Genomic DNA, 72,089 nt, shown 5'->3' with positions numbered 1-72,089 from the left:
GGGAGGGTGTTAGTCACCCCCAAACTGTCTCCCATCCCAAGTAATCTGGATAGCTAAGGCAGCTATCCCCCCAGGTTGAAAATGCTGCTCCTGAATGCCATGTCAGTGAAAGGAAAAATATCTGTCATTCAGGACTTGATCCTGGAACAACAAGCTGACCTGGCCTGTATTACAGAATCCTGGCTAGATGAGGCTGGGGGGGGGGGGGAGGTAATCTCTCTCAGCTTTGCCCACCAGGATTCTCTGTGGAGCAGCAGGCAAGACCTGGGGGGTGGGGAGGTGGAATTGCAGTGGTGTGTCAGAATAATATCCCCCTAAACAGGAGTCCTATCGCTCAGTCTACAGGGTTTGAGTGTATTTATTTAAAGGTGGGCAGCTGAGACAGATTAGGGATTCTTTTGGTGTATCGTCCACCCCGTTGCACAACAGTCCCCTGGCCTAAGCTAGCTAGGGTGATTTCAAGGGTGGTGTTGGAGTTTTGTTAGCTTACATTGCTGGGGGATTTCAACATCCATGCTAAGACAACCCTGTTGGGAGCAGTCCAGGACTTCATGGCCGTCATAACATCCATCAGGCTATCCCAAGTAGTATCTGGTCCCATTCATGCCACTGGGCACACTCTAGACCTTGTGTTCTGTACAGAGGGGGATGCTGGTGATCTGATAATGGAGAAGCTTTTTATTGTTGTCATGGACAGATCACTTTCTGATCAGGTGGGGTCCCATTAAGATGGTCTGCCCCAGAAGGCTTATGGATCCGGATGGAGTTTCCTGCTTCCTTGAGAGGTGATTCTATCAAAGCCCTGGTTGATCTCTGGAATGGAGAAACCACCAGGGCAGTTGATATGATCGCTTCTAAGTATCCTGTCTCATGTAGTGGAGCTAAACCAGCCTCTTGGTTTACTAAGGACCTGGGAGCAATGAATAATAATAATAATAATAATAATAATAATAATAATTTATATTAATATTTCCCGCCTCTTCCTGCGGATCGAGGCGGGATTACATCAATACAGTACAATACAGTACAGTACAGTATAAAAATATAGTTAATAAAATACTAACATTAGCACAATAAAATAGCTTGTCCAAATGAAACAAATGAGACAAAGACTAGAGCGACAGTACTGTAGAAGAAAACTCAGAGTGAATCCAACCGAAAACAGGCTAAAAACTACTTGGAAACATATGGTGTTATATGAGGTTACCTGTGTTAGATGGGGTTACACTTTCCCTGAAAACTCAGGTTTGTTTGTTTGGGGGTACTTCTGGATTCAGCGCTGAGCCTGGAAGCCCAGGTATCAGTGGTGACCAGGAGTGCCTTTGCACAGCTAAAACTTGTGCACCAACAATGCCTTTTCCTGGAGAAGTCAGATCTGAGCATGGTGGTACATGTCTTGGTTACATCCCATTTGGATTACTGTAATGCACTCTACATGAGACTGCCTTTGAAAAGTGATCATAAACTTCAGCTGGTCCAAAGAGTTGCAGTCAGGCTGTTAACTGGAGCTGGCTACAGGGTTCATACAACTGCCTTGTTGCAACAGTTCCATTGGCTGCCAGTCCGTTTCCAGGCACAATTCAAAGTGCTGGTTTTGACCTATAAATCCCTATATGGCTTGGGTCCAGGCTCTTTCAAGGACCTTTTCTGCATGTACAAGCCCTCAACAATATTGAGGTCATCTAGAGAGGCCCCTCTCTCTGTCCCACTACCCTCTCAGGAGTGTTTAGTGGGAACAAGAGAATGGGCCTTTTCAGTGGCTGCTCCCAAGCTTTGGAACTCCCCCCGCTCCTGAGGGAGGCTAGGATGGCTCCATCCCTGCTGTCCTACCAGAACAGGTAAAGACATTTTTATGCCATCAGGATTTCATATGACATGGAAGCTGTTTTGTTTTGTTTTAAAGAGTTTATAACTTTATATTTTAATAATGTAATGTTTTTAATTGTTTGAATTGTTTAATTGTTTTTTAAACTTGTATTTTGCATGTTTTATAGTTTTTTAACTTGGATTATTTTAGAATTATAAGCCGCCTTGCATCCCTGTACTGGGAGGAAGGCGGGATATAAATAAGCATAAACATAAACATAAACATAAACATAAACATAATAATAATAATAAGAATAAGAATAAGAATAAGAATAAACACATGAGAGACACTTACTTGAAAATAAGCACTCTTGCCTTCACTATTAATGAAACTTTCCGCCTATGTTTTGTTTTCCCAACATTGTGAGGATATCACATGCATCAGACTGTTATTTTTTTTTTCACTTTTTCTTTTCAGATTGTTTGCAGGTAAATGCAAATGACTAAAAATGTGCACAGGTCAATTAAAAATACATATGTTAAAACTATACATATTAGAAAAATATATATGGCAAACTCCACATGAATTTTTGCTCAGAAAGAAAAAGTGTCACAATCCAGAGTAGAAATTGGGCAGTACGAGAATGTCAGTGGGATTATCAGAAATACAGCAAAAATGAAACTGGCAGATGTTCATGTTCCTAGTCAATTGTACTTACCCACGAGTAACTGTATACATAAAAGCATTAGGAATTGTCCCAGTGTTAGTTTCTATTCTTCTTGGGGTTGGGAGCCAGATTTCATTATTGATATCCTGTCACTATTTTTTTTTAATTATGAAATAGTCCTGGGTGTGTACGTGTAAATTTCCTTTTTATGTACTGCTAGGACTTAGTGCAGTACACTGAAAGCTGAGCAGACATGACAAATGAGGACATCTTCGTATTAATTTCTCAGTTTACTCATGAAGGATGAGATATTATTTCATTAACACACTGATCCCTTTTCTGCTCTCAGATCAGTTAGAATGTACTTAAAAACATTATTTCTCAGTACACCCAAGATGAGTAAAGTGTGGCCTAAAGACTGCATGCAGCCCACCAGGACCATTTGAGGTACTAGGGACACTGGGGACCAAAGCATTTCCCCAAATTTTTTATTTGTTTGTTTCCAAATGCACTCAAGGCCAGGGGCCAGGGGATATGAAGCATGTGAAGGTCCCTGGTCCAATTTAGGGCAGGAGAGGCCTTTTTAAATATATGCCTGAACTGAACCAGAAGTGACTTCTGTTCAGTACATCTTGTTCTTAAAAGGCCTTTCTTGGACCTAATATGGCCCAGGGAGGCCTACAACATGGTGAAAATGTCCCCTTACCACCTAGAGAGCATTTGGGGGGAAAAATTGTAGGAGAGTGCTGTGTGTGGTGTGCAACCCTCCAAGGTCTCCAGGAGGGGTAATGTTTCCCCCTAACCTTCCACATTTTCCCAACCTACCATACACCAAAGGAAGGAACTGGGTAGCCTTCCAAAACATATTAGACTGCAGCTCCTAGCATACACAGCCAGCATAACCAATAGTGGGGAATTCTACAGTCCAACTATACTGCAAAGGCTGTGCAATTCTCACCTTGGCTTTATCTTTTAATATCCTCATTATCAAATTCATCTACCTTCATTTACCACACTATATTTATTAAGCATCTGTTATGACAGTAGGGAATATCCAACATTGATTTGACTAGAATCATGTGGTGTGGTATCTTGGGGTGAGCAGTCTCCAGGTGAAGAAAACCAAGTCTCCAGCCAAGTGAAAAACTCAAGAAAAAACAGCAAGACTGAAAAAAAAAATACAGATGAGAATAAGTGTGACTAATCACTGTGCTAAAAGCTTATCATTTCATGTGAATTAGATGGAATGAAATCGAAACTACATGTACAGAAAGGAAACAAGAGATAAAGTGAACCTGATTTGGTTGGTTGATGTAGTGAATATCTTAGAGAAAATGAGATGCCAGAAGAGTGTTATGTTTCTCTGCTCAACCCACACAAAAATACAACCAGGCCAAAGAAACTATTAAATGAGATGAACTGTAATGTTAAGAGCTCAGTTCAACAAACAATACCTTCAGGAATTTTAAAACTGGGTATGTTTCCCATACAGAATCAGTATTATTCCAGTGAGTAAACATACACATGCTTGTATACAGGCCTACCAATTAGCAACAAGAGTACTACAATGGCATTCATGATTAACATTCCTATACATATTAACTGCACTTAAGTCAACTTTGATTTATGTCAGCCCTATGAATGAGAGACCCTTCAAGGCACCCTGTTATCAACAGCCCTGTTCAGATCTTCAAATATAGGGGTGTGGTTTCTTGATTGAGTTGATCCACCTGTAATGTAGTCTTCTTCTTTTCCTATTATTTTGCCAAGAATTATTGTCTTTTACAGTGAGTCACGCCTTCTCATGATATGTCCAAAGTACGTCAGCTACCTGACTTTTAGGGAAGAGTTATCTGACTCATTTATAGACAATCCTGACTCTAGTATTCAATGATATATCTTTAGACATGAGTTTGTTGTCTAAATCCTTCATAGTTGCCATTCTGAGTCTTATTCTTCTTTTCATGTCTTAACTGCAGTCTCCATTCTGATTAATGACTGAGCCAAGGTAAGGGAAATCTTTAACTACAGTGCGCCCACGTTATACGCAGCTTTCAGCTTATGTGCTCAAGCCATGCAGGAGCGCGGGGGGTGCAAAGGGGGGAGCATCCCATTTGGATGAATGGAGCGTGCACCCATGGTGCGTGCGTGCGTGTGTGCTGCAGCGCCACCGCGCCACTGCGCCACCGCACACGCAAGCCCCATTCACTTGAATGGGGCTCAAGCATAGGCGGAATTCGCCTTACGCAGGGGGTCCAGAACGGAGCCCACGCGTAGGGCGAGGTTCGACTGTATTTCAGTGTCTTCATCACCTGCTTTAAAGTTATGTAAACCATTTGTGCTCATTATTTTTGTTTTCTTAATATTCATCTGTAACCCTGCCTATGTACTTTATTTCTTGATTTTCTTCAATAGACAACTATAGAGCCAAGCAACCCACCAACCAATCGGGAGCCAGGATAGGAAGGAGGCACTGCCTTCCTGGCTCCCTCAACCAATGAGCTAACCTGGGGGAACAGGCAGCCAATAGCAGGGCTCTTCCGCCCCATCCAGCAGAATGGGCCAATAGTGGGCCTGCCCAACCCCAGAAAGGCATGCTGGGAACCCGAGCGTGCCAGCAAGGACCCAGACAGTGGCTTGTTCCCCTGGGCAGCAACAAGGCTGGCCCCAAAGATGTGGTGTGGCCTCATTTTTGCTATTTTCTATTAGTAATATAGCATCATCTGCATACCTTAAATTGTTGGTGTTTCTTCCTCCTCTGAGTCAGATCTAGTTTTTTGTATGGTATATGGCCAAAAGTAAAAGTAAAGGTAGTCCCTTGACATGAATGTGTAGTCATAACTGACTGTAGGGGGTGGTGCTCATCTCCGTTACTAAGCCGAAGAGCCAGCATTTTTCTGAGGACTGTTCTGGTAGTCATGAAGTGCTACCTATTTATCTATTTGCATTTGCATGCTTTCGAACTGTTAGGTTGGCAGAAGCTGGGATTAGTGACAGAAGCTCACCCCATCATGCAGCACATGGGCCTTGAACTGCCAACTTTCCAATCTTCCAGTGATTAGAACTGGAATCTTAACCACTAAGCCACCACATCCTGTGTGTGTGTGTGTGTGTGTGTGTGTGTCTACATGGTAGTAAATAATAATTATTCTCTGTGACTTAATAACAGTGTAACCCTATAGCTGTCTACTTAAAAATAAGTCACCAATAGTTTGGGGGAATTTGCTCCCTGAAAAATGGCTATAGATTTGTTTGTGTTAAGTATCTTTAGGTTGTAGTTTCACTAAATATCGCCAATTTGAGCTGCCACAAGATAGATTGCATGGCAGATTCTTTTAAGAGCCTTATAAAAAGTAGTTTACCATAAAAGAGGGAAAATCAATTCATTTTTATTCATGGATTACTGTAAAGGATAGGGATTGGTCTAATTACAGCCATTTCAGAACACTTTTCAGCTAGTTCTATTAAAAATTATCCAACCTGAAGTGGAATCCATTTATCAAAACCATGCCATCTCTGCTGTGCAGTCTAAACAGGCATTCTGCAGTTAATTACAACAGGGGCCTATAATGAACATACTAAATTGTTTTGGCTACTACTTCATATTCTGGAGATATTTTGTGTCAGCCCTACAAATCCATGACTGCAAGGTCAACATCAGCGCTGATGATTTTACCCAAATTGTAGCATTTTAAGTATGACCAAAAACATGTCCTTAGGGGGAAAATCTGAACAGATATTCATTGGAAATCCATTTGTTTTAAACAGAAGTTCCTTTCTGATATGGAGCTGCTTAGATGACAGGGAGGGAATGATTGGGCAATAAGTGGGTTTTGCTGTGGCAAATGCTCACACAAGCCAGTCCTGAATTTGAATTCAGTTCATACTGGTGTGAGGCTGGTTCATATTCAGAATGTCTTCTGTTCCAAATTCACTATCATCATTCCATCCTACTAATCTGTCTTTTATAAGGGGTTACTGCAGCCAAGTTTGAAATATGAATTTTTGATTTATCTCAGCAGCTTTCAGTCTCATCCAATATGCATTCTTCTGTATTTAATGTGCCTCTAAATTTGTTATGATCCCTGGAGAATTAGCTCAGGTTACTTCATCCCAGTATACTAATGGTGAAGTCATATACCCACTTATATCTAAATATAGGGCTGCCATAATTGTCCACTTTTACCAGGGACAAAATGTAGGACAAATTCAAGACCAAACTGTAGGGCAACTGCAGGACAAAACTCAGCTCAAAATGTAGGACATTTAAGGTCCACCATTTTTCTTCAATGTCCTACATTTTGGGCTGAGTTTTGTCCTGCAGTTGTCCTACAGTTTGGTCTTGAATTTGTTCCACATTTTGTCCCTGGTAAAAGTGGACAATTATGGCAACCCTATCTAAATAAGCCTACTGAAATCAACAGGACTTACTTCTGTGTAAGCATGAAGTATGATGAGTTGCATCAGGAATGGAAGATCCGTGGACCACTAGCTGCACTCAGTCTGGAACCTGTGGAAGCATCAGAGGGACAGTGAGTCTACTCTGGGTTTGAGTCTGAACATTCAAGGAACTAATTAAGGTGCTGATGGTGCTTAATGTTAAGATTTGTTACTTGGCTACATCCTTTAAACTCTGAACAAATAATGTATTGACTTCTCCACATCCTGGAAGCTAAATTTGTGTATTCCAATTTGTGTATTCCAATGCTTTACCTGGGCACAGGCTCTTCCAGCCAGGTGCTCTGTTAGTAAGCAGGTAAGGGGAAGTGGGCAAGGGGGCGGAGTGGCCTTAGTTCATAGAAATAATCTCTCTTTGCCCAGGATACCTGTCCAGAAAACAGACCACCTTGAATGTATGTACCTAAGCCTGAGGACTAAGGATAGTTTAGGGATTCTGTTGGCATACCGTCCACCCCATTGTCTAACAGACTCCCTAACTGAGCTGACACAACTGGTCTCAGAGTTGCTGTTGGAGTCATCCAGATTCTTAGTCTTGGGTGACTTCAACATCCCACTGAAGACCAGTTGGACAAATCTAACAGGTGGGGCTCAGGAGTTCATGGACTCCATGACAAACATGGGCCTATCCCAATTGGTCATCGGGCCTACACATTGTGCAGGTCATATCTTTGATGTGGTCTTCAGTACGGAACAGGAATATCCATGGGAAGACGTAATTAATACCACCACATTGTCATGGACAGATCATTTCTTGGTCAAGGTTGAACTGAAGGCCATTGTTCACCCCATTGGGGGTGAAGGACCCATTAGAATGGTCTTCCCTTGAAGGCTAATGGAGCCAGTAGGATTCCAGGAAACCCTAGAGGGCTTGGTTGATACTTGGAACAAAGATCTCACCAAGGCTATTGACACAATTGCTGCCTAGCGTCCTTACCATCCTGCTCCTAATTAGAAGTCCTGGTATACCAAAAAACTCAGGACTATGAAGCTGGCTGGACAATGACTAGAGCACGACTGGTGGAAAACTAGACTCTGATGTGACAAGACATGCCAAAAGAAACTTCTTTGTTCCTATGGAATGGCAATATGGTCAGCGAAGAAATCCCTCTGCTCTGCAGGTATTGTGTCTGCAAATTCTCATCCAGCAGAACTGTTTACGGTGGTGAGGGATCTGACGCAGATTCCATCTGCACAGGAACCCATTACTTGACCTGACAACAGCCTGCTGTGGCATATTTAACAAGTATTTTGCAGCTAAAATTTCTCACATAAGAGCCATCTTGGACGCTGGTGTTATAGCAGAACCAACTGGTGAGGTGTCCAGCAACTCTGTGGTTGAGATTATACTGGATCAGTTTAAGTCTGTGAGTACTGAGGATGTGGACAAGCTTTTTGGTAGTGTGAAAAAGACAACATGCCCTATTGATCCTTGCCCTTTATGGCTAGCCGTCCAGGGTGGAGATGCACTGAGGATGTTTCTGAGAGATATTGTCAATGCATCCCTTTGGGAAGGTTGATTTCCATCTTATTTGAAGGAAGCAGCTATTAGGCCACTTCTGAAAAAACCTTCCCTGGACCCTCTGGATATGAACAGCTATAGGCAAGTATCCCATTTGCATTTCTAAGCAAAGTGATGGAGATGGCTGTTGCCCTTCAGCTCCAGGTTGTCTTGGATGAAACTGATTATCTAGATCTATTTCAAACCAGCTTTAGTGCAGGATATGGAGTTGAGACTGCAATGGTTGCCTTAGCTGATGACCTTCGTCTATGCATTGACAGGAGAAGTGTGACCCTGTTGGTTCTATTAGACCTCTCAGCGGCTTTCGATACAATTGACCATGACATCCTCCTGGAATGCCTGAGAGAATTAGGAATTGAAGGCATTGGTTCTGTTCCTTCCTCTTGGGCAGGTTCCAGAGATTAATGCTGAGGGACAGTTGCTCTGCAAAAAAAGGAGCTTGATTGTGGCATCCCTTAATGCACCATCTTGTCCCCCCATGCTATTCAATATATATATATATATATATATATATATATATATATATATATGTGAAGCCACTGGGAGAGATCATCTGGAGACATGGGGCAGGGTGTTATCAGTATGCTGATGACACCCAGATATATTTCTTCATGTCTTGGTCTACAGCTCTGACTTCAGCTGCCATCTCTCCTCTCAATGAATATCTTAAAGCAGTAATGGACTGGATGAGGAAAAACAGACTAAAACTGAATCTAGACAAAATGGAGGTACTCACAGTTGTAGTACAGTCTTTGACTGCATAGATCATGAAAAGCTATGGAATACCTTTAAAGACATGGCGTGCCAATACATTTGGTAGTCTTGATGAGGAATCTGTACTCAGGAAAAGAGGCCACTGTTAGATCATAATACGGAGAAACAGAAAGGTTCCCAATTGGCAAGGGGGGCAGGCAAGGCAGCATATTATCACCCTACCTATTCAACTTGTACACAGAAAATAACATATGAAGAGCAGGTTTAGGCTCAGAAGAAGGAGGCACAAAGATAGGAAGAAAGAATATCCACAATCTAAGATATGTGGATGCCACTATATTGGTAGTGGAAAACATCATGGACTTAAAATATTTACTAAGGAAGGTCAAGCAAGAAAGTGTAAAAGCTGTAAAAAAAAAAAAAAGAAATAAAAAATATAGACCAGTGAGGATCCTCATAAATTCAACCTAGAAAATGAAGAAATCAAAATAGTTAAAGATTTCCCATATCTTGGATCAAACATTGATCAGAATGGAGATTGCAGTCAAAAATAAGAAGACTAGGAATGGGAAAGGCAGCCATGAAAGAACTAGACAAGATCTTAAAAAGTAAAGACTAAGCACTAAAATTAGACTCATCCAGTACATTGCATTCCCCATCACCAAGTATGGATGTGAGAGCTGGACAGTGAATAAAGTAGATAAAAAGAAAATCAACTCATTTGATGTAGGGGTGGAGAAGATGATACTGTGGAGGATAGCGTGGACAGCCAAAAAGATAAACAAATGGGTCCTCGTACAGATCAAGCCTGAACTTTCTCTGAAAGTCAAGCTGATAAAATTGAGACCTTCACACTTTGGGCACATGAGAAGCCATGACGCATTAGAAAAGACAATATTTCTAAGAAAGGTAGAAGACTGTAGAAAGGGAGGAAGAGAGGAAGGGAGGTCATGGACCTGAATCTAAGCAGAACAGTGGATGACAAGGGAGCTTGGACATGTCTCATACACAGAGTCATTGTGAGTTGAGGTTGACGCAAGGTTAATAAATGCAACAATATAAATCATTCCCTATTAGTTCCTATAAGCTGGAGTCCATGCAATATGATATCTAAAAGATAAAAAATTGAATATCCGATTATTTCAAATAAAGCTCATACAACAGTTAAGGAGAAAATAAAATAGGCAAAATTATGATAGCTATAGGGTTACTTACTGTTTACTGAATTTTGTAGAACTAATTTAACTATACTTGATTTACACCTAAATTTAAATTAACTGGTTTATTGAATGACAATGCCCTTATTTTTACCTTAGTTTGCTCTATATTCTGTAGATATTTCAGTGCTATGAAAACTGTCCAATGCTATTTAAAAAGCAAAAATAAAATGCCTAATGCAAAACCAAACAATCTCAATTCATTTCTGAAACAGCATATTCCCTACAATTCAGGGCACAGTCTCATATATACAGCTTCCTGCAGCCTAATTTGTGAGTCCTCTTGAGATAGTAATAATTTAGTTTCCCCCTGTTGCTTCATGCTTTCAATAAGGATAGAACACTCATAATATTATGTCAAGTACATATAGTGTCTGTTATCATTTAATCAAACCACCTTGCCATTCTCAGTAAATTTGCCATCACAACACAATAGTGAAATTAGTGCTATTAACAGACTACATTATACTCCAGTGTAATTGAAGCACTGTTATTTGCCCAAGGTCATAGGGGACATTTGTGGATGTATTGATCTTGCATCTCCAAAGCTCAATTTTAGCACATTGGCACATGCTTTTTCTTTGTATAAAGTGACTTTGTTATAATAGAGTCCCTAGCCCTAGAGAAAATTTCAAAGCAAATGGGCATGCAAAATGAACACAATTAATTAGGTGGGAAGTTCTTTTCAACTCAGAAAATGTTATAGAATTTCTGGTGGTTCTAATTTAGTCAGCTGAGGAGTTATGATGACTTCCATGAAGACTAATATGCACACTATCTGACATGTTGAAATTATTGATACGTGTTTTTAATTTTGAGTTTATGAAGAAATTGCTAAATTTGTATTTTTCTTTTAAAGATATATTGTCCCACCATCACCCAGTAACTACAACAATAAAAGCAGTGGCTGCAATATCACTAGAATATTTTTCTTATCCCACTCTGTCACCAAAGCATTACAAAATCCATTTGAGAGGAATAGGAATCATACACTTAAGGACAGTTGGGGACGGTTTCTAGGACTGCCAACAGAAGTGGAAGAAAAGACAGTTCCATGACAGGATAAAGTCCAGAAAAAAATATAAGTGAAGAAACATACTTAATTTTGCATAGTTCTGTAGCTTGATAGTGATTTTAATGTATTAAAAAAATTAATGGGTGTGCAGGGCAAGTAGGGCTACTGAAAAAAAAGGAAGAAAGAAGCTAATCAATTTAATTAACTCATACCATTAGATCAGTTTTTGTATGTCAGAAGATGAGGAGGGAGGGATATATAAAGGATTTTTTCCTTTGCCTCTGAACATGCCCTACCATCTATTTTAGCTCTTGGATGAAGAATAAAAAAAGAATCCCCCCATAGCTTCCTTCCCCCAGTAGGTTATCCTCTCTGTCAGAAATAAGAGCCTCAACCATTCTGATCAAAAAGCTGTAGCAGCTAATACAGAATATGAAAATGCTGATATGGATGGAAGTGAACAGAATAATAAACTTTCTTGCAGGTTTCTGACCCCCCCCCCCCCCCTTAACAAAACATTCTTTTGCCATACTATAAATTTACATGCATAATTCATAGGAATCTTTTTTTTTTAAATTAAGCATTTCATTTTCTCTTCAATTACCTTCAAGTTTGATCTCAGCCAATGTGAGATTTAAGTCTGAAACGTTCATTGTAGTTATATTGATTTTACTATAACTATAACAACTGGAGCTGTCAGTGATAGATTGTTAAGTAGCTGCTACTAGAAGAAGGAACTGAAAAGAAGAAAATTCAAGTCTGTTTTTTTTTTTCCTGTTTCTCCTTTTTTTAAAAAAGTACCTCAAGGACATCATAGTGTAATGTGTAGCTTGACTTTAAAAAGAAACCCCAGTTCTTTGATAATTCAAAGAAACAAAGCACAGCAGCCAAAGCCAGGGGTTTAGTTATGTTATCTTTTTTATATGATGTCAGCTTGTGTAAATGGCCCACAGACAGATCACTAGGTGAAGATAACCTGGTGTTTCAGGTTTTCTTCTACAAAGGAAAAAAAATTGGCTTGTTTTGACTGTAGCTGCTACCACATACTTCTGCACATGATATTTCAGTGTTACATTCATTGCATATTGTACTGTGAAAAAGCCTGTTGCTGATAAATAAGATGACCCTGTGAAGTATTTTCCTTCCCAAGTACACATATTTTCTTTAAGGAAAAGGCTACAATGACGTCAGAATCTGGAGTGGTTTTTCCGGAGCCTAATCTACAAGCTGAGCCAAACAGGAACTGAAGAATTTAGTAGAGATGGACATCCAAATCTGAAATACTATTTTCATATATATACCAATGGGATGGCCTGTTTGGTTTAGAAAAATGCATCATATGCTATCTGATGTGTTGGACTGGCATTTTCTTTCCTGGAAACTTGTTGTGGATTGACAACCAATTGCTTGCAAACATGGACCATCAATTGGAATATTTATTATTTTATTTACTTAAGGCGTTTATTGATCATTTATCAACCCACCAGCATCCTTGAGATGATGCAGAGTGGCACTGATTTAACTCTGAATACCCACTTATTTTGGGACAGGTAGCTGTCACATGTTCATCAACAGTAGTTTGTGAAGAAGGGATATTTTAGTCTTCATACAATGAGGCAGATAAGGTGGAGCAATTTCCAGGTAATGACCAACATTTTTAACCTAAACTACCTCACAGGCAAAAAACATGGGGGAGATGCCATCGACTCCATGTTGCGAATACCTAGGAGAAATGTCTTTAAATGCCTAGAAGGAATAAATTAAAAATATTTAAAAGTGAATTTGTAGATGTATGCCATTCTGTTAGAGGTGGCCCACATTATCTATTTTTATTACTTCTTCTAGCAAATCTCATAAAGCCAGATAGAATTCTCTGCCCATGCTAATTCTAGGTTATTTCATTCCATCTATAATGACTGTCTTAAAAGCCAATCATAATTTTAAATCGATATCTGGGTAATAAATCATAAAAATGCAAAAGACAGAACAAGGGATGACATTTGAATGTTCAGTTATGTGAAACAGTGGAAAACGTTTGGCTTAAGATACCTTACAGCCCCACAAAAACACAGAGAATTCTGTGAATACATACAACTTTCAATTTATGAATATTGAAGGGAAAGCACTAAAGAACAGCTTAATATGTGATCTGCAATTTTGCAATTTCGTATAATTCAGATGTTCAGCACCTGTATCATTACAGACTTGCAACGGGGGGCGGGGGGTCAACAACAGAATCCTACACAATATCAGAGGTACTTGCCTGTGGAAACATAATCTGGGAAACAATCAGTTGTCATTTATAAAGACCAATGTGCTTGCTATAGAAATCACAGACAAAATAGACTTCTCTAAGGAAAAAGATACAGGAGATATGAAGCAATGTTCCTCCAGAGACTAGTCCTAGGTCGTAGATATTTAGGTCCACATTATGAGAAGAGTTATTGGTTGATTACCTATTAGTAAATAGCATTTCATCCTTGTTTATAATAACAGACTGGATACTTCACTCCTAACATGCTCTGGTAGACTTCTTTCATGCCTTCTGTTTAATGTGGACTGTGTGAGATAGACTTTTAAAACACAAACCAAGTAAATTTCCTATTTCTAATTATGATGAAATATAGCTCCATGCTCTGTTTAAGAACTTGTGCTTGTAAGCAGAAAGAAACCTGCTTAAGTAGCTTGCTTTTAGAGAGAATTGTGTTCTTTGAAGTATGCATATAATGTAGATGCAAAAAGGAGCAAATTGTGCAGCTTACTGGCAAGTCCTGAAGCAACCAGTACTTCGAATGTGAAAGGGGCTGCAGGTAGAATAAAGAAGAAAATTGTGAATAATTTCTACTCATTTGTCTAAGAGAAGACATTGGTTATTTATCTATAAATACCTAAACAGTTGTTTAGGGTTGTTATTTTCGGCTACAACTCATAATCCACCAACCACCATGGCCTCTTGTTGTACCAGCTGATATCTTGGAGTCTATAATATTAAAAAGTAATTTGCCTAAGCTCTATTTTTTAGTATAATAATTGTTTCCATATAATAATAAATAATAATAATAAAAAAAAATTTATTTATATACCGCCCTTCCCATGATCAGGGCGGTGAACAGCAAGATAAAACAATACAATATCATCACAACACACAAACAATACCAATACAATGCACTGTTAAAATCAATATTAAAACCCCTTAAGCCAGCTACCCTTGCTGTCAGTGAGGGGGACTAGCTGAACTTGTATTGGGGAATGCTGATTGAAACAGGAAGGTTTTCAGCTCCTTCCTGAACTGGGCCAGGGAGGTGGCCGAGCGGAGCTCAATGGGCAGCGTATTCCAGAGGTTCGGGGCGACGATGGAATACGATTTCCTTGTTGTGGAGACTAACCTGGCCCCTGGAACCCTCAGTAGTTGCTGCCCTGATGTTCTGAGGGTGCGGGGTGGAATGTATGGGGAGAGGCGGTCCTCAAGGTATCCTGGGCCCAAGCCATGTAGGGCTTTATAGGTTATAACCAACACCTTGTATTGTGCCCGGAAGCGAATTGGCAGCCAGTGCAGATTTTTAAGTACCGGTGTAATGTGACTGGTCCTGGACGTGCCAGTGACCAGTCTGGCTGCCATATTCTGGACCATTTGTAGCTTCCGGGTATGGTACAAGGGTTGCCCCATGTAGAGCGCATTGCAGAAGTCCAATTGAGAGGTTACCAGAGCGAGTACCACTGTTTCAAGGTCCCTCTGGGCCAGGTATGGGCGCAGCTGGCGAATAAGCCGAAGCTGATAGCAGGTGCTCTTGACCGTCGCATTCACCTGAGCTGTAAGGTGAAGGGACGAATCAAGAAGCACCCCCAGACTGCGCACGGAGTCCTTCACAGGAAGCGTGATCCTGTTCAGGACAGGTGGAACCACCGGCATTCCTGGACCAGAGGAACCTATCACAAGTACCTCCGTTTTCTCTGGATTCAGACTGAGTCGGTTTTCCCTCATCCAGCCCATTACCGACTCCAGGCAAGCCACGAGAGGAGAGACGCCATCCTCAGTCACTGCATCAGTCGGAGACATAGAGAAGATTATTTGGGTGTCATCAGCGTACTGATAGCCCCGCGCCCCATGTCTCCGGATGATCTCTCCCAGCAGTTTCATGTAAATGTTAAATAGCATGGGAGACAGAATGGCTCCTTGAGGGACCCCAGTTGTGAGGGCCCTCTTATCGGAGCGCACGTCTCCCAGCTGCACCATCTGGAACCTCCCAGAGAGGTAGGACCGGAACCACTGGAGCGCAGTGCCCCCGATTCCCACCTCTGCCAGGCGCTCCAGAAGGATACCATGGTCTATGGTATCGAAAGCCGCTGAGATGTCCAAGAGCACCAGCAGGGACACGCTTCCCCTGTCGATGCCCAGACGGAGATCATCGACCAAGGCGACCATGGCCGTCTCAACCCCGTAACCCACCCGAAAGCCAGTTTGAAATGGGTCCAGATAATCCGTTTCATCCAAGACCGATTGAAGCTGGATTGCAACCGCCCTCTCGATCACCTTCCCTAAGAATGGCAGCAGCGAGACTGGCCGATAATTACTATGTATCAGGGGGTCGAGGGAGGGCTTTTTTAGCAGCAGTTTTATAGTGGCCAATTTCAAGCTGGATGGAAATTGCCCATCCCTCAGAGATGTATTGATAATCCGATGTAACAGCGAGGTTACCACCGGTCCCCCCTGTGCCGCTAACCATGAGGGACAGGGATCGAGAGAGCAGGTTGTCTTCCGAACGCTTCCAAGGATCTTGTCCACATCATCGGTACTGACCAACTCAAACTGATCCAGTTTAATGGAGTCCACGGAGGCTCTGGATGCCTCTACCCTTGGTTCTGCCCTAATGCCAGCGTTAAGACCTTCGCTTATCTGAGAGGTTTTATCCGCGAAGAAGTTGTTAAATTGGTCACAGCAGGCCTTAGAAGGTTCAAGGATCTGGTTCAGGGTGGGAGGGAGCTGAGTTAGCTCCCTGACCACCCTGAACAACTCTGCTGGACGCGACTCCGCGGACGCGACACGAGCACCATAGAACGAGTTCTTAGCTGCTCGTATCGCCTCTCCATAGTCCTCCAAAAGGCGGTCTAGGAGAGCCTTGTCGGCTAAGCGTAGGTGTTTCCGCCAGCGGTGCTCTAGCCCTCGCAGAACCCGCTTCCTTGCCCGGAGGTCTTCCGTATACCAGGGCTTACGTTTGGAAGCGGGCCTGAGAGGGCGCTTGGGAGCGATACTGTGTATAGCCCTGGAAAGGCCGGTATTCCAAATACCAGTCAGGGCATCAACAGAATCGCCGTCATTTCCAACCATGTTCCCCTCTAAGGCTTCTTGGAACCTTTTAGGTTTCATCAGCCTTCGAGGGTGGACCATCCTAATAGGTCCACCACCCCCGGGAGGGATCTGGGTAGAGGCCTTGATTTTTGCCTCCACAAGGAAATGATCTGTCCATGACAGGGGGGAAATATTAGTTATTTCCGCCCACGGATTTTCCGCATCCGTACAAAAAACCAAATCCAGTGTATTACCCGCAAAATGCGTTGGACCCGAGATCAACTGGGACAGGCCCATGGCTGCCATGGTATCCATGAATTCCTGAGCCTCACCGGTTGGAACATAGTTGGCCGCGAAGGGGATGTTGAAGTCACCCAGGACAAGCAGCCTGGGTGTTTCCAGCATCAGCTCCGCTACCAGCTGTGTCAGCTCGTTAAGGGAGTCCGCTAGCGCACGGGGTGGCCGGTACACCAGCAGAATGCCTAGACTGTCCCTAGTCCTCAGGGTCAGGTAAATACACTCAATAAAGGTAGTTTGATGGATGCGGTTCCTAGTGAGAGACAAGGTGTCCCTATGTACCAAGGCCACACACACACACCCCGCCCACCTAACCTGGTCTGGTCCTTCACCGAGAACCCGGCAGGGAGGGCCTGTGCCCACACAGCGTCTCCCTCAGGCCCAAGCCAGGTCTCGGTAATGCAAGCCAGGTCGCACTTGCTGTCCTCTAGTAGATCGTAAATTATGTGGGTCTTATTATTAATCGACCTGGCATTGCACAGGAGCAGCGACAGGGTTTGTGGCACGGTTGGAATGACCCTCAGGTCCCTTTGGTTGGGAGAGGGACAGGAAGGAGAGATAGATATGACGCATCGATCTCGCCTTCCTCTGTAACGCAAGTCCCTTCTCCCACCGCCATACCTCCCCCTGCCCCACACTACCTCAATAGGAGCTCCGCTCAAACAGATGTTACCCTCCTCCTCCCCAGCCAGAGCATTCCCCACGTCCATATCCTTCCCCTCCCCTTTCCCAGCAACTGAAAGAGCAGAGGTCAGACACTGCAGACATCCTCTGCTCTAAGGCTGGCATGGACACTCTCCTTCAGCCCTACGCAGCCAAAATTGTGCAGCTGCGCAGTTGCGGAGCTGCGGAGTCCTCCAAACACAGTCCGTGGGCGGCCTCCCTGGGGCGGTGTGCATATAAATATATAAAGTACATCTCATCCACAATACTATTTTCTATTGCATTGTTTTTGTTTTCTTCTTTCCCCCTTCCCACCTCCCTTTGATGTCTTTATACAATATCATTGCATTCTCTCTTTTTCAGCTTTCTTTCTTCCTCTTTCCATAGTTCTGTATTCTCCCCGCCTCTTCTTATTTCATTAACATTTCTTCTTGATTTTGGACTATGTTACATTTATTTTCAATACCTTACTAATTTTAAACTTAATATTTTCTATTTCTTTTACAGAAAGCATCTCTTTCCATTTAATATAAAATATGTAATATGTATTTTATCTCTGTGTAATTTATGACCATTTGTCTCTACAATATCTTAACAGTGGTTCCCACGTAACTCCCCATTATTTTAATGACTTATCTCTTAATAGCATCAAAGAGCTCAATTTATAATAATGTCAATGAACTCCATTTTATTCTGGGCTTTTCCCCTGCCTCTATCTATCTATCTATCTATCTATCTATCTATCTATCTATCTATCTATCTATCTAGTCAAATCCCCTTTCCACTGATCAAATGGAGAATCTTTCAGTATGACAGGTAGGTTTTGCAACAGGAACATTATCTTTGGTAGTTCAGACATTTTCACCGATGTGATTCTCCCTATCAACAATAAATTTAGCTTTGACCATTTCTCCAAATCTTGTTTGATCCCTTGCCACATCATTCCATAATTATCACCATTTTTCTTAGTCAAGTAGATTCCTAAGTATTTGATTCTCTTCTGTATTTAACTTTGTCTACTTTTAACTCAGGTATACCTAGATATGAAATCTTACCTTAGTGTGAAGAACCTCGGGAGTTAATGGAGCACATAATTACTATGTAGTTTTGATATTAAGTTAATGTTGCTTTCCTCACTAGGCTTTAATACAGCATGTGTTGTCATTATGTCTTGTTTTTTCCCTACAGAACTATTTAAAGACGTGACATTTGGTTTCTTCTCATCTATAGCTGCTCCTTTCTATTGGCTAATACTAAATAAAATTAATTTCAAGGTTAGTGGATTAGAGGAAAAAGGGAGATGCATAGACGAAATTGGTCTGGACCATCCAATGACAGTCTCTATGCAAACAAGACATTGCTAATAACAGTGTTAACCATATTATCACTTTGTAATCCAGAATTCACAGTGGGGGGAAAATTGTTCAGAAATTTGTTCTGGATGGAGAAAGAGAAGGGGTAGTTCTTACTTATTTCTTCATCTCCTCTCCAGAAGCCTTACCATTATTCAGAAAACAATTGAAATATTTTCTTAAAATCCAGAGCATGATTAAAAAGGTTCAGCATCTTTAAAAATCCCTTTTCTCAAGATATCTTTAAAAGCCATACTAGATAACAAAGCTTTTTTGGTTACAACATGATTTCTGTATCTCATATCTTATTTTTAATTTCATATGGCAGTAGCATTCATATCATCAAGAGCACCAGAAGTACTGCATGCATCATATGATGGCATACATGAAGATCTATGGATCAGAGTCATAAAACATGAGGTATTCTCAGTTTGGAGGACCAAATTCATGGCTTTGTGAATTTCAGAGATGACTATATTTTATAAAGTGATACATCACGTAACACTATAAACGCTCTCCAAGAAGTCAGTACTTTAAACTTTCAAGGTAGAATCAGATGGAACTTAAACAGAATATAGGTAGGGTAGGAAAGTGGGCTTGAGAGATGACTTGAAGTGAAAAAAGTAAATGTTATTTTGACTCAGATTAAGAGAGTTGAATATATGCCGCTTAAATAAAAGGAATACATGTCATGACTTAATCCCACTGAGCTACATAAATCCCACTTAAATCTACACTATCATATTTCGTTCTGTTTTAGGAAAAAGTAGCCTTTACCATATTTTCTGGCCTCCTTTTTTCCAGTTTATATTTAGAGGATAAGAAACAGAATTATAGTGTGTTACAGCCAGGTGCTTTCATTCTGACTACAGATCATTCACAGATCTACAGATATGGATGGAAAAAGTATTAATAATTATTTATTCACAGGGGTTTTTAAAAAATCAATTTCCCTGAAAATTGAGAAACACCATCAAGGAGAATAAATAGACCATAAAGATCCCCCCCCCCCCCAGTTTTCTCCTGGTATCTGAGTATCCCAAAATGTTGCAGAGGAATTATTCTGCAGAGAAAAACTGTATGATTTTTGCACAAAACCACCAATTTTCTGCAGAAGATGGGCTTTCATGCAGATTAATTCCTCTATAAACCTTGGGACATTCAAGTATGGAGAAAATTGTAGAGAAACAATCATTTTCTCTGAAAGTGTAGACAAAATTACCCTAACCATTGGTCCTCACATCCAAGGATGAAATAGTTGAGGATTTACATGCCACACGTGCAAGGATGAAATAGTTGATGGTTTACGTCCCTATACATGGGCATGAGAAAGAGAATGAGAGAGAGAGAGAGAGGGAGAGGGAGGGAGAGAGAAAGAGAGAGGTCTCCAGAGTCATATTTCGTAACTGGACATATTGATGGCCTGATCTCTTCTCAGACATCTTGGATTCAGTCTGATAGCCTTTTCTGTTTCAGACTCTAAAGCAGAGATAAAATGGATGATAAAATAGCTGGCACTGATGAGCTGCTGTACTAATCTTCCTTTCAGCTCTGCTCTGGGAGCAAAAAGATGGACCAAAGCCAAAGCAGCATGACAAACAGTTCTTTCACCTGTACCCAAATTGGATGGTTGGTATGGTTATAAACGTAAGAATACGGGGCTTTCTGTAATCTTCTTAGCATGAGGACAACACTGATTTATTTTTATTTTATTTTGTTATTGTGGAGGTTTGAATTATGTAGAATAAAAAAACTCTCCCTACACCTTTTATCTGTCAACCTTTTATCTGCTGCAGTCTCATCTAACATGGCCACTTACTGATTAGTGAAGAGCCATGGGGATTTAGTTCTGTATGTTCCTATACAATGAACACATAGCAATAACAGCATCCTCTAGGACCTCTCGAGGACAAGGGATTCCTCATCACAGCTTCCCTCTGGTCTACCTTTCTTGCTCTCCACTGGCCAGTAAATGTTTATGTTGGGGGTGATTACAGCAATTTAAAGATGTGCCTTGTGAGGTGGGAGAGGAGACAGGGCTTATTCCTGCTCAGCAGAACCTTTATGTCTCTCTGATCCAGAGTTTGGCCATTGTCTTCTTCCAGCTTCCTTGCAGATTTACTGTGCACCATTAAGAATATCCTTCTAGCTACAGAATGCAGAACAAATCCCCTTGAGTGTTTTCCTCCTTTCACACAACAAACTAATATAATATAATATAATATAATATAATATAATATAATATAATAATATGAATTGCTCCTCAAGGCAATTTCCTTTGAGTATATACCAATGAACACCAGCTGAAACAAAACTTTACTGGCAGTAAAATGACAGCAGCCTAATTATCCATCCAGCCTAAAAATACAATCCATCCAGCACACTGGCTCACTAGCCTAGAGCTAAACCCTGTCTAAGTCCTTAATTTGTTAATTGATTCATAAGAGTCTATGAATTGGGTTTGTCAATCATTCCTTCCCACCCTCCTATTGCTCCTCCTTCCTGGCTGCTTTGTTATGAACACAAAGGATTCTGTCACTGAAGACCCAACTGTAACTTTAAGGCTGGAAAATTCTGTGTGCTTGTGAGCCTTGTAGGGAAGGAATTGCCAGCTGAGTTGGACAAAGACAAAACTAAGGAAGAATCTAACAACCAAGGTATCTCCCACAAATAGTTTATATGGAAGGGAACAGGCAAAAATAGGCTTTCTGTCAATGCTTGCCTGGGGGCAGCTCTCTTGAGCCTTGGGGGAAATGTCCCAGTTGCCTTAATGTACCCTCTCCACTGCATATATACAGATACATGTCCCATTAAAAGTAATGTTGTGCAGAGAAACATCATGCATGTATGGATGTACATTCTAGTGAATATTTGGATGTGCATCTCATTTAGACTCATGTTGCTCATATACCAAATGATATGCTCACAGTGTGCCCATATTTCCTTCACTGGGTTGCAGTAAAAGCATTTATATTCTCAGCTAGTGGCTGAGATCTAAAAGAATAATGGGGCATTTATTTTAAGGAAAGAGTCAGCTCAAGTGTTTACAACAAAAAATAACAGATGAAATACCAGATTTACACTCAGGTCTAGGCCAGTTTGCACATGTACTTTTTTTTTAAAAGAAAAATCCCATCCATTAAATTTAAAGTATCTGCATTAGGACAAGATTGCTGAAGCCAGAACTGGTGGGTTACTATTTGTAAATTCTGTATTTTGAAAAGTTTGCAGAAGATGCTGTAATCCTCATTGTGCAAACATCTTTAATTTCTCATGAGTATAATAAGAGAAATGCTGAGTAGCAGATGCTGCCTTCCCAGGAGCACATGGGAAAGGGTCCATCAGATGGTGTGGTAACAAGTATTTTTGAAGAATTTTTAAAAATACAACTGAAAAGCTGGATCCATCCTGCCACCCACCTGTAAGATATAGAACAATGGGACTATTTGCATTCATCTTCTTGTTAAATGCTCTTATATGTAGAGAATGAGTATTTGGGAAACTTGAGTAATGACAAATGTTTTCAAATTAATGTGTTTCAGATCTGCAAATGCTTCTACACTACCATGTATGGTATTTCAAAGCAACATGAAAAGAGAAAAAAAGAAACAAAACAGGATGAACAGATGAGACCTGGTGGCTCAGTGGTTAAATACCTGCAGCTCAGCCATGTCAGAGGAGTCTTCAGTCAGGTGAATGTGTGAACTGGCTCTGCATCTCACCCTGGAACAAAGTACTGCCTGGTTCAGCTACAGATAAACATATTTGGTCCTCCTGAAGGAAAATGATTCAATTTGTCTGGGTTTTATCTTAAACCAGGCCACCCATGACATCCCTTAATAAATTATGCATGAAATTGATTTAATCTCTGCAGGAAACATAATTTGTTTTGTAGAAAGTCCTATGCATTGTTTAGTCACATGTTTATTGCAGATGTTAGCTTCTGGTTTGAAATTCTAGATGTAACTTAAAATGAACATTTTATTCATACTGTTCCAGAAAGTATTTCAGCCCTTTTCTACCTTTCACCCATTATGTGAGCAAAAGAACATAGCATTAGAATGGAGCTTCATGCCATTGCCCAACCATTACAAACAGTCAGAAGCTACAGTTTAATATTGTTCCAAGCAGTTCTGACCCTTCAGAATGTTAACAACAGCAATGTCAATAATCCTTAACCGTTGGCAAATTTACTGATGGATGGTGGAGAGATCATGGGGGGTAGGGAATCTGGAGGATTGCATTTACCCACCCCTGACATGGATGAATGTGTACAGAAAAGAAACAGCTGCTAATGTGGGCATTTCTGGATATTTCTGCACCTCACACATGACTGACATGTTTAGCTCCTATTCCATTGTAAAATAGTTTCCTGGTGTCATTTGGAGTATAAGTTTTTATTGCTGCTGAGTCACTGATAATCCAACAAGCAGTACTGCTATTCCTACAAGTTGGACATGCAACTATGTTCAGCAGTGTTCTATCCCTAATAAGAAGTTTGTTTTACCTCATCCTCTGACTTTCCATTGCCTTTTAAAATCTTATGTAAATTTTTCCTCTTTGGCAATCAGTAGAAGATTATCTCTCTGCCCCCCCCCCAACTCCAAATAATGTTCATGTCATACTATTCCCATCATTTATGGATATGGATTTTCATTATGAAATTAATGTACACAGTTGGAGAGAAACAATAATGATGCCTCCACTTAGCTGTCTCTGCCCTTGTGGAACTAAAACTATTGTGGGGATGTGATTCTGACAGTACAAAGGAATCTGTGACTGTTTTCCATTGCTACCCACTCACATAGCATATCAATAGCTGATTTCAAGCCCCATTCAACACTTCTGCAGTCTTTAAATAGTCCTGGAAGGGTAGGTATGAACTGCTGAAGCTCTCCAGTGAGATTCACTCTCCCAGTCTGGTCCCTTTCTGAGAAATACACTTCTTTCCAGCATCACACACGATTGGTAGAAATCTAAGGAGCCCTGGTGGCACAGTGATTAGATACCAGTACTTCAGCCATAATGTTGTGACTTCAGTCCTGAAGGGCTTCAAGGTCAACTCAGTCTTCAATATTTTCGGAGGTCAGTAAAATGAATACCCATAATGTAAACTGTTTAGAGATTGCTTAGTTCAGTATGAAACAGTATAGAAATGTAAATGCTATTGTTATCTAGCTTCAATTATATTAATTCTTAGAGAAATCAATATAGTTGTTTTGTTGTCGTTTTGTTTTTGTTGTTTATTGGTGGGCAACCTTCAGATTTGTGGGACCCACTTGAAATCCATTGGTGTCAGGGTACTATGATGCTGGGGAGGTGGGCCAAGAACCAAGGAAGAGAGTTTTACTCAGTACAAGGTCATCTCAGTAATGTGGAAATATTTCCTGAAGTGAACTCAAAGCCTACCTCCACTTCCACCAGCAGTCTTTTCCAGAAATTTGATTTAATAGGAGGAAAACAGTTTAATTGTAGATACTATCATACAATTGGGAGTCAGTAATGCATATCACATCTATTACAAATCACCCAATAGAACATGAAGCCTACTTGTTTCTGCTCTTGTTATGCTGAGTTGGGCAGCTGTTCCATTTAGTTCAGTACTGTTACAGTAACTATGAGAAAAGCATGAGTCATGAGCCACTTGCAGCCCCCAAGCCTGTTTGTGTGATGTGCAAATGCCCCCCCCACACACACACACACAGACACTCACATCCACAAAAGGGTCAGTAGAATCTCCAACACCTGTGGGTATTATTCTATACACTGCATTTTTTAGCCATGGGGAGGGCACTTTTGACCCATATGAACCTTTCTGCCAAACGTGAAGTGACCATCTGGCCAATACGTATTTGGAAAAAGGCTTGTGTGGGCCTGAAATATGAGACTGGGTGCCCAAATCTCTGAAAATGGAGCAAAATAGCCAGCAGCACCCCTAGAGGATTTGAAAATACAGTACTGTTGGCCATTTTGAAGTGAAAAAACATGGACTTCACATTTGAGGAAGGGCATGGGGTTGAAATTGTGGTATATGTTTTTAAAGATTTGCATATAGCTATTTGAAAGTTTGTATATAAACTTTTAATGAATTTAACTTTATAAATTGTTTGATTCTTTTAAAATACCATTTGTTTTTTTTTTATATTTCTATGCACATTTTTGTATAGTTTTTACTCTGTATTGTTTTTACATATGTTGTTAACTCTCATTACTGGAAGAAAGAGAGTATGGATGAAAAGCATACTCATTATCAACAACAACAACTCAGACTTCCAGTGTCCCACAGCAGGCCAGTATACCTCCGAGTCCTGGTAGTTATCCACCCCTAGTCTATACCACTTCACAGGTGTTCTCCAGTATTTCACACAAAATCTTTCTATATGGACATGAAGCTGCATGCAAAACAATTTTACAATTCCTCACAATTGTCTTGGCTGTACCATCTAGGGCTCATAGGAGTTTTAGGCCAGACTGTTTGAGAGACTGTATCTCCCCATACAAACCTGCTAGAGCCCCAAGATCTTCAGGAGAAAGCCTTCTTTTGGTCCCACCAAGATCACAGGCTCACTTGCTGAGGACATGAGAGAAAGCCTTCTTGTTGGCTGCTGCCACCCTGTGAAATGCTCTTCCTCAGGAGGCTGGGTTGCCCACTCCCTGCTGACTTTTCTCAAGCAAGTAAAAATATTTTTTTATGCAGGAAGGCATTTGGTATATAATGAATAGCAGGGTTGTTTTTATGGAGCAGGTGGTTTTTTAGTTTGTTTTAACTTTTGCATATTTTTATGTGATTTTTATTTTGAATATAGATGTTTTTAATTGTTTTTAATTTTATGGAGATTTTAAATGTTTTGTCTGTGAGTTGCCTTGAGTCCCTCTGCAGAGAAAGGCAGCAAATAAATAAATAAATAAATAAATAAATAAATAAATAAATAAATAAATATCTGTACAACACTGCCCAGATTTGAAGTTTTAACTCAAGCTAAATCAATTAATCCAAAGTCTGAAGATCTACACAGATCCCAGAGTCCAAAGCCCAGGGATGATGGTTCAGTGTCATGAATGACACAGTGCTGCTCACTGATTTGGAGGAGTGTGTGAGATCTGTAGAACTCTAGAACAAGAAACCTGACAGTATTTATGAGCTCCTGACAAGTAGCAATTTCTAAAAACCATAAAAGTACTTTTAAAAAATCTGTATCATATTGTTTCTGCAGAAGTTGAGAATATGATGATATACAATAAAAATTGTCCAGAAGAGTTTATTTGCCACTACTGTAATAACAGCTTTGTTGTTCGAGAGTTTTAAAAAAGACCAATGTTATTGTTCTCGATTAGTTTTCCTTTAAATATATTTAAACAATAAATTTTTTCTACTGTGAAGCTACCATTACCCCAAAGAAAACTATGGGATGCATGGTAAATGAAAATGAAAAACTCAGTAATACTGGTCATCACAAGAACACTGAGGGAATTCTGTGAGAAATTAAATTGGTTTGATTATAATTACCAGTACCCTTTCTGTTTGTATAGATATTTGAACCAAATATATTTAAAAAGATATGAGAATTGCTTATGTAAATAACAAGCTGAAAAACAGAAAATGATTTTTCATTTATATTGAAATACAACATGGAAAATGTGTTAGAAAGTATCTTGTGAACAATATCATTTGACAAAAAAACTCAGTGCAAATTCATCTGTGGAGCAAGCCAACAGTATAGAAAACATTAAAAAAAAAACCTTAAGTGGAAATAAGAAACAATCCTTTTATAGAAAGCCAAACAAAGCAGATGCTTCCAAACATAACTGAATGAAGTAAAAATAAAAAATGTTTGCAGACATGAGACACTGATATTTTCTTTCCTGAAGAAGGCAGATCTGTGGGATTTTTTTTTAACCCTCCTTCGATTCCGCCATTCTGGATAATTATTAGCCAGTGTGTAATTGGTCCTAGATCATGTGGCAGCCTACCAGTCCAGGGATTTCTGGATGAGAAGAATTATCTAGATCCATGTCAATCTAGTTTCAGGCCTTGCTATAGGACAGATATGGCTTTGGTCACCCTGCGGGATGACCTATGCGAGGATCTAAACAGGGGGAATGTGTCCCTGTTGATTCTGCTGGGCTTCTAAACAACTTTTGATGCTATTGACATGGGGCAAAGCAGATGGTTGGCCACGATCAAACCAGGACCTCAGCGACCACACAGCCTGTTCTCAAAGCAGGCTGCTACCTGCAGTCCTAAGATGCACTACCCAGGAGCTGGATTTAAAGGACTCCATATTGCAGTGGATTTGAGCTACCTTCGGTGGCTTTAAAGTGGCTTCCGGTCACTTTGGGGCTGTGTGTCATGTAAATCATGCCCTCAAAGGGGCCAGAAGCCACTTCTTTTGGCCCATGTGTTCCAGTCCCAATGGTATACTGCTCGGTCACTTTGCTGGGATGGGATTTGTAGCATTGTTTTACAGTGGCTTTGTTTCTTCTTGGAGGGGTGAACCCAGAAGGTGATGCTGGGGGACTCCTGTTCAAATGGGTTGAAGGAGCTTAAATATACAAAAAATTGAATAGAGGACACTCCATAATTTTTTTTTAATTGGTGTTAATTTGTTATGCAGTTTATTCATTTGGGAAACAAGAAAAGTAACTCAATCCAGGATGAAATTCTGAACAGGAAAACCTTAGGGCCAGCTTTTGTACACATATCTAATCAAGGTAAGGATTTTGGTCTTTTGTTTCTTAATTGTATGAGCAGAAGATATTTTGTATCTATGCATGTATGGATCTCTTTTGCTTTATTTTATTCCTTTTATTGTATTCCCTCAATGTGGGTCCCTAAGCAGATTTTGTTAGTTTTCTTGCTTGTCTGTCCATCTGTCTGAAATCTACAGAGTTTAATCAATTGGAATCTATATCTTATCTCTATGCAATGATAAATGCTAGTATGCACAATTATTGAGTTTGGTTGATTTTTATTGTAAATTCCATTTTAAAACTAAAAAACAGAAAAATATCAGTGGATAATTTCCCTCAAAAAAAAAAAAAAAAAGCTGTTTACCAAAGAGCTTCCCTACTGTATTGAGGCAGATCAAAACATGGTTAAATGCCTCCATGACTATTTTATGACCTTCCCCTCCTGAAATTTCAGTTAAAAAACACACCTGTGAATAGATTCAAGGATCTATTTAAACAAAAATAGCTGCAACTTTCCACATGAGTAATACTGTATGTTTAGTTTCAATCCATATTTCAAAGAGCTCTTCAATGAACTCAACCTACTTGGGAAATAAAGTTCAGCAGTTTGGATAGTCCCTTTAAATCTGGGGAGGGGGGGGGAATCCAGTGTGGATGCATTACACCCCTAACATGGAAACACTGGATACCCTAGCTCTTAGCATCACATGTATATTAGTCCTTATTTTCAGGAAAGTGAAAAGAAAACTGTGTCATTCTTGGCCTACCTTTCCATGTATATGCCTTAGTTTCTGTCTGGGGGTGTGACTGCAGAACTAAAGTAGTTTGATACTACTTTAACTGCCATGACTCTGCCCTACAGAATCCTGCAATTTGTAATTTGGTGAAGCACCAGACCTGTCTAACAGACCAGGCTGAATATCTCAACAAAGTACATATTGTCGCATATAGATAAGACCTAGATTCCAATTGGATATGTCATTGCACTTAAAGTGGTGCCAAACTGCTTTAAATTCTGTAGTGTGGCTACACCTTGTAAGGGACAATTTTTTACTGATATTTACTGATGTTGTGAGATGGTATATTCTAGAAAGACCACTTTTGCTGTGTGTTGACACCATTTCTGTATAGAGGGACAAGGAACTTTTCTTTCACCCAGGGCCAAATTCCAATTTGGGAAGCCTCTTGGATGCCACATTACATTAGTAGATAGAAATATAATTGAACAGACTAGAGCCCAAATAAATTAGAAGGGCTCTGGTGTAATTCTTATTATTGTGCCAAGCTTTCAGGCACAGAAAATCATATCAGTTTCCAAGCCAGAGTTCTTGTTCCATATAAAGCTCTGGGAGATTTGTATCCAATTGTTATCTACTAGAAAAATAGACCCATTGAATCAATGAAAACTTAGAAAATCAATAGTTATGTATTTCCCACAGAATCAGTGGGTCTACTCTAGCTGCAACCAACAATTAGGTTTAGGCCCCGATCTGTAAATTTGAACCCTTACACCATGCAAAACATTCTCAATGTGCAAGCATAGCTCTTCTAGAGCTGAAACAGCATGGGCTTTTAATAGCTTGTTATTTCAGATATAAAAGAAGTCCAGATTGGGAACCTCCAAAGGCTAAAATATGCCTGTATGATGAATTTTTCCCTTTGGTGGTATTTATGGATTATTTGGTGCCTTCATGTTTGGTCACAGATCATTGACATGCCAGAACTATATGCAAATGAGCAGTGTGGCTGGTATTTATCTTAGCAAGATGGCAGCTATGTGGAATACCTACAAAGCCAAATGCTTTCCATATGGCCTTATCATTTAAATTGGATCCGGGACATTAATCCAGGTGAGGGTTGTAGCTCCACTCAGTGCCTTTTACAGAAGCCAGATACACAAATCATGTAGAAATTAATATTTCCAAACCACATCCATATGTTAGAAAGGTTAAGGACACAAGAGTACATCCAACACTAGGGAAATGCACTTCTGCCTTACAATAGCACTTTCCTCTCCATTACTTTTTCCTCTAGCTTCCATACTGCCCTCAAACAAATAAGCTCCAGAAGTTGAAAGATCCATTAGAGCAGATATTTGTACAGCAATGGGACTTTAGGAAAGAGGGGAGGATCTCCCCCCATGCCCCCTCTGCTGATAGAAGCCATTCTATCTGAAGAAGTGGATCATTGGATTCTATCTACCAAGAAACCCCCATGATATGTTTGCCTTAGGGTCACCATGCCCCTGATTCATGTTTCATTATTTCTGATTCCATGGTCCTTTTTCATGAATTAGTTATTACTGCTCAGATGTAACCTCACTAGATTCCCTAGATATCAATTCTATGCACACTTAATTTGGATGAAGTCTCATTTAACATACGTCCTGTTCAGGCATTAACAACAAATGTGTACCCAACATACAAATGGAAGAAAGGATATTAGCCTACCTGCTCCATCTTCAAGAATACTGAGAAGTTCTGAAGGGTGCCAGTCACTGTGTGTCCAGTTAGAGGAAAATAGCTGGATTTGGGGAACTTTTCACTGTTGTATGGTAAATACATACTTTCAAAGAACAACCAAATAAGTTACGTACAACAGTGGAAGTTAGACATAGGCCATCATAACTCAATAAACAGATATCAGCATGAACCTTTGGGATCATGTATTTTTCTTCTTGTATTCCTATAAACCGAAATTAGAGCTTGGGAGAGCAGAGCATCTGCACAGTCTGTGTTCTCTTGGCGCCATTTTGGGCATGTGCATGTCCACACACCATGCACACCGATAATGTGCCTTGTGCACTGCATCCAAATGGGGTATGCACAAAAGACATCACTGCCCTGCTCCAGGGCCCTAATGGCACCTTGGCAGTGCCGCAGAAGGGAGCTGCTTTTCACAGCTCCTTTCTGGAGAGGATTGTTGTTGTGCCTTTGCAGTTGTGATCGCAACAATCCAGGACAGAAAGGGGCGGCATCTCGCCATCCCTTCCTCCTGTCTGGACTGGGCCTTAATGTCTTTTATTTCTTGACACTGCACCATGAACTTATACTTGTGCTGCTACACTCATGCATGTAAACCATGTGATGTTGCATCACCAAGATACGCATCACTTTATCTGCACAAGTGATGCCACCTAAGAAGTAAAAAAAAATGTGCAAGATGCTAAATGTGTAAGAGTTCATTAGTACAGCTAAGTGCTACTAGGCAGTGGCACTGCACATTCTGAAGACATTATCTTCTGCCTTGCCCCACCCAACATCATCCCAGAACTTCAAAAGGCAATGGAGGACTCAGGTGAAGGAGGACTGCCTTGCCCCACCCAACATCACCCCAGAGCCTCAAAAGAGACTGGAGGACTCAAGTGGAGGAGGACTGCCTTGCCTCACCCAACATCATCCCAGAGCCTCGAAAGGGACCAGAGGACTCAGGTGGAGGAGATCTGTCTTGCCCCACTCAACATCACCCCAGCCCTTCAAAAGGGACCAGAGGACTCAGGTGGAGGAGGACTGCCTTGCCCCATCCAACATCACCCCAGAGCTTCAAAAGGCAATGGAGAACTCAGATGGAGGTTGATTGTTGTGATTGTTTGTGACTAATTATTTTACTGATTTATTGTATGTTTTGTCATTGTTATATTTGGAGTTTTTGTTGTATATGTGAAGGGGGGAGGGGAATTACATGTATTGTGTTGTATTGTATTAGAGTTGTTGTATGGTATTGTATTGCATTCCATTAGAGTTGCATTTGTTATTATTATATAATGCTTGTGGGAGTAAAAGGGACCATGTTCTCTTGTTGTTACTATATTATTGCTGTATTGCATTATTGTATTGCCTTTCTGTTTTGCTGCCAGGGGAGTGTCGGGAATTGCCATTGAGATGTTATACCTTAATTATTACCATGTTATGTATTTTGAATTTTGTACTTTGTATTTTTATTAAGCATTATGCTATGTCATGTACTTTGGATTATTCTTTATTCTTTATTCTTTATTTCTGCTTTTGTATAATGATTTTATTGTTATTATGTTTGTTGTGCTACAATTGGTGGGGAGGCTACATTATTTTTTATTTGATACCTTTCTTTTGTAATCCGCTTTGGTTCCACAAGGAAAAGGGGGAATATAAATAATTTATTATTTATTATCAATGTAAGCAATAACTTGCAAGAATATATCATTGGTAGAACATCTTCCAACTCCAGGCGGTCTTGGATGAAGCTGAATATCTAGACCCATTTCAAACTGGCTTCAGGGCAGGTTATGGAGTTGAGACTGCCATGGTCGCCTTAGTCGATGATCTCCGTCTGGGCATTGACAGGGGAAGTGTGACCCTCTTGGTGCTCTTGGACATCTCAGCGACCTTCGACACCATAGACCATGGTGTCCTTCTGGAACGCCTGAGGGATTTAGGTATCGGGGCCCTGCGTTGCAGTGGTTCAGATCCTATCTCTCAGGCAGATTCCAGATGGCGATGCTGAGAGACAGTTGCTCTCGTAAGCGGGAGTTGACATCAGGCATCCCTCAAGGCGTCATTCTGTCTCCCATGCTGTTTAATATTTACATGAAGCCGCTGGGAGAGATCATCCAGAGACACGGGGTGTGGTGTTATCAGTACGCAGATGACACCCAACTCCATCTCTCCATGTCCCCGACTGCTGTAGTGACCAAGGATTGCATCTCTCCTCTAAATGCCTGTCTTGAGCTGGTAATGGGCTGGATGAGGAAAGATAAGCTCAGGTTGAATCCAGAGAAAACGGAGGTACTTGCAATAGGAACCCCTGGGCCGGGTGGGGAGATTTGCCAACCTGTCCTGGATGGGGTCACACTTCCCCTAAAGGACAAAGTCCGCAGTTTGGGAGTGCTCCTGGACTCGTCTCTACAGTTAACAGCGCATGTGGAGGCGGTGGCCAACTTCGGTTGATACGCGAGCTGCGCCCCTACCTGGCTCGGAGAGACCTTGAAGCAGTGGTGCATGCACTGGTAACCTCTCGTTTAGATTTCTGCAGTGCTTTCTACATGGGGCTACCTTTGTACCAAGTTCGGAAGCTTCAGTTAATCCAAAATGCTGCAGCCAGATTGGTCACGGGAACATCAAGATTGGACCATATTACACCAATACTAAAATCTTTACACTGGCTACCGATTAGCTTCCGGGCGCAATACAAAGTGTTGGTCATCACCTTTAAAGCCCTACATGGCTTGGGCCCGAGTTACTTAAGGGAATGTCTCTCCCTACACAATCCGCCCCGCCCACTCAGAACATCAGGGAAGAAATTGCTGGAATACAAAAAAACCAGATTGGTCACTACTTCCCAAAAAGCATTTACAGCCGCGGTCCCAAAATTATGGAACAACTTGCCAGAAGAGATCTGTCTTATTACATCATTAGAAGCCTTTAAGAAGGCATTAAAGACATATCTCTTCCAGCGGGCATATCCACCTGACCTGCTATAGTTGAAGATTCCCACCCCGATTTGATTATATGGAAAAACAGATGTATCAGACACTTTGTTTCCCCTACTGTAACACCGTTGGCTGACTAGTATTGACTAGTATTTTATTGTATTGTATTTTACTGTATATTGTTGTTATATAATGATGTTTTTAATCTGTTGTGTATTTTGTAAATTGTATTGCTGAAATTGATGTGATCCCACCTCGATCCGCAGGGAGAGGCGGGAAATAGAAAAATAAAAATTATTATTATATTATTATTATTCTATCACTTAAAAAGTGTAGCAAGGAACCAATTATATATTTCCACTGAATACTTCTACTTCTTCCACAGTACATAACCCTGCTTCTTTCTGGAGCCTCCCTGTGTACCTGTTTCAGAAGACTCCATCTCCTGGAGCATGTTTAGTTCCATGTGGGCCATAGCAGGAGGAAATAAAAAGACTGTCCTAGTTCTACTTGCAGTACATCCTTGGCTATAGAAGTAAGCTGTTGGATCTTGGCTAATGGACTATGTCTGACAGTGGTGACTTTGTGCTATCATACAGCATTTCTGCTTATACAAGGTCATCTTATTTGGTTTTCACCAATCCTTCTACTTAATGCATCAACACTTGCCATTCAAATGTGAGGAAATATATGATGTAATGTAAACAATAGTAAGACATACAGTGGGTCTTTGGTATCTGCTGGGGTTTGGTTTAGGACCTCATAGATACCAAAATCTATGGATGCTCAAGTCTCATTAAATTTAATGGCAAACTAAAACAGTGTCCTTTGTATAAAATGATAAAATCAAGGTTTGCCTTTTGGAATTTATTTTTTAAATTCTAGAACAGATGACCACACACTCAGAAAGGAGAGATGTAGTAGTAATGGGCGACTTCAACTACCCTGATATTTGCTGGAAGTCAAACTCAGCAAAATCCTCAAGGTCTAGCAAATTCCTCACTTGCCTGGAAGACAATTTCATGGTCCAAAAGGTAGAAGAGGCAACAAGGGGGTCAGCTATTTTAGATCTGATCCTAACCAACAAGGACGACTTGGTTAATGGGGTGCAAGTGGTGGGATCATTAGGTGGAAGTGACCATGTTCTCCTGGAGTTTGTAATACAGTGGAAAGGAGAAGCCAGGCATAGTCAGACACGCATCCTAGACTTTAGGAGAGCGAATTTCAGTAAACTTAGAGAAGTATTGAGGGCGATTCCATGGTCAGAAATACTAAAAGATAAAGGAGTTCAGGATGGATGGGAGTTTCTCAAAAGAGAGATACTGAAGGCACAATTTCAAACAGTTCCAGTGAGAAAGAAAAACGGGAGGTGTCTCAAGAAACCAGGATGGATGACTAAGGAACTTTCAACTGAGCTAAGTTTGAAACGGAACATGTATAAGAAATGGAAAAAGGGGGAAATCACAAAAAAGGAATTCAAAGAAATAGCAGGCATGTGTAGGGGTAAAGTCAGAAAAGCTAAAGCGCAGAATGAACTCAGGCTTGCTAGAGAGGTTAAGAACAATAAAAAGGGCTTTTTTGGATATGTCCGCAGCAAAAGGAAGAAGAAGGAAATGGTAGGGTCACTGCGTGGAGAAGATGGCAAAATGCTAACAGAAGACAGAGAAAAGGCAGAATTACTCAACACCTTCTTTGCCTCAGTCTTCTCAGAAAAGGCAAAGGGTGCTCAACCTGAGGATAATGGAGCAGAGGACAGAATAGGGGAAATTCAGCACAGAATAAGTAAAGAGATAGTAGAGGAACACCTTATTAATCTAAATGAATTTAAGTCTCTGGGACCAGATGAACTCCATCCAAGGGTATTAAAAGAACTGGCAAATGTAATATCGGAGCCATTGGCAATCATATTTGAAAACTCCTGGAGAACAGGAGAGATCCCAGCTGACTGGAGGAGGGCAAACGTTGTCCCCATCTTCAAAAAGGGGAAAAAAGAGGATCCCAACAATTATCGTCCAGTTAGTCTGACATCAATACCAGGAAAGATTCTGGAGCAGATCATTAAACAGAGAGTCTGTGAACATCTAGAAGGCAATGCCATAATCACAAAAAGTCAACATGGGTTTCAGAGAAACAAGTCATGCCAGACAAACCTAATCTCTTTCTTTGATAAAATTACCAGCTTGGTAGATGAAGGGAATGCTGTGGATATAGTATATCTTGATTTCAGTAAGGCCTTTGACAAGGTTTCCCATGACATTCTTGCAAACAAGCTTGTAAAATGTGGGCTAGACAAAGGAACTGTTAAATGGATCTGTAATTGGTTGACCGGCCGAACCCAAAGGGTGCTCAACAATGGCTCCTTTTCATCCTGGAGAGAAGTGACCAGTGGGGTCCCACAGGGCTCTGTCCTGGGCCCAGTGCTATTCAACATCTTTATCAATGACCTGGATGACAGAATTGGGAGCATACTTATCAAATTTGCAGATGACACCAAATTAGGGGGAATAGCTAATACCCCAGAGGACAGGATCAAGATTCAAAATGACCTGAATAGACTAGAAAGCTGGGCCAAAGCTAACAAAATGAAATTCAACACGGAGAAATGTAAGGTATTGCACTTAGGGCGGAAAAATAAAATGCACAGATATAGGATGGGTGACACCTGGCTGAATGAAACTACGTGTGAAAGGGATCTAGGAGTCCAAGTAGACCACAAGTTGAACATGAGTGAACAGTATGATGCGGCAGCTAAAAAGGCCAATGCTATTTTAGGCTGCATCAATAGAAGTATAGTGTCTAGATCAAGAGAAGTAATAGTGCCACTGTATTCTGCTCTGGTCAGGCCCCACCTAGAATATTGTGTCCAGTTCTGGGCACCACAATTCAGAAAGGACATTGAGAAACTGGAGCGTGTCCAAAGGAGGGCGACAAAAATGGTGAAGGGTCTGGAAACCATGCCCTATGAGGAACGACTTAGGGAGCTGGGGATGTTTAGCCTGGAGAAAAGAAGGTTAAGAGGTGATATGATAGCCCTGTTTAAATATTTGAAAGGATGTCATATTGAAGAGGGAGCAAGCTTGTTTTCTGCTGCTCCAGAGAACAGGACCCGGAACAATGGATGCAAGCTACAGGAAAAGAGATTCCACCTGAACATTAGGAGGAACTTCCTGACAGTAAGGGCTGTTCGACAGTGGAATGCACTCCCTCAGAGGGTGATAGAGTCTCCTTCCTTGGAGGTCTTTAAACAGAGGCTGGATGGCCATCTGTCAGGGATGCTTTGAATTGGATTTCCTGCATGGCAGGGGGTTGGACTGGATGGCCCTAGTGGTCTCTTCCAACTCTATGATTCTATGATTCTATGAAATATTTTCAAGCTGTGGATAGTTGAATCAGTGGATACAGATGGCTGACTATATATGGTAAGTATAAATAACCCTGACAGAATGTAAATGACCAAAGATTAAAAAAATGGATAAGGTGATTAATTTATCAGATGGGTCCAAAAAGATATGTGTATTGTTAATGCCTGAACAGGACGTATGTTAAATTACTGTGCTGTTTTTGTTTGTTGTTGTTAACTGCTGTCAGGTCAACTTGGCTGTATCTACACTATAGAAATAATGGAGTCTGACACTGACTTAATAGCCATGGATCAATCTATGGAATTCTAGGATTTGTAGTTTTGTGAAATATTTAGCCTTCTCCACCAGAGAGCTCTGGTGCCACAGCAAACTGAAAGTCTCAAGATTCCATAGCATGGCACCATGAAAGTTAAAGTGGTATAAAACTGCATTATTTCTGCAGTGCAGATGCACCCTTCAACTATGGCAACCCCATGTATGAGAGACATCCAAGTTACCTTATAATCTGTAACCTTGCTTAGCTCTTACAGACTTAGGGCCATAGCTTTCTTTATTAAGCCTACACCTCTATAATGCAGTCTTCTTATTTTCAGCTGCCTTCTATGTTGTACATTATCATTTTTTCTAGTGAGTGACGTCATCTCATGATACGGCGAAAATATGACAGTCCCAGTTTAGTCATCCTGGCTCCTAGGGAGAGTTCAGGGCTGATTTGCTTTAAGATCCATTGCTTTCTCTTTTTAGCAGTATATGGGACCCACAGAACTCTTCCTCAGCACCACATTTCAAATGAGTTGTTTTTCTTCCTATCTGCTTTCTTCACTGTCCAGCTTTCACAACCATACATATAAACTGAAAATAGGACGGTATGGGCAATTCTAGTATTCCGTTTAGTATTCACTGTTATATGCAGTTGAATGCTTTTTAGCATCACAGTACATCCACTATTGAGGTTTGTTCTAGGATTGCTTGTTTCACACTCCCAATTCTCACATGATGCTACTGGCACTTGAATGACAAATGTGCATGTGTGTGAATTCACCCAAAGGCACTGAAATGTGAGTGCCAGAAACTCTTGGGCAGACCTCTCCTTCATCTCTATGCTTTTTTCTGCAACAATGCCCCAGCTTTCTGCTTTAAAATACACTGTGCTCTTGACAGCAATAGCTGATGTGTCACAGTTTGATAGATGGGTGGCTTTAGTCCTGCTTTACAGGGAATATGAATGGCTTTTGGGATCCTTTCTAACACTACTTGTATAATTTCTCAGGACATCAGTGTTGTTCCCTGAATACTGACACCACATTGTTGTCCAGTTCATTTCCAAAAGCAAACAAAAATTAACAGTCACTACCTATTGCTTCTCATGTTTTATCCACTGCTGTTTTCAGAATTAAGCCTTGGTTTTGATGGGTTAATACAATCAAGTACTCTGTCTTCCTGTGTATATTTATTTCCTTATGAGTTGTAGGGTTGTTTATGGTAGTAATAAGCATAGCCACTGATGTTACCAACTTCTCATTATTCCTCCCAAGTTGAGGTGTTCTGCTCTGTATATACCAATATTTATTTCTTAAATCAGGGAGCAGTGAGAAATGATGATGTAGCTGTTTTCAGGCACCACACTGTCTCTGAACACCTTCCTCCTCCTCCTCATTACTTTGCTGTTTTCAACTTGCAATGCTTGCCATTTTCAGTATCAGTCTCTTTTCTCCCTGTGATTCCTGCTCCACTCCTTCTGGATGATAAAATTATCCTTCTTTTCGTGTCTGAAAATCCAGAGTAATGTCACTAGAACCTCGGGGGTGTTGCATGATGGTGGCGGTGGCAGTGGCGGCAGCAGCAAGTAGTTGCTGAGGGAGTAAAGGCAGACTTTTCAGTCGTGCTTGGCTTTATAATAGCAGCTTCCTGCTCCTGGATTTGTCAATTTTGATTTTGCAGTTCAGTCAGCAATGGCATGTGCTGTTTCCCTCCTGTCTGTTCTGCAAAATAAAAGGAGTCATTTTCTCCTCCAGGTGACACATTTGAAAAAGGAGCCTTCTGTACAACTTCCCTAATGACTTGATGCTAAGCTGCATGCATTACTCAGATGGATCAGCCTTTAGGGACTGAGTGTTTTCAGGAATATTCCAAGTAAGGCCAGCATCAGCAGTTGGCAGCCTATGACACTGTCAAGCTCCCCAGGACTCTTGAAGGGTCCACTGGTGATGCTTACTCTTCCTGGGCTTCCCTTATATTTTTCTTTCTGATCTGGCATTCAAAGCACTATCTGAAAGGTGAACAGCCGCCTCCTCCTGCTGCTGCTGCAATCCTGTATTGCAGTTATGGTTCTGCAACTGCTCTCTATTAACCTATGCTGCATATTCATAACTGTGGCACTTTTATCATCATAAATGCCCCCTGAATCCTACCTTAAGTGAATGGAGCCACTCCAAATCACTTCTGCTGGTGATCAGGGCACATCCAGATGACATTTCTAGCCCTTTCCTGCTTGCAAACAAGGCTGTGACAATCAGAAGCACAAACCCATCACAATTATTTGTTGTACAACAGATCGCTGCAAGGATATTCTGGTGACATCATTTCATCTCAGTGCACCCAAATCACCAGCAGAATAAATCTCCATCACGTTGAGAGGCTGCTGGTTGTTAAGGTAGGTTTGGGGTTTGGACCAAATTGTATTTAGGCTTGTACTCACACTGAAAAGTTAAAGCACTTTGACACCATTTTAACTGCCATGATTCTATCCTAAAGAATCCTGTGATATGTAGTTTGGTGAGGTATTCAACCTGGACTGTCAGAGAGGTCTGGAGCCTCACCCAGGATTCTGTAGAATAGAGTCACAACAGTTAAAGGTGTCAAACTGCTTTAATTCTGCAGTGTAGATGCACCCCCAGTTAAACATTCATAACTAAGCTGCCAATGCAGAACTTTTGCCACAATGCTGATGATTTGATTTATATTCTGGCTTTTCCCAATACTCGGGGCCCAAGTCAGCTTACAAAAGTTAAAATAGATACAGTTAAGAGCAGTTACAAAAAAAGATAAAAACATATTAAGTTATTGTGAAAATACATTTCAGCAATATCTAGAATTAAAAGCTTTTGAACCAATCTTTTAAAAGGCAAACAATAAAACTAGCAGAACAATACACCATTAAAACCCTTCACAGTCTTTTCTTAACAAGCCTAAATTTTTTCACTTGTCAATGGAATGACAACTCTTTTCTCCTTAGTCAAGAATCTAGATATTTGGTCCTACACTATCTCCAAAAGAACACCACTCAGTAGGCACTTTGAATTGTTTCACTATCACACATGCTACCCCCCCCCCCCAAAGAACTCCACCCCACACCCTCAGCAATTGATCAAGATTTCAAAGCTAGGTAGACATTTTTCCCATTGTTTTTTCTCATTTTCATATCCTTTTTTGGAACATTTTATGCAAGTTTTTTGTAGGAGAGTTGCCAAAATGATGTATTTGTGCAAAACACATTTTTGTGCAATACAAACATTTCAGAGTTAAAATAAACTCGGCGGGGGGGGGGGGGGCAACTAGCTTTTACACATTCACAGAGGGTGAAAAATCCTGTGGATGACAACTTTTTGATGGAATGTTTGATTTGTTGGAATACCCTTTTTCATGAAGGATAAGAAATTTTGTGTATATCATTTTCTAAGGATGTAAGTTTTTCTATTCTTCATCCCTTTCATAGGAGGACCAATAGTGGAGAAATGTCAGAAAATGACCACAAGGCCCAAGTAAGGTAGGCCCGTGTTGAAGTAAATTTCTGGAAAAATGACTGTATGCCTTAGGATATTTTAAGCTATGCCAGTCATGTACAAAGCTTTTTGAACCATTTCCTAAAATATCTGGACATGTTCTGCTGAAAAAAAAGATACCAGCTAGAACACGATTGTGAAATGCAAAGAACAATTTTGACATGTGCTTGCTTATTATTGGTGAGTTTGTATGACTGTTAAGGACCTTCTGTTGCTCAAATACTGCCACTATGTTGTTTTAAAAGAGTTCTATATTAGCTTGGTGTATACGCCTTTTAGCCAGTAGACTGAGTATGCATGCCAGACTCTTCTCAGCAAGCTGTCCATCTCAATAAAGTGCTATGTTCAGTCGATTAACAGATTCCATTTGTGAACCTTAAAGGGTCCATTTTCTCCTAGAATTGACTCCAAAGTTTTCTTCTTCTGCTGGGAGAAAAAGGAAGATTTCTGAACAGTTTGTTGAGACTATCAACAAGTATGGGAAATAGGAGTGATCTAATAGACACTGCTTATTTGTACCTGCCTCAAAGGAGGGAATTGTGTAGGCTTCTAGATGATATTGGTGCAACTCACAGCAGCCCTGGCCACCATTGTAAGAAATGTTGGGACTGCAGTTCACCAAAATCTGGAAGGCTGCATCAATTTCACCCCTTGTCTGTATCCTATTGTTAGTAGACCCAGTGTATCAGTGCTAATTATTCAGTAGGTCTACTCTAGTTGAGATCAACTATAAGATTCAGAGACAAGTAAACAGTATGTACTGGATCATTCCTAACCCCATGGCTGCTGACACTCTCAGAAAAGTCGTAAAATGTTAGCAAGACATGACTTCCTTTTACAGAGGGTACATTAATTCTTCTTCAACAAGATTTATTCTTCTATATGCATGGTATGTACATGTTCCTGGGACTAAACCTCACTGAATACAATGTGACTTCCAAACAGACATACCTAAGATAATATAAGTGATCTCTGTAGTCTTTGTCTTCCCACTGCAATTAACTTTTTGTTTTTGTTTTTTAAAGCATGTAATTCTATCAGTGGATAAATGTGGCTGATAAAAAAAAAAGCCCAGATTTCATCCTCTACATCTGTGTGAACCTATTTTCCTTTCCTTTTTTTTAAGTGGACAATCATTCTGCCTCCTTACTAAAGTGATGTAAAACTTCCATTTATTCTTATCCACCACTTCTCTGACTCAAGAATCATTCAAAACTTGTAGAGATGCAATAAAGAGAACAAAGGAAGTGAAGGCAAGAGAAGGAGAAGGAGAATAATGATTGGAAATAGAGAGGGGAGAGAAATAATTTCCCAAGCTATAAGAAAAACAATATGCAGACTGGGGAAGGAAAGGTAACAAGGACTATTTTTGTTTAAAAGTTTTTTGTCTTCACAGGATACTTCACACAGGTCTGGTAAGAGTCTTGAGGGTTTTTTAAAAAAAAATCATTAGGAAGCAATTATACAGAAGGGAAAGAGACTTGCATTAAGGCGGGCAATATCACTGAAGCAATTCAGAATCATAGAATCATAGAATCATAGAATCATAGAGTTGGAAGAGACCACAAGGGCTATCCAGTCCAACCCCCTGCCATGCAGGAAATCCCAATCAAAGCATCCCCGACAGATGGCCATCCAGCCTCCGTTTGAAGACCTCCAAGGAGGGAGACTCCACTACACTCCGAGGAAGTGTGTTCCACTGTCGAACAGACCTTACTGTCAGGAAGTTCCTCCTAATGTTGAGGTGGAATCTCCTAATGTTGAGGTGGAATATAAGAAACAGCTCAAAAAACTCAAGGAAGATGTCCTAGTGCCTCTTACCATAACAATAATGTTAAAGAATATGAACTGTAGCAGTGTATCTTACAAGCAAAGTACCTATTTGCAAGGTAGAAGGTGAGCAACAACCAGGTCCACACTATCACTGCCACAGAGTCCAATAGAAAAATAAAGCAAGCTCATTTTTATGGTAAACATATATACAGTAAGTTAATTCATAAATAATATCTTATAGTGAGAAGCTCTGTAACATGTGGTTTTCAAATATGAAAGAGAGAGAGGAGGAAAAACTGCAGATTATAAAATGGTGAGCAAACATAATTGCAAAATAATTGCAGACTAAGGGACCAACTAACAGGAAATGATATAAATACATGGAATGCCTAAACTCAGAGAAACTACCAATGGCATAAGTAGGATTGGTGTCACCCATTATGGCAACTCATGGTGTCATCCCCTGCATTGACCTCCTCACATACTACACCACACAGAATTCTTAGTAATGTTTTTTGTACTAATTTTACTCGTAAATCATAATTCCTGTAAATCACTGAATGGAATGGCAATAGTTGTGACATACACAACTAGCAACATTAAAAAATATATCTTTAAATTACATACTCACATCCTAATTGCATTTAAATTTCCAAAGTTTCATGTGATTTAAGTGAAAATTGGGTAAGATTGTGATGTTTTTAAAATAGCATTTTAAAAACAACAAGCCTGAGACCTCTCCTTTCTCCCACCACAGAGCCTTGCCCCACTCACACCTTTTCTTCTGCTCAGCTCCAGCATTTTAAAGAGATGTAAGTGAATGCCACAGCCCATTTCTGCCAAAAGGCAGACATCTGGGGGAAAATGGTCTCTCCTTCCTCTTCAGGGTGTCCAAGCATCCCCTACTGATGCCCCTGGAAACAACTATTGAATATAGCCATTTAAAAGTTACTACTTGTAATACCCAATCTAGTATCATTCAGGGAATACTTTCATACTTGTTTCTTCTAATTTTTTTAATTGGACCAAAACGTTCACTGGGTATGAAACCTAGAGGGAATTATAATGACTTAATTCATAATAGGAGGTTTTCCTTAAACTTAAATATGGAATTGTAGATTGCTGGCCTTTGGGGTACCTCATTCATCAGTGCTGAGAGGTAATTAGATTCAACACTTGTTTAGACATTGACAGGGAAGCTTTGACTGCTTCAATTACCAAACTACCTGCTACAGAAACAAAATATATGCATCTAGGTTTTGTATGTAAAAGTGCAAAAATGTATGGTTTATAAGGAGACAATAAAAAGGTGCATTTCAAGACTCACATCTATTTTGTAGTTAATTCTGAAGGAATTCATGTTGACTTGAAAGTGAACACTGCAAAAGCAAAATCTATACTGTTACACAACCCACACTATAAAAATGCAAATGCACCTTGAAGCATATGTTATTCATGAATTTCTTAAAGTGTTCAATCCCGTTTTTTTAAAAAAAGATACAAAGCTAAAGTAAGCCCTCAGTTTGAAAAAGCAGGGACATAGAATATGTATTTAAAAGGATAAATTATACATAAACTTTGTTTATAATTTATTGCCTATAAAAGTTTTATCAAAGGCAGAAGAAGTCTTGGATGTATGCAAATACAGTAAGCAAAAATAAACATTTTGATAAGCCAAGCAGGGAGAATAGACTCTCTCTCTCTCTCTCTCTCTCTCTCTCTCTCTCTATATATATATATATATATATATATATTCCTTTTATATGCTGCCTAAGAAAAAAATGTCAGGAATTGGTGCAACCCAGTAGCTCCTCACCATATTCATGTATTTAATAATGTGCCATTATGCTTAAAACAAGTGTGTAGGCAAGCTAGTCCCAGGTATTGTGACTCCCTTCTTAGAGAGGTTAGACTGGCACTGTTCTTTGTAACATTTTGAGGGCTGACTGATCAGGGAAGAAATGCCTTCTTGTCCTATGTTATTGATAGTTGTTCTTCTATTAAAGATAGAATTCAAAGACATGGTCCATAGGGCAAAGGTCCTATGGACCTTTTCACATGAGGCACTTACTGATGCCAGAACATTCCCGAAATAAATAATAAATAATATTTTAATTATTTATATTTTCCCACCTCTCCCAGGTGGACTGAGGCGGGATTACAACCTAGTATAAATATACAATTACAGAATTCATCAGTAAAATATAAAACAACTATTAAAATTTAAACAGATTAACAATTTAAAAACATGCTATCAAAAGCGACAGTGGGAATAAGGTATTCCGATCCTAATCAAACAGGATTCATGTATCTCATACAGAGTCAGGTGGGTATGCTCACCGGAAGAGATACACATTAACTGCCCTCTTAAAAGGCTCCAAGGAGGTAGTAAGATGGATCGCTTCTGGGAGACTGTTCCAAATGTTGCAAACGCCAGAGGTGGGATCATCTGTCATGCTTCTAAAACAGAATTGAGACTTCCCGCTTTCCTTCCATCACTGAAGCATTCGTTATTGAAAAAATGGCTTCTGCAGGCTTCCCTGTGAATGCTTCCATGACAGAAGGAAACCAGGAAGCCTCAGTTACTCTAGAGAAGTGCAATGGATGATCCCATGTCTGGTGCTTCTGCAACATTTGAGGAATGTTTTGGCAGCAGTAAGTGCCTCGTGTGATAAGGTCCATAGCCATGTTAGTCTGGAAAGTGAGTATGAAAAGAGATCTCATAGCACCTTTGAGAATAACTGAAAGAGTAGCATAAGCTTTCATAGGCTTGAGTCTACTTCCTCACCTGCAAGTCTATGAAACTTCACGTTACCAACTTTCTCTTTTAGTTAGTTTCAAAGATGTATAAGATCCTTTTGCATACTTTTTAATAGTTTGTTTTTAACTGCTTTTATTTTTATTGATAGCTCAATTGTACTTTTAACTTCTGTATGATGTAAATATTTTAGCTATATCTGTTTAAACTTTCACAAACTGCTTTGACTAGGAAAATGTGGCATATAAATATAATTATAGCAAACCACAGCCATTTAGTATAGTCAAGCATTCTATCTGATATTCTCAGACTCCTGTGGATTCATAATTGCACTCTAAGATGGCTTGATTCACAAGTTATTCACTTGGAATCAGAACATATTGAAACTGAAATCCTATACTCTGTTTCCTGGGAGTACAATCTATTGAACTCAGTAAGACTTACTTTTGAAAATGCATATACAGGATTACATTCATCTCAAAGAATGTTCAAGAAGCAAATAAGAAAAATTTTGTTGTCTTAGTCCAATAAATAAATAAATTCTAGATTAGGGGTGAGCAATGAGCCCTTTCACATATAGTTATAGAACTATGATTCTACTTTAGCTAAAAGGGTTGGATATTACATAAACAGCCTTGGATGACTTCATGTGGCTTTGGAGTCACACTTTGAGTCCTTCCACTATACAGTTATAGCACTATGGTTTCACTCAACAGCTGGGACTCCATTTTATGGAATATTGTAATTTGAAGTTTAGGCACCAATATTAGAACTCTAAAACAGAGAGCTCCAGCCCCTCATTAACTACAAATTCCAACATTTCATAGGATGCTGTAGGGGTTTGACTGTTGGACTATGACTCTGGGACCAGGGTTTGATTCCCACTTGGCCATGAAACCCACTGAGGATGCATCATACTATAAAAATAATCCAGTTTGATACTAGTTTAACAGATATGGCTCAATGCTATGGAATTCTGGGAATTGTAGTTTTGTGAGGCACTTAGCCTTCTCTGTCAAAGAATTCTGGTGCCATGAAAAACCTACAATTCACCAAATTCCATAGCATTGAGCCATGGCAGTTAAAGTGGTGTCAGACTGGATTATTTCTGCAGTGCAGATGCATCTTATGTGAGCTTGGGCAAATCACATGCTTTTAGCCTCAGAAGAAGGCAATGGAAAACCTCCTTTAAAACAAATCTTGCCATGAAAACCCTATGATAGGTTCACCTTAAGTTTGCCATAAGTTAAAAAATGACTTGAAGGCACATAACAAGAAAAATAGTTGAAGTGGAATCAAAGTGCTATGACTGTATAACCTAAAAGGATCCAAAATGTGATCCTGAAGCAACAGGAGGTTATCCTGGGATGTTTTTGTGGTATTCACCCCTTCCAGATTCTCCTGATCATCCTTTTTTGTGGCCAAAGTGCGAGTGGGAGAATTTTCTATCCTAGAATATTCTAGGAATAGCATTTTAAATAGCTTGCAAGGCACTGCTGCATTGCTTAACATAAACAGTGTCTATTTTTCAGAACCAGAAGTGGTGTTTTGGATATTTCTGAGTGGTCTCCCCCTCAAAAATATCTCCCCAAAACCAGCCTCTAAAGGGTCAAGACCCCTCATCCCATCCTACAGCTCCTTCTCCTCCTGAACTGGAACAAATGTATACAGTGGGCCCTCTCCTTACGTGGGAGATCTGTTCCAGATCCTCCCGCGTAAGGGAAAATCTGTCTATGCTTGAGCCCCATAAGAAATAATGGGGCACGTGCATGTCCATTGTTTCCCTTCCCAAGTGGCTTCTGCATACACTGGAAGCCACGTAAAATGCATCCGTGCATGGCACGGGCACACAGTATTATTACTTTTAGTAGCTGCAGAGACGATTCTCAGAAACCACTTGCTGGAATCAATGTTACTATATTCATGTCCTACTAAAGAGGATGTATATCTTCATAAATTTTGTTCTCATAGGCAAAAACACATACTTTTAAATTGTTCTCCCTGCTGTGAGAAGATTACCAAAATCACCACCACAAAAAAATAAAAAAAGAAAGAAAGAAAAACTATTTTCATTTTGGAATTTGTTATGCAAACAAACAAACAAAAACTTTGCTCATAGAAAAATGCTATTTTCTGTGTAAGAAAAACAATATCCTTTGAGGAGAATAGGTTTTTGAGCAAAATTGCAAAAATTCATACCTAGTTAAGATTCTCCATGTCAGGACCTTCTGTACCTTTTTTTGACTACTTTTTCAATATTTTCTCCCCCTGGACTCAGACATATTTGACTGGCCCTTATTGAACCAAAATGCTGAACTACATAGGCATCTGGTTTTGATCCATTTCAACCCCTCTTATAATCTTATCTACACATACTTTAAACAACGCAACGGGATACATTGTGCAACTTCATTTGAGAATATTACACTGTTAAATTTGTCACACTTTCAGCAACCAGGGCTTCGCAAAAATCATGTCACTCATCTTGAGCAGAAGCATCCAATCCAGATGAAAAGGAGCCAACCAGAAACAGCTGAATAAGCTCTGTGGACACTATACCAGATCCCAACATCATGCCTGGCCATAGAAGGAAGGAACTTAGAAGGAACTAATAGAGAAAAGAAAGAGTGCTAAGTGCTGCACTGGTGAACTTCCACGTTGAAAGTCTGCTCCACTGAATCATAGAATTATAGAGTTTAAAGGGGTCTCATGGGCCAACATCATGCTAAATGCAGGACCTTCATCTAAAGCATGTTAGCTGTCCAGCCTCTTTCTCTAGATGTCCAGAGAAGTATACCCCACCATTCCTCCAGACAAATAGCTCCACTGCTGAACTGCTCTTACTTTCAAGGAGTTCCTTCAAAATCAACTCTCCTGTATTAGACTTGATCCTACCCTCCAGGGCAGCAGAAAACAGGCCTATCCATTCTTCTCTGTGACAGCTGTTATGGTAATATCCTTCTCAGAATAATGTGGAAAGAACTCAATGCAGTATTCCAGATGATGCCAAATCAGTGCAGAAAATAATAGGACTGTTACTTCCTTCAGCGTGGAAACTATACTTGATGCTTTCACTCCTCAGGGAATGGACAGAACCTATACTGTGGAGGTAATCTTGCCATGAAAAGATTAAATCTATATATATGATCAGAGATCTAGTAAAAATAAATCTGACTTAGCTATTCTTCAAGTCTTGCCTACCTTACTGAATGTCCCATCATACCTCATGGGCAAAAAATAAAGGATAATAATAATAATAATAATAATAATAATAATAATAGAAAAGTTCATTTTTACTATGGTTTCCAGAATTTTGTCTACAGTGTCAGGTTTGCAAAATGTGGTAGCTTTACTTGTCATTCCCTAGGGACTTGTTCTGCATAAGCCCATAGACACCTATAAGGGCTCATTTGAAAAATACTGTATCAAACCAGTATCTATACAGCAGCCATATCTGTTAAAAAAAAAAAAAACCCAATGTCCAACACTCTTCTTTACCATATGCCTATCTTCTTGTTTTCTCAATCAGTATCCTTTTTCTTTTCTCATCTTAACTGATCATTTGGGCAGTGTATTATATTACCAAGCTCCTTACCAAGGTGATTTGTGCAGTGATCTCACCATATAAACCAACCTCAAAATTATTATTTATGTATTTATCTTAATAGTATCCTATATTTCTCCCCACATGGGATTCAAGGTCACTTATATCAGTTAAAGACAAAATACTCTAAAACCTGTTTGACAGAAAAGTAAAAATGTTGAGTAAGCACATCTATTAAAAACAAAAACAAAATTTAAAACACACACACACACATTAAAACAGCAAAAAATGCCATTGAAAAAGGTCCACTTGCCACATTAACTTAGGAGCTTGACAGACAAGTGGCTCCATGCCACCCGTTTTTGGCCCGCATCATTGCTGCAGCAACCAAAAGGCACGGCAATGGTGTCCTCCCTCTTGAGAGCAAAATGAATTTGCCGAAAGCAGCTTCCTGGACGGGGCACAATTGGCATGCTCACATGTCCCAATCACATCACTTCCAGCCAGCACAGTTTGGGTGTTGTGATATACTCGCACCATCATGGTGGCCCCCATGGGGACAGGACCATGCCATGATGGCGCCAGCAGTGTGTGGTAGAGCTCAGGAGCATGCAGACACTCCACAATCCGAAGCCCTAAAATTGGCCCCAGACCACTGATTTCCAGAGGTCTGTACCGGGCCTTAAGCTTCAAAGTCAAAGGCCTGCCTAAACAAAAAAGGTATTTGCCTACTGGTAGAACAAGAGTAGACAGGAGACCAACTAAACCTCCCATGGGAGACAATTCCAAAAATTGGTAGAGGTCCATGGAATTTGTTCAGCTTTGTGCCATTCACTACTTCAAGTGTTCATCATGTTTAACCTAATGAAAAATGAACCATGGCTGTTTCTCACACTATTAAAGAAAAGTACATCTATAGTTAGACACTAAGTGGACTGTATCCCTACTTCTGATTCACTCAAAATTAGTTATTAACTAGGGAAAATTACTTACATTTATACTTCATTGTATCTATTTGTGCAATAGATATTGTAAATATGTAGAGAACTCCATAAGCAAAATGGTAAATAAGTGGAACTATTAACTATAATCACTGAAAAGAAAAATAATGTATTATTTTCAGCCTATGTAAATGTGGTTGACCTGTTTAGGACTGAAAAATGCAAGCTTATACACAGACACATTCATTGGCCAGAATCCACTAGTATAGTCTTGCTGATTCCTATCACTTCCACCAGAACTGGTGATCCCACTTTCTTCTTGCAGTCCCTCATACACCTTAAAAGGTTGTTATGAAAAAAATGTCTGGAGCAGGGACCTTTTCATACTTCACAATTATAATGCTGTGGTTCCACTTTAATTATCATGATAACATTCTATGGAATCTTGGGATTTGTAGTTCGTAGTTTCTCAGCCAGAAAACTCTAGTGCTTCCTCAAACGACAAATACAGGGATTTCATAGGATGTTGCTATAGTAGTTAAAATGGAATATAGTGCTATAATTGGTAGCATGAAAAGGCACATGTGGTTTTCAGAGTTGGCAATAGGACAGGAAACAGATGTTTAGTTTCCACTAGTTTTGGCTGCAAAAGTATATTGTTGGCAATAGTCCATTGAAATAAAATATGGCATCACACATTTACACATCTGTTGTCTAACTAAACAAGTGGATGTAGTCAGTACTACTGATGCACTTTTGTAAGGCTGAACAAGCTATTGATAAGGCTAATTTTCCTTTCTGACACAACTCTTTTTTCCCTTTCTTCCACAAACCATTCAACTGAATGACCAGGCAACACCACAGTCCTTCTCGCATATGTCTAAAAATCTCTCCATGACTGTGTACATAGGATGGCATGATCACTCTGACCATCTGCTGTTTGGTCATGGAGAAGGATTCAGTAACCCACAATATGGTAAAGCACAACAGGAGAGCCAAGTCTAGAGTTCAACATTCATTATAATGTAGACACTACAAAGCTTTTCTTAATAATAATGAAAAATATTATTTTATATATGTCATTTGAAATTCTCCTTGAGTTTAGATAAATGCTAGAGGATATAACCAAACTGATTTTTCACAGTGATTTTCATTCAGTTTAATAATTTAATTTCAACATTTCTAGCCTATACACTGTTTTTGTGGATGGGGGTGTCAGGGCAGTGAGAGAACCTACTGTGTTGTTGCTGAGATTACTTTATTTTTAAAAAAATCAAAATCTCAGATGCTATCATACATTCATCTGTCTGAAGTGCCTTGTTCTTAAAGGAATGTTTGACACCATAGACTAAGTGTTATTCTCCTCAGTGGAACCTGCTGAGTGGTTCAGAAAACCTGAAAATATTATTCTGTCTCATATTCAAGCCTCACTATTTGATAAGCAGATCATCTGTCCAGAGTGTTCGATACATTTGACATATGTTACATATGGCCAGTTTTGAAGTAATGTTTCTCCCATCCTCTTTCTAGGCTCCCTGCAGTACTAATGATGAGAGAAAGAGGGAACAACTGATAGGAGAGTAACCACCTGGGCAGTAGAAAGGAAGATGGTGTCTGCATGCTATCAACTAATCCTTCAGCTCTATTCATAATTTTGAGAGGAAGAAGATAGCCTATAGATCTAATTAGCACAATTTCAAGGTGCTAAATTACCATGGTCAGTCACTTCATTTCAGGGCCAACTCCACATGTCATTTTCATTAAGTTTCTACAAACCTCAACTGCACTTCCTTCATATTTTTCTTTGGCATCAGATTGAGGGAGTTTATGTTTTATATACTAAAAATATTCTGTGAAAAACAGTTGATTTTTAATAAATATATGAAACATACTTTTCCTAATGTGTGTATTTACTTGTATAATTTCCTGTAGTTTACACACTGTTGCTCCTTTGACCAAAGCATGAATGCCTGAATACTTGAGGTAAGATGTATATTGCATACCAATCTCTAGAGGTGCAAAAATGCTATTTTCCATGACAGTGTCCAGCAACAAAATTTCTTTCTATTTGTAAGAAGAGCATCATCTTATCAATCCCAGGCTGCAAAATGTCTTGGGTCAGTTCTAATTTGTTTAAGGATATCAATGATAACACTCTTCCAAAGACAACAACAGTATTGTCACATACTTCTGATGACTCTTCTAGGGCTTCCAAAAGATAAGAAAAAACTGTGCTACTCAAAATAGGGATTCCATGAAGAAACTACTTTGAACAGCTTGGACTAAACAGAAAAGAAAAAAAAAGATTTTTGCTCTTCCAAACATTAGCCTGCCATTTTGATAAGGTCACAATGGTACATGATTCTGAATTGGATTACAGATACAATAAATAATCAAACACACTGTGATAGTCAAGAAGATAGTGCTGCTGCTATTTTTTCAAGCTGCTGGGATAGGATACAGTGAGTAACAGAAAGAAACATAAATGTATACTTGGGGATGAAGGAAAATATGAGCCTTGTCTGCAAAGGCCAAAAGGCTCCTCCCCCCCCCCCCCCCCAATTCTGTCGTTGTCCCATTAGGATGATGCATGATCCAAACCTCAAATCTGATATGAATAGTCCAGGTTCTTGTGCAGGCAGCATGTGTCCATCACTAGCTACCATGTTCCAATCTCAGAAGAGCGCGTGGTAGTGGTGGACACACCAGGCGGCTTGATGGGATGTCTGTGCAGACAGCTGCATGGTATACCAAGGTAATGGGGGCAGGTCAGGGAAGCTGCAGGACCAAGGGATTCCTGGCTCTCCGCAAAGTATCTTCGTCAATGCAGGCAAAGCCAAAGATACACCTATATGCTACACATTTTGTCAACTGTCACTGGGTTTTCACACAGTAGGCAACAAGTGCAGTGCATGACAATTCACATGTTTCAGAACCTAGCATTTTATGTCTGAGAAAACCCATTCAGCCATGCAATTCACTGAGTGACCTGGTCTAATTAATATGGTTACTATCCTCTTGGTTCACTCCAATATCTGATGGTTCTAAGCAGCCTATGTCTTCAGTGCCTTCTTTTCTTCATGGCTGCTACGCCTGTGCCATTTATCATCTGGTGTCACTGCCTACACCACTACAGTTGCACTAAGGTACTGTCTTAATAGGATTTTGTCTTATTTCTGAGCCTATTCTACTTCATATCATATTTGTGGGGATGAGCATGGAGAAGATAACCATATGCCCTACTTCAAGGTCCTTAGGGTGAGGGGAAAGATGGGATAAAAATAAATTAATTAATCTAATGTACCTTATGATTTCTTTTACTAAAGCAAGCTTGATTCATTTGCTACATTTTAAAAAGAAATCATTCTATGTTAAATATCTTTTAGAGACAAATAATATTACCTGGTGAGCCATTCTACATTTTAAAAACACTCTCTCTTAATGTTGAAACAGAGACTGGTAGTTATTAAACTAAAGGACTACATGAAGGTGGATGTTTTACTTCTGTACTTCACAATCTATTGTGCACCTAAAAATGCTTTCTTGTATTATATTCAGCCTACTGCAGCCAGGCTGATGTGATCATCAACCAGCACAGCAGCTTTAGTGTCACCATATTACAGCTCTCAAAATATCAGTAAATCATTCCAATTTGCTTTTATTGCACAATTTAATATTTATTATAACCAGTATAGCTCCATGTCTAGTCAACGCAGATAAAATTTGAATAAATTTTTCTCTCAGTAGTGTAGTTTGCTCCAGTCCAATATGTGGTAGTTCTATTGGATGACAAAAGATAAACAAACACATGGCATGCCTAGATTTCAAATCTGGCTATGAATGTGCCACTGTTTTAATTATTTACTCATATATCTTAAAAATAGAGATCAATGTAAAATTTGTATCCATTGTACAGAACACACAAAATCCATGTAATCTCCCAAATAAATGTGAATGAGTGAGCTACCAATTTTCATTTTAGAGAGAACTAGGGGCAACTTTTCAGGGCAAAGAGCATAGCAGGCTCCTGACAGATGAAGATTTCAAAGGACTTTTAAAAGATTAGCTCAAATTTCACAAAGGTGTGCAAGCTTCCAAGTTCCCAAGAGCTCTTAATCAAACTAGGGGATTTTTTTTAAAAAAAAGTTATTTATCCATTTAGTATTTGATGTATATCCCTCTGTGGCAAGTCACTAAGCAGAGTTAATTTCCCCAACAGTCATTCCTGGTTCAAGCTGTCTATAAAGGAGGGGTTGCTGTGGGGAAAATGGCTATAAAAGGGGAGGAGTGGGTCAGAGTCAGGGGAAAGTGTGTCAGTTTAAGCATCAGTTCAGAGCTGTTCCATTCTAGTTGTCAGATGGAATCCAGGTCAGTGTACCTTAGTGCAATTCATAGTTCTGTTGAAAGGGAAGAAGATTAATAGTATAAGAGAAGAAGTTTAAAAGAAGCTCCAATACTGATCCCTGAACTTGCTCCCGACTTTGAAAAATGGCCACTGAAGCGAGTTCAGGGACCAGTATTGGAGCCGGGCTGTACCTGGATGGTGGTTTTGGGGACAAAAGCCATCCATGCGATAACACCAGGGGGCAGCCTGAATTTGGCTTGAATTTGGGAGAGGTAAGTCACTTTATTTTGCTATGCACTAAGCTCCTAGGTTTAAAAGAGTTCATTGAGGGAACTGAATAGAAAATTACTTGTAACCATTGAAGTTCTGTAATTACTGTAACCATGTGATCTGTGAAACAATCTTGAAGAAGATAAGGTAAAATATAGTCTCAAAGCATTTACGGGAAGACTGCCTTAGTCATACCTGCCTTACTCCCAAAATGGGATTCAAGGCAGCAATGGTGGAACAGACAGAGAAGTCCAAAAATTAGGCCAAATTTTATGGTCATTATATCAGAGATATGTCCAAAGATCTCTTTCATACTGCACAAGTATAGCACTCTGAGGCCATTTAACAGTCATGGTTCCATCCTATGGAATCCCGGTGAAACCTGCTTATATTTCATAGACACACTACAGAAAATGTTTCTTTAAACACATTTGTGTGTGCTTAGAAAGCCCCATCTCCTGGCATCACATAGTCCCTTCTTTAGATGTCTGCACATACAAGCACCTCATCAGCAGGGGAGAAGCCTTTGTGTATTCAACTCCATGTGTGGAAAATTCCCCTTGCACACATTTGTACTGCATGTATTGATGCTTGAGAGGAACTATGTAACGACAGGGGATGAAGCTGCATGGTAGATGTCCGTCTTACCATGCATTTGAGAATGGACTGTCAATCATGCTTCAACAAGGGTCAGACATATGATTTATTTCTTCATTGCCCCATTTTAACCATCTTTACAGATATCAGGATGACCTATTAATATAACTAAATCAAATAAAATACCAAAAAAATGTGTTTCACAATAAAAACAAAGAAAAACAGCAGATGAAATGAAACATACAGGATCAGCCAACTAAAATGCCTTGGGTTTAGAAAAATGGTTTTGAGCCAGTGCTGAAACAGCTGCAGTATTAGTGCCAATTGGTCCTTCATGTGGGGAGGTATACTTAATTTGGAGTCTCCAAGAAAAGTCTCTCCCTTGCTGACCTGAGGTGTTTGCAGAAGAGTGTATCCTGATATTCTAATATTCAGTAGTTATTTGTTCTGCCTGTCATAGCCATTTGTTGAATTCTAGCCTTGCAATGTTTGGGGTGCTTAGATTAAAACATGAGTAAGAAACAGCTTATCCTTTGATGAAGTCAATCGAATAAAAAAATAGAACTAGGAAACTTTTTTAAAATTAATCAGTTATAATTCCAAACAGCAATTGTAGTAGGCTGACATTGCAATTATTGTTTAAAAGGTAAATCTTCATTCTCCCGTTTCCCAGAACTGAAACCAGTACTTTTTGTTACTTTTTTTAAAAAAATAATCAGTATGCTTGTGATGATCCCTGGAGTGTAAATGGCCCAACAGCCACCCTGTTCTTGGCCCTTAGCCCCAGCGGGATCCCTTTAAAATTCCCCTAGAGTCTCCTGGGTCTCTATTCCCACTCCCTGCTGAGCTGAATGATACCCCTTGAGATCCTCTAGTCAAGCTGCCACCACCCAGTGAATCTCCAATGACCTCCTCTTAACACACACTGGGACTTGCTAAGGACTTAAGTTCCTTCCCTTGCTAACCTGAGCAAGCAGTAACTAAGCTAAGACACGTGTACAGGAGCAGAGACAGCAGATACTTTTAAAGAAAGGTATTTATTCTAAGTAGACAGAATAGACCAAAAGGTATCATTCATGCAAGGCCTCCTTGCCTTGCAGGTACAGAATGCATAGTTACAAGATGTTCATTTCAGGCAAGCTATTAGATAACATAACAAAAGCCTAGACACACTAGCTATCACATTTCCTAAGCTACTCACACAGTGATGGGTTCCGCCGTCCTTGAAGGGTTTTTGAATGCAAGGAGCTGGCCCTCATTGCTCCAACTTGCTAATTAGCTTACTTGCTGTTCACCGCTATGATCTTTGGAATAGCGGTATATAAATAAAACAAATTATTATTATTATTATTATTATTATTATTATTATCCCTTCAGCCTGCCCTTTTGGCACAGGCTCAGCAGCTGGGCTCCCAAAACAAGAAAGACAGAGACGGAGACAAAGGACCACATGCTCCCCGGGGCCTTTTAAAGCTCTCTCATGGAATGTTCTTGAAAGACCCGGTCCAGCTCTGCTGATTGGTCAGTTGGACCTTAGGTCAGCTATGATGTCACTTCTCATTAGCATGTGATGTAAGCTCTCATTAGCATGTACCTCTCCCCAGATTAACCCTTTGTGGTTTGAGAGGAGTCCTCAAATGACTGGAGGCCCAGTCATTACAATGCTATAAGCTGCTGTCCTGTAATACAGAAAATGGTACATACACTCAGTGTGGTGATGTTTCTGTTCAGCATTTACATCAAACTTTAAATAATCTGGAGGATAGTTCAGAACTGTAGTTAGCTCCTTTAAAATATGGAGAGGATTCAACTGGAGAAGTTCACTGCTCTACTGACATCAACACAACCAGCTTCCATTGGCTGGAAAGCATATTCTCTTCTCATCTGCTTTTGTCATCGGTTCAGCATCCTAAATACTTCTTCATCCTCCATCACTTTGTGAGTGCTAGAAATGAAAAGAATATTTCACAATATTTTCAAAATGGTTACAAATGTGTTTCTTGTGTGTCAGGGAGCATTGGCATGGAAAATCCAGGACTGTTGAGAATTTTTTCAGTTTGGAAATTTGAACAACATTTGCACATTTTTTTCTTTTCTTTCTTTCTTTCTTTTTTCTTTTGCCAATGAAAACATTAATGAAGCCACATTTTCTGCACAGAAAAAGCTGTTTCATGCAAAGAACAGGCTGTTTTCTCTGCAATAAATATGCACATTTTCCATGGAATAAGTCCCAAACTGCTAAGTCTCAAACTTCCAATAGTCTTTAAAAACTGCGTCATTTATGAAGACTTTGTCAGAGAAGGAAGGAAAAAGTTTGAATTACTTTTTGCTTTCAACTCTAGTGAGTACATACCCCTGTAACTATAAAAGTAAATGTTAAAGTTCCACAGCTCTGTGAAAGAAATGATGTTATCCCTTGCTAAGGTACCATTGTAATATATAAATTAGTTATGATTATCCTTTTTGGTTACCATAAATGGATTTATTATAATTAACTAGTTATGTATAACTACATATTTCCAGATTTTGACAGTCCCTTTTTCCCAAAGATTCTCAGGCACTTCATCTCCCAGCCAACTTTGGATACTGTCCTTTCATTAAACCTCCGTTAAAAAAAATTGAGTAATAAGAGGTAAATTTGGCTTTGTAGTTAGTTAGACAACCTATTTCCTAATTTGTGTGAGATAGAACTCTGCTTCTCACTGTCTCAGTCTGAGACAAGCCACAGTGGAACTGGATCATTAGTACTTTCTGATTGTACTTTCCAGAGTGAGGACCTGAAATGATTGTTTAAATTCATTGAGTGAGATATATAGATTATATAGATATTTCCCAGGTTAAGAATATTGATGTTTAAAAAAAGAATACTATCTAGCATCTTCCTTTTCTAAAATATCTAAACATAGATTTCCCTAAATAGTTATCATAAAGAGATCCTAATATCCACTCTCATGCCAACAATATGGTGAATGTGTGGCTATCCTAACAGATTTCTACACACTTTTTAATAAGTGAATATTCATCAGTCTAATTCAGTAGGTTATACACACCGGATTTGTGCTAATGGCAACACAGACAAGAAAGGCTTGCAGAAGCAGCATGTTTTCTTCTTTACATGCAGGTCCTGATTTCAACATATTTTGCTGTTCAGAAACACAGAAGCAGCCTCTCCCCAGTGAGATTTTTAGATTCACTCTCTATAAAATCTGTATCAAGGAAGCAGATCGTAACAAGCCTCAGTGATTTATATGGTTATTATATGCCAAACATTTCCATGGCATATATGGGGATATGAGCTGCCACTGAATAAAGGAAAAATATTTTTTTATTTTTTAAAAAAGCATGTGATCCATTTGAATTCAAATTTTAATGTGGCACATCTCACAACACTGTTATTTCACATTGCAGTGTCCAAGAAAGACTGTGAGCAGATACTTGGTGTTCATTTATTTTGACTCTCTTCTTTATATAAATTTAGCATTTCATCTAAGATCATATCTCTATATGAGCCTACCCAGTTGTAATATCTTCAGGGGAGGGTGTTGTCTCAGTCCTACCACCTTCACATGTACAGCTAGTGAGGACCTAGGAAAGAGCCTTCTCAGTGGTTTCTCCCAGACTATGGAACTTTCTGCCAAGGGTGGCTCACTTGACCCCCTCCTTGCTAGCTTTTTGTTGGTAGGCCAAGAACTTTCTATTTAAACAGGCCTTCAGTATTTAGCCAGTTGGGGTAATGCAATGGGTAAATTGCATTAAATATGCTTTTAATTCTTTAAAACTATTATTTTTAAGTGGTTTGTATTGAATGCTTTTTAATGTTTGTATTTCAGGATGCTTTTAGCTGTAAACTTTTACTGGGTCCCTTATGGGAGAAAAGCAAAATATAAATTAAATAAATAATAACAAAAGTAACAGAGGATATATAATTCCATGCCAGTATTCTACATCAACTGTTTAGTTATATGTCCATAACTAAGGAGATTATCACACCCCAAATCCACACCAGGATAGGCATGAGTTGTAACCATCGCTGACAGATCTTATTACACTGTCCTGTGCCTGGGCAATCGGCAGCCCATATCCAACCCAGCCTTCTCTGATAGCTTTTCAAAACAGGAAAATCCCATTTCTGAAAAGCTGCAGGAGAAGCCTGGGTTGCATATGGACTGCCCAATGCCTGGGCATGGGACAGTGTTATAAGATGGTGATGGTTACAACCTGTGTCCATGCCGGCATGGATTTGGGATGTGATAATCTCCTAAATAACATCTGCTGACAAACATACCCAGCCTGCCTTAATAGCAAGTAGCCAGATTGGTTGAAATAGATCTGTTCAGCTTTCATTTGGGGTACAAGGGGAATTATATTTCTGCTCTCTTCCACCAGGACTTGTGACAAGGTTCCTGCTTCTAATTGTCATCACCTTGCTCACAGGATTGACAGGGTTGAAAATGTCATCTTCGTGATTAGCAGTTTAACATAACTCCTTAGCCTGATTCAGTTTCTGGCTGTTAAGTGAGGCTGGGGGATATTTGCATAGTCTTACTGAACAAAGAACAGCTATGGATCTGTAACTCTAAGTTAAGAATCCATAATGTATTGTCAGCTCCAGTAAGTATTTATTTCTTCTTTCCCCATGATTCTTCTTTGGCAAAAGAAAAACACAGATAGAGAGCTACAAAAAGTCCATTCTACAAAAGTAAAGCCCATAGAATGAGACTTGTGCTCCCCTCCAGTTAGTAATTCAAAAGACAATGTATGTGAGTGTTAGATTTTGAGATTTGCTGTATGGTCATGATGTAATGACTACATGTTGAGTTCTTTGATTCAAATAGTACAGATTCTGAATCTGATCTGGACCCAATCAGGAGACTGATGAGTCTTCAAAATTTTCAGAAGACATGCTTGAAATAAATTCTGTAGCAGCCTGAGGTGGTTTGATTGACAAATAGTATTATAGCATTATAATAATAATAATGATTCAATGTCACAGATTTTAGTATTGCACATATAGCATCAGGCATTCAAAATACCATACAAATAAATAAATTAAAACATATTTAATATAATAGTGCAAATCAAAACACAATTATGTTTTGTATAATGAAGCTCACCAAAGTCTATAATGCAGTTCTCAGTTCAAAACTTGCATTAAAGAAACTAATAACAAAGTTGTATATAAAAATGCATCTATTTTAGGGGATGCTTTGCATGACATTACTTGTGAAATTGAAATGTGTATGAAAATAAATGTTTATTTACAGTATATGCATTTTTAAAATGTTAGGGAAACTGTATGGAGTGGGTTTATGACTAAATACATAAAACTGACACAGATTGGATTAGGATGCCTGACTAAAGATTAAAAAATTAACAGAGATGTGTTCTTCTAGATAGCAGTTGATCTCCTTTTAACTTTATTGTTTATAGAAATATGGCATTTCTTTGTATACTTCTCCAGGATAGTAGGAGGCACCAATTAAAATATTTCTCCATCCCCACCACCCATTTTGGGGAACCATGTGTCATGATGTATCCCATTCACCCCACTCTTTTATTCAAGTGGCAGCACAACGGATTTTATTACCCTACTGCTGCTACCAAATTGCCATGGCCATTTTATTCTCCACCACTAAGTTTCTTCGATGACAGCACCCTGGGCCTTTTCATCCTGCCGCTGCCACTTAATAGTCACGAACACCTGTACTTTAAATGCTATTTTTTTTATTAATTTGTGATCCTGCCACCTCTTTCTGACTGTCACTTTACCCCAAAATATGTTTTGAATTATTAGTAGCATGGTAAGCATTCAGGTTCCAGACTAGTTTTTCTTGAACAACCATAAAACTTAATGTAAATAACAGTTTTAACAATATTTTATAAATTGAGCTATTTTATACACTTGTTACTGTTATGGTTTCTTTTGCACACATTTCGTTAGAGCAAATTGGTTATTTTCACTTAAAACACACACCATCTTTGTATTATGTTCCCTTCTCAAATCTATCTCTACCCTAGCTAACCAGGCTAAGGTGCGCTACAGACCGTCCTTAAAGGACGGTGCCATTTGTGCCGCTGGCAAGCCACAGCGGATATACCATGCATCTTGGCAGCGGCTTCTTTTTCCGGCGCACCAGTGACACCACAGTGCACCATTGGTGCACTCGCGACGTCACCTGGGTGGTGCGACGTGCGGATGCTAGGCTTCCATCATGTCGAAATGGCGGCGCCCATGTGTATAGAGCACTGCCATTTTTATGCCCTCGTCACGTGCAAGGGGTAAAGCGCCGCCCCTCGCACGTGACGGGGGCACCACATAGCGCCTGTTTAAATCGGGCCTAAATTCCACAGGATAGCCCACTCCAGCAACTCTCTCTTTCTGAGTTCTGGATGCGTACCAGTAGGGAGTCCCTCACTTTTGGGCTCTACCCCAACCATCCCTGTCTCACACTGGAAACCTCACAACAACTGTCCCTCTCTTGACTTAACTCATACCCCTATCTGACTTCCAAATGTCACCAACAGACCATTTAGCAGCTTTAACTTTCGATTTGATTGGCTGCCTCCAGCTATTGGTTGTTGCTTGGCTGGCCCATCTCTGCCAGCTCTTCACACCATGTGGCTTTGCAAAATAAAAAGCAGATTCTGGTCCCCTGGACGAAGTAATAACCATTTCTTAGCAGCACTGATCTAATTATGACTTGGTCTCTAGCCATTGTTGTAACTCATATTTTTATTTGCAGAGGTTCCTTCCATGTCTTTTCACCGTTGCTAACAACTCCTAATAATCAGTGTTTTAATTATCTTAACAATTTTACTTTTTTATGTAATCTGAAATTCAGATTCCAATTAAAAAAAAAAAAAAGCTTCCTTGGAGTTCATGGATCTTGATTGCACCAGCTTCCAGAACTGTAAATACCAGAACTCCTCAGTCCTAAGACTGGCATACTAATTGTCGGTGGGTTAAAGGAAATGAAATGATCATTTTATCTAAACAAATGATGAATTGCCAGAAATGTAAGTGTCTAGAACACCCCATCTCATGATCACTCCATTTTCTTTCTGTTGTTCAACAAAGGTGTTTATCACACTGAGCTTTTTGAAGATTTTGCAGGTCAGATCCGGGGTGACTGCAGGTCCAACAATGCGAATTCATGTTATAATGTGAACATGTTATCAGGCGAGATTCCTTTTTATGGGCGCTCCTTCCATGGTGCTTCCGCAGTGATTCCAAAGTGACCCCTCATTTTGGTGAAATCGGAAAAAAGTGAATTCACAGAATTCACTTTCAAGCTCACTTCAATTTCACTTAGAATTGGTCTGGTGTGAAAAATCACTCCGATGTCGCCCCCCCCCCCCTTGGCCCCCTGTGTCCTGCTCCTTCATCCCCCTCCTCCTCCTTCATGCCATCTCGATCCTGGCCCCAGTGACCCCCTGCGACCTATCCCATCATCCCCTGACTGCTCCTTCAGCCCGATCCTGGCCCCAGTGACCCCCTGCAACCTATCCCATTATCCCCTGCCTTCTCCTTCACCCAGATGAAGGATGACAGCTAAGGATGGGGCAGGGAAGGAGGACAGCATCCAGAGCCCCATTGAGCATTCATAAGGGTGCCGATTTGAATCGTTGAACCCTCAAAGTATGTTCCAGTGTGGTAATACAATGTGAACTCACCACACTTTGCTTGAATCCGCATCACGTGACTTGTCTAGAATCAAACTGACTCCGCTTCCCCCTCGATTTGGAAGGGCAACGGAAAGGCAACCAGGTATGGTAAAACAATTTTACCAGGTATGGTAAAATTCATGTTTTAATGTGAATTTCCGTTGCCAGACAGGAGTGACTCCAGATCTGGTGTGGAAAAAAAACCACGTTTCGCGTTGCTAAAACAGGAGTGACTGCGGATCTGAGCTGCAAACTCCCCATGTGTGATAAGGCTCAAAGCTAAATAACTGTTATTTTACTTCTAGCCACACACGTGCTAAAACCACAGTTGTTGTGAGGGTTCTGCGCCTTAGCACCATCTGTAGATCCAATCCAATTCCATTCAAGTACCAGATGATGATGATAGATAGATAGATGATAGATAGATAGATAGATAGATAGATAGATAGATAGATGATAGATAGATAGATAGATAGATAGATAGATAGATAGATAGATAGATAGATTTGACAATCCAACTGGATTCTGGTCTTTGCCATGGTGGCTCATGCTGCCGACTGTGGAATACCTTTTTCAACATGCTGGCAGGATTGCCAGTGTTTTGTTCAGTGGGCATCCACACACTCCCAAGCCTTTGTGTGCATAGATTTTGTTCAATTGTTGTTTTGTTTTGTTTAAAATAAAAATTCTGCTCCATCATTTAGTTAATGAACTTCTGAGCCAGTTTTCAAATTGAGAAGCAATACAAAAGCAGAATCTACAAACCAATCAGCACCCGGCTGATAAAATGAGCAGTTAAAGGCAGCAAAATTATAGTATCACTTATGAATTAAATAGCATAATTTTGTGCATGTTCTGTCAAAAATAAGCAACACTGTTTAGTAGGATTTATTCATGGGAATGTCTGCATAAGATTTCATCACCTTAGGCAATAGGAATCACAAGTTGTCAGAGGGCAATTTTCAGCCCTAAATTTCAGAAAGATGGTGAACAAGAGGTAAGGGAGACATTCTGGTTTTTACTTTGTCCCTTGTTTTCCATTGCTGTCAGAGTTATTATAGAAATAGTTGTAGAATGGAGTCCATGTTTATTTCCCAGAATGTCCCTTGGAATAGTGCTATAAGATCTCCAAGTCTTGTTCCCAGTAGCAAGAGGATTGTTTATACTTCTGCTAATAATAATCCATGAGTACTACATTTCATTACATCTTGCAGTCATTTAAATAGCCTCAATTTTGCCACTTGCAACTGAGCTGATGGGGAAAAAAATCTGGAGGTCATTTCAGTCTGGTTCTGGTAACAGTAGCCCTTCCTTGAAACCCTGGTTTGCTACTGGGGCTAATTGTCAGAGAAAGAAAGACTCAGCTGGATCACTTTATTTTTGACCTGGTCTTAAGCAGTGTTTTCTAATTTCTAATTTGTCTTTGAGATGTATAATTTCAGGCTTTATGGGATAGAAATATTCTGAAATAGCTTAGACTCCCTGGTGACATTCAGCTTCCATATATCAAGAGAGCAGTGCGCACACAGAAGTGTTCTGAGCAGAAGCATAATGCATATGTTATTCCATTTAATTCCTGACTTCCACATTTCAAGATTAGTTTAGTAATAAAAATGTCAAATATACACCTAATTGTATCATAATAAATGCAGCAATGGGGTAGACATGCTATATAAATTGAGAATAATCCATTAATTATATGAAAGCTATGACTACAACTGAATAAATTCCAATGGACTAGGGAGCACTGACTTGCCAAAAAGAACAATTTTAACAGTGTTGTAATGAGATTAGACCAGGGTTGCCTTGCTCTTGTGCGATTTCCCTAAGATTTGTGCAACTACAGTTCTTGAAAGACATGTATATGTAACTATTTTTCTCTCTCACACTGATTCTAATTCTCAGAACATGTGCTGTTCTGTCTATCTATAACTATCTATATACTTATCTATCATCTTTCTCAGAACTCATTTTGCCACTTCCAGACAAATGGTTTACTAGACACAGCCTCAGGGAGCAATTCATAGGTCTGTGACAACTAGGTTGATTTTTTTTTCCATTTCATGTCACCAGAGTGCCCTTAAATCCCGACTACAAAGAAGTGGTGAGCTGGTAGATGTCCTCCTACTCCCCTGACTGCTGCTTGTTGCAAGAGCAACAACATTCAGCACTGAAAAGTCAAGAATGTCTGAGCATAGGCAAAAGTAGGTTTAGAAAGTGACCTAAAGTATGCTCCCTGCCTTTCTACCCCCCTCTCTCTCTGCCTCTGCCACAGAGGAAGCTGGTCCTGCTCCCTCTGTGATGTAAACTGATACTCTTGGGGGTATTTCCACCTCTTCTCCTTCCCAGAAATCTTTCAGCTCTTCTCTAGACTGCTTCTTGATTAGAATAGCACGTTAAGTAACTTTACTACCTTAGATTGCATCTCCACTGCAAAATTAATACAGTTTGGCACCAGTTTAACTGTCATGGCTCAATGCTAGAGAATTCTGGAATTTGTAATTTTGAGAGATAGTAACCTCTCTGATAGCAGAGACCTCTGATGCCACAACAGACTACAGATTCCAGGATCCCATAGGATAGAGCCATGACAGTTAAAATGGTGTTAAACAGCATTTATTCTGCAATGTGGCAGCAGCCTTAGAATGGAATTCTTATAATAAAGACTACTTTGTTTCTCAAAGCTATTGGTGTCTTTGCTCCTTAGTCAACATCTCTAACATCTGTGTGCATTAATTTTAAGAGAAGCATTTGCTTCTTCTTCATGGGAGCCTCCTTCACCATTGTCTCCTCTTTCATTTATATCTCTTCCTCAGTCAGGGACTCAAGGCAGATTACAAATTATTAAAACCAGTACAGATTAAAAATATACAAAAGCATCCCGTCACTATATTTTAACTATGGAGTTAAAGCTATTTAAAAGGCAATGTGTTGGGGGTTTTTTAAATCCACAAAACAGCAGAGTACACTATTAAAATCTCATCACAGTCAACCCTTAAAAGTCTAGATGGAATAAGAAAGTTTTACTTCCCAATGGAAGGAGATCAAGAAGGGAGACATCCTAACCACCTTTGAGAGGGAATTCCACAGTCTGACAAAAATGCCTTCTTCCTTAATAATAATAATAATAATAATAAAGTTTATTTCTACCCCGCCCTTCCATAGATATGATCAGGGCGGCTTACAAATTTAAAAACAGTACAGTAGAAAAGGAAAATTCAAATATAAAAGTTAAAAACATTACTACAAAATACAGGAACAGGAGATCAATAAAACACACGTGTCAAGGGCAAAGAAAAAGAAGAGTTAATTTACAACAAACCGAGGTCAAGAGGGGAAAAAAATAAGGGGCAGGAAAAAAACAGTCTAACTAAGGTGGGAAGGCCAACCGAAATAGATACGTCTTCAGATTTTTCTTGAAGATAGCTAGTGAGGCGGCGGAGCGAAGCTCTACGGGGAGCTTATTCCAAGATGAAGGGGCAGCGATGGCAAAAGCCCTCTGAGAGGTCCGTACAAGGTTGGACCTAGGGACCTCCAACAAGTTTGTCCCGGATGTTCTGAGTGTGCGGGGCGGATTATATGGGGAGAGGCGCTCCTCCAAGTACCCTGGGCCCAAGCCATTTAGGGCTTTATAGGTCAAAACCAACACCTTGTATTGAGCTCGGAAGCGAATAGGCAGCCAGTGAAGATCTTTTAGGATAGGTGTTATATGGTCTGACCTGGAACTACCAGCGACCAGTCTGGCTGCCATATTCTGCACCAATTGCAGCTTCCGGGTTTGGTACAAGGGTTGCCCCATGTAGAGCGCGTTGCAGAAATCCAATCGAGAGGTTACCAAAGCATGTACGACAGATTCAAGGTCCTTGCGGTCCAGGTAGGGACGCAGCTGGCGTATCAGCCGAAGCTGATAACAAGCACTCCTGACCGTCGCATCCACCTGAGAAGTCAGCTGGAGCGACGAGTCAAGGAGTACACCCAAGCTGCGCACCGAGTCCTTCAGGGGGAGCGTGACCCCGTTCAGGACCGGGTGACAGATCTCACTACCTGAAGCCGGGGAACCTATCACCAGTACTTCCGTTTTCCCTGGATTCACACTGAGTTTGTTCTCCCTCATCCAGCCCATTACCGACGCCAAGCAGGCATCAAGAGGAGAGATGCCATCCTTAGTTACTGCATCAGTCGGAGACATAGAGAAAACTATCTGGGTGTCATCAGCGTACTGATAACACCTCGCCCCATGTCTCCGGATGATCTCTCCCAGCGGCTTCATGTAAATGTTAAATAGCATAGGGGACAAAATCGCTCCCTGAGGGACACCAGATGTCAGGGCCCTCCTGTCGGAGCGACAGTCCCCCAGCTCCACCATCTGGGATCTGCCCGAGAGGTAGGAACGGAACCACCGCAGAGCAGTGCCCCCGATTCCCAACTCCCTCAGGCGTCCCAGAAGGATACCATGGTCGATGGTATCGAAGGCCGCCGAGATGTCCAAGAGCACTAACAGGGACACGCTCCCCCTGTCCATGCCCAGACGGAGGTCATCAACTAAGGCGACCATGGCAGTCTCAACTCCATAGCCCACCCGGAAGCCGGTTTGAAATGGGTCCAGAAAATCGGTGTCATCCAAGATCGACTGAAGCTGGAAAGCGACTGCTCTCTCGATCACCTTCCCTAAAAAAGGCAGCAGCGAGATGGGCCGATAGTTGTTATGAATCAGGGGGTCTAAGGAGGGCTTCTTTAGCAGGGGTTTAACCACTGCTAATTTTAACTTAGATGGAAATTGACCCTCACTTAGAGATGTATTAATTATGCGATGCAACATAAGTCGCACCGCATCCCCCCCCTGAGCTGTCAGCCATGAGGGACAGGGATCGAGGGAGCAAGTCGTCTTCCTAACACTTCGAAGGATCTTGTCCACTTCCTCGGTACTAACAAACTCAAAGTGATCCAGTATAACAGGGGCCACGGACGCTTCGGACACCTCTCCTACAGGATCTGCACAAATACTGGCGTCGAGATCAGCCCTTATCCGAGAGATTTTATCCGCAAAGAAGTTGTTAAAATCATCGCAGCAGGCTTTAGATGACTCCAAGATAGGGCTCAGGGAGGGAGGGAGCCGAGTTAGCTCCCTCACGACCCTGAACAGCTCTGCTGGACGCGACTCTGCGGACGCAATACGTGCAGCATAGAAAGAGTTCTTTGCTGCACGTATTGCCACTCCATAGGCTCTTAAATGAGAGCGAAGGAGTGTCCTGTCAGACAAGCGCTGATGTCTTCGCCATTTATGCTCTAGTCGTTGCGCGACCCGCTTCCTTTCCCTGAGATCTTCCGTATACCAGGGATGTTTATTGGAAGCAGGCCGGAAAGGACGCTTGGGAGCGATACTGTGTATAGCCCTAGAGAGATTAGTATCCCAGATGTCAGTTAGGGCATCAACAGAATCGCCGTCAGAACCAGTCGTATACCCCTCTAGGGCTTCTTGGAACCTTATGGGTTCCATCAGCCTTCGAGGGTGGACCATCCTAATAGGTCCACCACCCCCAGGGGGGATAAAGGTAGAAGCCTTGATTCTAGCCTCAACCAAGAAATGATCCGTCCATGACAGGGGAGAGACATTAGTGATCTCTGCCCACGGAGCCTCCATGTCCGTACTAAAGATCACATCAAGAGTATTACCAGCACAATGTGTTGGCCCTGAGACTAGTTGAGACAGGCCCATGGCTGTCATGGTAGTCATGAACTCCCGAGCCGCACCTGTTGGAATGTCACTGGCCTCGAAAGGGATGTTGAGGTCCCCCAGGACAAGAAGCCTAGGGGACTCCAACACCAGTTCCGAGACCAGCTGTGTCAGCTCGGCCAGGGAGTCTGTTAGTGCACGGGGTGGCCGGTAGACCAACAGAATCCCCAGACTGTCTCTAGCCCTCAGGGACAGGTAAATACATTCAATGTGAACTGTTTTCCGGACTGGGATCCTGGTTAAGGAGAGGGTGTTTTTATGGACCAAGGCAACACCACCCCCCCGCCCACCTAACCTGATCTGGTCCTTAACTGAGTACCCGGCTGGAAGGGCCTGGGCCCACACTGCCTCGCTCTCAGCTTATTCCCAAGACTGACAAGGCTGCGGGATAGAAAGAAGAGTCTCCCCTGCATATCTCATAGTTTAAACAGCTCATATAAGCAGCTACCAGTCTTCAATAATAAACCTACGGAGGGCGGTGCCATAACATATTGTCCCTTTTGGTGTAGTTCTACATAACGTGAATAAGAGCAAATGGATGTTTGGCCAGAACAAGGCCAGCTCTGCATTTTAATAGCAAATTTGGTTTTCAGTTGAATTAAATGATGCAAAGTTTGTTTATTGTGAAAAGGAATACAAATTAGGTTGTTTTCACATGGCCGTGTCCTGAACTTGGAGTGTCAACGGCTGTGGCCCTTTCTAAATGGCTCAGCTTTTCTCAGCTACTATTTTGCACAGTAACAGCTATGGAGCAGAGGTTCTGGATTGTTCTGCCCTGCAGAATTATTAAACCTTGGACCTGGCTGAGGTAGAAGAAAGAAAGCATTTATTATTGTTGTTTTCATCATCATCATCATCATCATCATCATCATCATCATCATCATCATCATCATCATATCCCACCCTTTTCCCAAATCTGGGACTCAGGGCAACTTATAATATTAAAAGACAGTACAGTTAAAAGCATACAAAATGGTACATTAAAATAAGATTAAATTATCACAATATTAAAACAAATGACCTATTAAAAGACTAGAATACAGTTAAAAAGATAAAATTGTTTAAAACAATGCAACACTCCAGCCCATTCTTTAAAAACTTTCTGTTTTAAAGGCTTGTCTGAACAGGAAGGTGTTCGTCTGCCAAAGTAAGAACAAAAAAGAGGGGGGCCTTCTGTCCTCCCTGGGAATGTTCCAGGCCTCCTCTTGTCTCCCCACCAACTGTGCTTGTGATAGTGGTGGTACTGAGAGAAGGGCCTCCCCTGATGATCTCAGGGCTTGAGACATCTCATACACGGAGATAAACTTTGCCAAATAGCCTGGGCCTGAGCCATATAGGGCTTTACAGGTCATAACCAACATTTTGAATTATATCCAGAAACAAACTGGTAGCCAGTAAACCTGTTTCAACAGGGGCATTGTGTGGTTTCTGTAACCTGTCTCCATTAACAGCCTGGCTGCAGACCTTTCAGCCAACTCAAGTTTCTGAATACTCTTAAAAGACAGCCCCAAGTAGAGCATGTTACAATAGTCTAAATGGAATGTAACCAAGGCATGTACCACCATGACCATATCTCACATCTCATAGAATGGGTGCAGATGGTATACAAGCTTTAAATGTGCAAAAGCACTTCTGGGCACTCCAGGTTCAAAGCTGAGTCCAATAATATCAACCAAATTGTAAATTTGCATCTTCAGGGGAGTATCTAATAATAATAATAATAATAATAATAATAATAATAATAATAATAATAATAATAAATTTTATTTGTCTCCCGCCCCTCTGAGAACAATCACAAAGTTAAAAATACAAAACATATACAATCCCTGGTACCCTCCCCTCCTTAAAAAAGTATTAAATTCAATGCAATATTTAAAAAACAGAACAAAAAACAACAACAAACAAACAAACATACATACAAGTTAAAACAACAACATCATACCAACAAGCAACCAGTGGGAGCAGCAGTATCTTTCCCAGATGTTTTTCTAAGGCCGGGTTCTCTATTCTGGGAAGGCCTGCCAGAAGAGATCCATCTTAACAGCCTTTTTAAAGCTGTCTAAGGATGTAAGTAGACGGATCTCATCCAGCAGGCTGTTCCACAGTCTGGGGGCGACGATGGAAAATGCCCTCTGGGAGGTAGTCGAAAGCCTAGATTTTTGTGGCTGAAGTAGGCCTCTCCCAGAGGAGCGGAGTGCGTGGGGAGGATTGTAGGGGAGAAGGAGGTCCCGGAGATAGCTTGGACCCAAGCCATTTAGAGCTTTAAAGGTGATAACCAACACCTTGTACTGGGTCCAGAAGCTAATGGGCAGCCAGTGGAGGGACTTTAGAACCGGGTTAATATGGTCCCTCCTAGATGTTCCAGAAATTACTCTGGCTGCCAGATTCTGTATAGTTGCAGTTTCTGGACCAAGCACGAGGGTAGCCCCATGTAGAGCACATTACAGAAGTCTAGACGTGAGGTTACCAGTGCGTGCACAACAGTCTCAAGATCCCTTACTTCCAGAAAAGGGCGCAGCTGGCATATCAGCCGAAGCTGATAACAGGCACTCCTGACTCGCATTTACCTGGTTCAACATCAGGAGCGACGAGTCAAGGAGCACCCCCAGACTGCGAACGCAGTTCTTGAAGGAGAGTGTGACCCCGTCCAGGACCGGAGGTTGCAACCCAGTTCTTGGTTTCGGGGCCGCTACCGTGAGCACTTCCGTTTTGTCTGGATTCAGCCTCAATCGGTTTTTCCTCATCCAGCCCATTACTGCCTGAAGACATTCATTGAGAGAGGAGACGCCATCAGAATTCAAGGCTGACGAATGAGACATGGAGAAATAGATTTGGGTGTCATCGGCGTACTGATAACACCCATCTCCATAACTCCGAATGATGTCACCCAGCGGCTTCATATAGATGTTAAATAACATCGGGGACAGAATAGCACCCTGTGGGACACCACAGGTGAGCTCCCTTTTACTGGAGCAACTGTCCCCGAGCAGCACCCTCTGGGATCTACCCAAGAGAAAGGAACAGAACACATGTTCCATCCCTATTCCCTGATCTGCTTTCCAACTGACCAGGAGCAGCTCTGTTTTATCTGGATTAAGTTTCAATTTGTTTTCCCTCATCCAGTACATCCAGTACTGATGACAGACATTGTTTTAGGTCCAGGACAGCATCCTTAGATTGAGGTGGAAAGGAGTAGCTGAGTGTCATCTGCATATTGGTGGCACCACACCCTCCTTTCCTCCTCCCCACCATCTGCCAGTGAATGCTAGGCTGAGAGACTGTTTGTTTGCTTGCCTTCCTTCCACCTGGGCTCCATCCATGCCTCAGCTCCTGGACTTAAGGAGGTGTCTTGTCTCCCCCCCCCCCCCTTTTTTTTTTTTTTTCTCTGTATAGTTGATATTGCTTTTTAGGATTGGGATGGGGAGTTGAGAATGGGGATTATTTTCTTTTTACTTGTTTTGCTCTAGTAATTGTTATGGATTTTGCTTTACGTTTATTGTTGCTATAATTGCTATGTGATTTTTGTTATTCACTGCTATTGTTAATCGCTATTTTATTTTATTGTTATTGTTTAACACATTGACATGTTACATTTGTTTTTTAATTCATGTTTATTGTTATTGCCTAGTATTATCCCCTCTGTTGTAAGCCACACGGATTCCCAGTGATTGGGCAGATATGAATAAATCCTATTATTATTATTATTATTATTATTATTGTACATGTAAAATAGCACAGGGGACAAAACAGAACCCAGAAAGATCCCACAGGTCAATGGGCAGGGGGTCATGTAGAATCCCCTAGCACCACCTTCTGAGTTCGCCCTCCAGGAAGGAATGGGGTCACTGTAAAACCATATTTCCAAGTCCCATCCCAGAGAAGCATGCTAGAAGGATACCATGGCTGATGATATCAAAAGCATCTGAGAGGTCCAGCAGAACTAACAGGAACACATTCCCTCTGTCCAGTTCCCTGCATAGGTCATCCACCAAGGTGACCAAGGCTGTCTCTGTTACATGCCAGGCCTGAAACCAGATTAAAATGGATCTAGACAATCTGTTTCATCCAGAAACCCCTGGAGTTGGGAAGCCACCACATGTTACAATACCTTGCCCACAAATGGTAGGTTGGGCATTGGCCCAATACTCTTATCTCCATGATACCTGAGGGATAAATGCTTTAATAAAGAAGCTAAGAATGGGAATCCATCAAGATGACAAC

The sequence above is a fragment of the Sceloporus occidentalis genome, unplaced genomic scaffold (assembly GCF_023333645.1).
Source record: "Sceloporus occidentalis isolate IW3139 unplaced genomic scaffold, rSceOcc1.0.p SCAF_2, whole genome shotgun sequence".
Taxonomy (NCBI): domain Eukaryota; kingdom Metazoa; phylum Chordata; class Lepidosauria; order Squamata; family Phrynosomatidae; genus Sceloporus; species Sceloporus occidentalis.
Note: the sequence above shows the minus strand (reverse complement) of the source record.